The sequence below is a fragment of the Pipra filicauda genome, unplaced genomic scaffold (genome assembly GCF_003945595.2).
Source record: "Pipra filicauda isolate LSUMZ 115617 unplaced genomic scaffold, ASM394559v2 scaffold881_size60538_pilon, whole genome shotgun sequence".
Lineage (NCBI taxonomy): Eukaryota > Metazoa > Chordata > Aves > Passeriformes > Pipridae > Pipra > Pipra filicauda.
The window spans coordinates 1-60,532 of NW_024105066.1; the positions used below are offsets into that span (position 1 = coordinate 1).

The 60,532-nt window shown below is 52.6% G+C and overlaps 1 protein-coding gene across 2 annotated transcripts; it reads right to left on the bottom strand.

Moving 5' to 3' along the window:
• Positions 1 to 23,080: 23,080 nt before the first annotated feature.
• Positions 23,081 to 51,621, bottom strand: ARHGEF10L (Rho guanine nucleotide exchange factor 10 like). Of its 2 annotated transcripts, XM_039390905.1 has the most exons (29): positions 51,245 to 51,621; positions 45,261 to 45,345; positions 44,038 to 44,235; positions 43,901 to 43,928; positions 40,087 to 40,172; positions 39,905 to 39,988; positions 39,503 to 39,672; positions 38,979 to 39,095; positions 38,080 to 38,188; positions 37,672 to 37,764; positions 36,803 to 36,909; positions 36,100 to 36,177; positions 35,846 to 36,025; positions 34,511 to 34,627; positions 34,329 to 34,421; positions 33,937 to 34,110; positions 33,267 to 33,412; positions 32,531 to 32,715; positions 31,969 to 32,084; positions 31,550 to 31,677; positions 31,346 to 31,446; positions 30,421 to 30,542; positions 29,877 to 29,963; positions 29,539 to 29,765; positions 29,299 to 29,453; positions 27,791 to 27,936; positions 26,437 to 26,611; positions 24,726 to 24,848; positions 23,081 to 24,646 (listed from the first exon to the last, which is right to left on the bottom strand). In XM_039390905.1, exons 1-29 carry the CDS (start codon positions 51,593 to 51,595, stop codon positions 24,156 to 24,158), a joined length of 4,272 nt encoding a protein of 1,423 aa, XP_039246839.1. In that variant the 5' UTR covers positions 51,596 to 51,621; the 3' UTR covers positions 23,081 to 24,155. The 2 variants fall into 2 exon arrangements, with proteins under 2 accessions (XP_039246839.1, XP_039246840.1); XM_039390906.1 differs by lacking the exon at positions 37,672 to 37,764 and having other exon boundaries at positions 51,245 to 51,610.
• Positions 51,622 to 60,532: the final 8,911 nt, after the last annotated feature.

Genomic DNA, 60,532 nt, shown 5'->3' on the forward strand with positions numbered 1-60,532 from the left:
TATGTTAAGCTCAAATTTGCACAGAATTGGGAACCCTCCACGCTTGTAATTACTTCCTCTAATGTGCTGTTTGACAGCTCTCCTGATTACCGGAGTTCTTGGGCTCCCGGCATCTCATCAGCACTCCAGCGGCTCAGGAAAGAGAAATGCCCATTTCTCCCCCTTGTGATTGCACAGGAAAACTTGGGAATCCAACCAAAACCTGGCAGACAAACAGGGAGACCCTCCACGTGCTGGGAGTGCTCCTGGTTGTCTCCTAGCCCCGGTAATTCCCACCGAGCTGCCGCTGAACCGGTGACTCCATGGAACGGCACATCCAGAGGGAGGGTTCAGTTCTTCCCCCTCTAACCAGATCAGGGAAAGCAGGAATCCATGCCAGGAATCCCAGCTGGAGTTCACCAGGGCCAGTGAGCGGCAGTGAAGGATCCACTCCAGGTTTGGAACAGGATATTTAAGGTTAAGGACTAAAATCCCATCCCCTGAGAAACCCGAGAGGAGCTTTGGGGGTCACTCCACGGGGCACCAAAAGCCACTTCCAGAGCCTGCCCAGGCCTCAGTTCCTCCATCCAGACAGACACAAGATCAAGACATGGTGTCCACACTTGGGTCCAACCTCTCTAAACCCTTTCATTCCTTATTCCATCTTTCCATCCCAATGGACACAAGACCAAAGCTCTGCATCCACCACTCAGGTTCAACATCCCCAAACCCTTTCATTCCTTATTCCATCTTTCCATTCACAGGGACACAAGACCAAAGTGCTGCATTCACTATTTGGGTTCACCACCCCCAAACTCTTGAATTTCTTCCTCCTTTACCCTCCCCGGGGGGGTCCAGAGAGGTGCAGCACTGTGGAAACACCCTTCTTCCACCTTTTCCCAAACTCAATGATCTTGGAGGTCTTTTCCAACCTCAATAATTCAACAATACGGCCCCAGCAGGACCCTCAACGGCTTCGTCTGCTGCAATTCCCATTTCCCAGCGCCAGGCACGTGCAAACTTCCAGATAAAGACATTTCCCTCTTTCAAAGTCTCCTTGTCTGCACTTTCCCTGCTGATAATGAAAATGTATTTACATGGGTGGAGTTTAATTTAATGAAACGACGCTTCCTTCCCCCCCCTTCAAAGCCTGATCCGTGCATTTATTTCCTGCCATCGCTCGGAAATGAGCGATTCAGCCCCGGGCTTGAGGACATTTGTATAAAACACTTCAACTGGAGGTTGGGAGGGGCAAAAAAAAAGAGATGGAAAATAATGAAGGATTGCAGGGATGTGGCGGGAGCCAGGGATGCTCCCGGTCAAGGAGGAGCTGGGAGAGTCTGGCTGTAAATTCACTCCACCTGAGTCTAAATATACCTATGCTGACCCAGCAGAGCCTTCCAGGGAAATGGGAGAGCAGGGAGGGGAGAGAAGGGCAGAGGGTGGAAACGGGATAAACAGGATGGAAAGGGGTCCAGCAGCGATTCCGACGCCCTTTCCCGGCACCTCCCAACACCAGGGGTTGGTATGACGATGAGAAATGAGGGAAAATATGGGAAAAAAAAGTCATTCTGTAATTCAAATTTGCCTAAGGACCTTCGGTGGGTGGAGCAGATGGAAAATGCTCTGGGCACCGGAGGCTGAAGGTGCCCCAGCACAATAAAATCCCATCTGTCCCTGAGGATCCACACCCACCCTCCTGCGCAGCCGGAATTTGGGGTCTACAGCACCCCCGGGGAGCTCCACCATCCCCATCCCCCCCCGTCCCAGGGCTCAGAAGAAGGAAAGTTGCCCCCAAAGCCGAGCTGGGCCGGGCTGGGCTGGGATCAGGGAAGGACGAGATGGAAACAGGAGGATCATCCTCCAGCAACCCGAGTTTATCCCAACACATCCCCCCTAAGCTGGGATTTGGGGTTTGGATGCACCTGGGGGCAGGTCCCCAGTTTGCCCAGTTCCTCCTGCTGCTCCATTCCCCAATTTCGAGGCTGTTCTAGGGGAAAACGAGCCCGATTTCGCTCCAGTGCTGACCGAGCCCATCACGGGAACGCCTCCATTAGCGAGCTCACAACTCCCTCCAAACGATCCCATTAATTACTCTTCCCTGGCCACTTAGCGAAGCTTTTTTGCTGCAAACCCCACACCATTATGTCCCTTCCCATTTACCTCCGCGCTCATTAGCATAATGAATTAAGCTTTTAGCCACGGCTCTAAATGGCCCGACTGGTCCCTCTCCGTCTATTCCCCGGGATGTTTTGCCTTTAAGAGGTACCTAAATCCGCAGAAAATGCAGCATTTTCCTCTTTTCCAGCCTGAGTCAAGCTTTTAGTTAAAAAACTGAAGGTTACATGGAATCTTTATTCACTTGCTTAGGGAAAAATCCGGCTTTGCTCGCCCAACATTGGTGTTTCTACCCCAAGAAGTGGGGCCAAAAAGGCTGATTTTAATCGTTTCCCCCCAAATCTGGGTGTTTTGCAACCACTGCTGGTGCAGTGCAGCACCGGGCTGAGCGCTGGGAGCAGCCTGGGATGTGATGCAACCTTGGGGAACGGGCACGGAGCAGCACTTCCCACCTCCCAGATGAGTGTCCTAATTACTGGCCCTGCTAATTAAACTCCTGCTTGGGCCACAGGAAGGACGAAGTGGAGCAGAGCCCAAAAACCAGGACATTGGTGTCAGCAGGGGGACCCCAAAAAGCAGGTTGGGACGTCAGCCCTGCCCTCAGGGATGTGTCCCCCATCCCAGAGCTTGGAAAGGCTCCAAACCAGGCTGGGAAATATGGAACAAGTCGAGCAGACGCTGCAAATTCCACCCTGGCGGGACATACAACCCATCCCAGCCAGGAAAACGCGGGATAAGGTCACAACGCCCTCCTTGAAGGCCAAAAACATCCCTACAAAGCACAAACCCACCTTCATAGAAAGCATCCTGTGGAAAAATCATCATTCCCGAGGCTTTGAATGGCTTCAGGAGCATTCCAGGCTCCCCTGGGAGGGGAAGGTGAGGAACTGCAGGATGAGCTCCAGTGTCCTTGTCCCAGACCAGCAGGTCAGCTCCTCCTGGACTGAGCCCTCAACCTGGCAAACCAGGGAAAAATTACTTTTCCTCCTAATTTTGAAGGGAAAACAAACTGAAAAGACCAGAAATAAGAGTCCATGAAGCCTCTCCAGCCCAGGAACCACCACAGCTCCCACCTGCTCCTTACAAGCCACAGGTGATGTCCCACCTGGAGCAAAGAAACTCCTGTCCCCCAACTCTGTGTGGCTGCAAAAATTGTGGGGAAACTGCAAACAAATAAGGGGGAATTCGAGAGCTTAAAGGGAAACTCCAAAAATATTGGGGAAGCTGCAAAAATTCAGGGGAAATGAAAAACATTAAGGGGAAACTGCAAAAAGCAGCTGCTTCTGGCAGGAGTAATTCCCTTTTTTTGTCCCTTCGAGGAGGATTTTTGGCTCCTGCTGAGATTAAACCCAGGAGTTAAACCCAGCCTAGGCTGAGCTTAACTCCTTGTCCCCCTTTCGTGCTCTTCCCCTGCTACAAAACTCCTCTCCTTTATTGCATTTTAAAAACACTTAAGTTTCAAAGATTTGGACACCCATTGCAGCTGTAAAAGGGACAAATCTGAGTATTATGAGAATCTCAGTCTTCTAAAAACTCTCAGTATTACAAAAATCTCAGTGGGATAAACCCCTCAGTGTTATAAAAAGTGTCATAAAAATTCCATATGCTGAAGAAAAGAGGGAAAAGAGAGAATTTTCTTGCCATAAATGGATTTTTCTCCTCGTGTTTCAACCCTCTTCTTCCTTCACCCCTCAGCAGTGGGAGCCATCCCAAATTTAGGCACTTACTCCCTGCTAATCATGGAATCACCACAGAGATCCTTAAGTGCTTTTCTGGCTGGATTTGAGGGGGATTTTTTTTGCATTTCTGTGGCTTTTTGGGAATCCCCAGGGGAGGTTTTTGCCTGGTCGGTGTAATGGGAACATTAAAGGTGGGGCAAATAGGGGGGAATTTAAAGGGAGCCGTTAAGAAGGAAAGTCCTTGAAAGAAAGAAATCCAGGGCAGAAACATTTGAATTCTATCTTGACATATAAATACAGAGTGAAGCCAATGATCCTGGCAGTGGGGGAGGCTCCGAGGGGGGAAGGGAGGGAAAACTGACCTGGTTGGGGGGTGAGGACCCCCCCAGCTGCTCCAAACACCCCCAAAATTCAACCCACTGCATCATCCCAACCCGCCGGGATTTGTGCTGCTCCATCCTGGGGTATCACAGGCTTACAAAGAGAAAAACTCCTTTTTATTGGCAGATTTTCTCTTCCCACCCTTCTCTGCTCAAGTCCTGGTTCTAAATTTACTCAGAAAAGGGAAGGTGGGTGGGGGGAAAAGGCCCAGGAGCTGTTCCCAACCTGGAACTCTCACCGAGGGTATTTTTGGGAACTCATGAGCAGGGTAAAGAACCCCAATATTGCCATTTTTGACCCACAAAAGGGTTAATCCATGTGAGGAAGGGAGAAGGGGGGGAAAAAATCAAGGAAAGCCATTTCATGCCATCCCCTCTGGAGGAGAAATGGGGGAAAATAGCCAGTGGGAGCTCCATGACCTCGAGGCACTTCCCAGGATGAGGGGGATCAGGGGCAGGAACAGGGAAGGGCCCAATCCCAGAGGAGCTGCTGGGATTGGGGGCAGGAACAGGGAAGGGCCCGATCCCAGAGGAGCTGCTGGGATTGGGGGCAGGAACAGGGAAGGGCCCAATCCCGGAGGAGCTGCTGGGGTCGGGGCTCCGCAGGGAACGGGGATTTGGAACCTCTGGAAACACCCCCTCAGGGAAGGGTCATTTTATAAAGATGTGTCAGGCTGGAAACACCAAGGTTGGGTTGTTTAAGGAGGAAAATTGCTGGAATTTGGGGTGTCTGGGGCTTGGAGTGCTGGAATGTGCTCCCACGGGCTGATCCTATTCCCTGAGCAACCCTGGGCACGTCCCTTGGCCTCTGCTCCAGATCCATCTCCAGCTGCTTCCATAAAAATCCTCACTTATTTTACATCCTTTTTCCAGGAGAAGAATCAGAGGCACCAGGTTTTAACCTTTCCTTGGAAAATCCCACCATGTCCAAGCCCACGGAGCAAAATGCTGGGAGAACACAGCGGTGGGAGCGGGATGAGCAGGGAAATAAGGGAAGCCAAGAAACACCAGGAATTTGGGAGCACTGGCCCCCTCCCTGCTCCTGCTGGTGACACATTATCCAACCCTCCCATGGGGGACACTGATTTTTATGGTGGAACACACTTGTCTCCCTGTTATCGGAATAATTTAATTAACTGGGAGAAATGTAATTAATTTTAATTCTCAGCGATAACTCATTGTTTCATATGATCTCAATAATTATATTTTTTAAAATCTTAATGCCCAGTAACTGTCCTATAATGTTCTAATTAAACTCTCATACAGGAAGGGTTTAATTTCAAGCGTCAGGAAATTGTTTCTGGTCCCCAGAGCCAGAGTTGGTGATCCAGGGAGATGGAGGAGGTGGGAAGGGAGGCAGAATCCCAAACCCACCTGCAGCCTTTGAGATACACCTGGATATCCCTTTTCCCTGGGATTTTTGGCTGCCAGCCCCTCCAGGAACGAGGCTCTGTTTAACTTTGCAGGCTGGCAAAGGCTCATTTCCATGTTTGCTGCTGTTCTCATAACTATCTTAAGTACTCCAATGTACAATTTCCATCAAGGAATTACAGGCTGCTGGCAGCCTTTTAGAGCCAGGGAAGGACCCCCCGTGGAACTGTTTGCTTTCTTGGAGTGGGAGCATCTTCAGTGCAGGATTTGTCCTCTAATTACACCATCTGTGCCTTGGGAAGGTGGGACTTCAGCCCTTCCCTGGCTCCGCTTTTTCTCCTCTTTCTCCTCCGTTTTTCTCCTGCCTTGGAGGAAAACTCTGCATTTGCAGGTCTTGGAATCCCCCCAGCCCAGGATTTGGGGGTTCAGACCCCCCAGGTCCCAATGTCCCCCCAGTCCTGGATGTGGATGTTCAGACAGCCCAGGTCCCAGTTCCCCCCCAGCCCAGGATTTGGATGCTCAGATCCTACAGGTCCCAGTGTCCCCTCAAATCCCAGTGTCCCCCCTGCCCAGGATTTGGATGCTTGGACTCCCCAGGACCCAATGTCCCCCCAGCCCAGGAGGTGGATGCTCAGACCTTGCAGTCCCAATCTCTCTCCAGCCCAGCATTTGGATGCCTGGACCCCCGCATCCCAATGTCCTTCTAGGAACTGGATGCTTGGAGCCCCTAATCCCAATATCCTTCCAGGCTGGGATTTGGACTCTTGGACCCTCCAGGTCCTCACGTCTCCCCAGCCCAGGAACTGGATGCTCAGATCCCCCAGTCCCCAAACCCCTCCAGCTCAGAACTTGGATGCTTGAACCCTCCAGGTCCCACATCCCCCCAGATCCCAACATCCCCCCAGCCCACGACATGAATGCTTGGAGCCCCCAGGTCCCAGTTTCCCCCCACTCCAGGGCTTGGATGCCTGGACCCACCAGCTGGTCCACAAGCCTCCCATGTTGGGACAGTTTAGTGGGAAATACATAAAGGACACACCCAAAACGGGGGGGGACCCTCCTGCACCAGCTGCCTCCATTCCTCAGGCACATCCCTGGGAAATGATCCCCTTTGCCACAGCAGGACACACCCCAAGCCTACAGAGATGCTCCTCCAAAAGCAGGACCACGCTGTTCCCAAGCTGTGGGGCCAAAATGGGGACAGGAGCAGCAAATTTGGGGCGAGGAGGTGATTGCTGGTGCCAGCTGGACACACACTCCTTCACAAGGCACCTGGCACACAATGATGATCTGCAAAAGGAGGACTTGGGGGGCTTTGCTGCGCTTGGAAGAGCCATTGCTCCCAAAAGCATCAATTAAACCCTCGCTGGAGGTGGCAAAAAGCATCTCCAAAAACATCTCCAAACCCATCTCCAAAAACATCTCCAAAACACCTCCCTCCTCCCCCCCACAGCAGCCAAACGCCCTGCCCAGGAGAGACCCCAAATCCCTTCATTTTCCCCCATTAAGGGCTCAATTTCTGAACATCCCCCACAGAAAGAGCCTCGGGAAGGGGGAAGACATGAACATTTCTTGCTCCTCCAGCGGTGTTTGAGCCATGAAGCCTCTGCTAAAAATACCTCAGCTCGCTTTGATGAGCGGAGCCGGCGGCTCCGTCATTATCCGCTCGCATCTGCCTGGCAGCCAACGGCTCCTGTGCCAGGCAGGGGTGCTAAAAAAAAATAAATAAGGATAATAAAATAAATAAACTCGCCTCATTTGTTTTCCTTGCCAGCCCTGGAGCACCGGGAGAGCTGCAAAGCACCTGTTTGCTGCTTCCCCTCCTCTCTCGCAGGTGGGGTTGGAAGTTTGGGGAGAGAAAAGGAGCGTGAGGAGGGAGGTGGCTCTGGGTGAAACAGCAGGGATGGGGCTGGGGAAGGGGAAACGCTTCTTGAACCAGGTGGGGGGGTGGGACAGCAGGACCTGGGTGACTGTGTGAGCTGGGAGAGGCTCGTGGGCACCCCCAGTCCCCATCTCTGCACACTCAGGGAGTCAAAAATCAGATTGGATGGACTAGAGCAACCTCTGGTGTCTCCCCACACGATCCACTGTCCCACATTTCAAACTGGGGGTTATGTCACAGAATCCCAAGATCCCTGAGACTGGAAACACCCTCCCAGCCCATGGATCCCCCCTGTGCCCAATGCCCACCTTGTCCCCAGCCCAGAGCGCTGAGTGCCAAGGCCAGACCTTCCTGGGACACCTCCAGGGGTGGGGACTCCAAACCTCCCTGGGCAGCCCCTTCCAGTGCCTGACCACCCTTTCCAGGGGGAAATTCCTCCTGATGTCCCACCTGACCCTCCCCTGGCACAGCCTGAGGCCGTTCCCTCTCCTCCTGTCCCTTGTTCCCTGAGAGCAGAGCCCGACCCCCCCCCCCGGCTCAGAGCCAGAAGGTCCCCCCTGAGCCTCCTTTTCTCCAGGCTGAGCCCCCCCAGCTCCCTCAGCCGCTCCTGCTGCTCCAACCCCTTCCCAGCTCTGTTCCCTTCCCTGCACACGCTCCAGCCCCTCAAGGCCCTTCTTTGTGCTGAAACCCTCCTGCAGCAGGACTCTGCCTTGGATTCATTTGGATTTCCCCAGGGACGAGGACCCCACACCCCAGAGGGTTGCTCTGCCTGCCCTCAGGTCTCCTCCACCTTCCCCACCCCTGACCTGTCCAGCAGCCCCAGTTCCACAATTCCTTGTGGAATTTCTCAGTCCCAGAGCAAAACTGGACGTTGATAGAAGAGGATTCCACCTCAAGGGTGATTTTGGGTGGATCCTCCAGGATGGTCACCTCAAGGAGGTGGCTGAGGACCAGAAATCAGTTCCCCCTAAACTATCCCAGAGGCTCGTCACAGACAGGCAGCAATCAGCACCACAAGTAGTCTCGCCCTAATTAGTGTCATTTACTTAAAACACTTGACCTTGAGGAGGTTTTGCATCGATCTCAGCTCAGGCAGCAGAGGGTTTGACGGCAGCACCATCTCCCACGGGGGTGTAAAATCCCCATTTTGCCCCCAACCCAATGGAACCACCTGGAGCTACGAGAGTTGGGGCTCCACGTTAATTAGGGGGGTTGATTTGCTGAGAGGGAGGACACTGGGAGCAGGTGGCTGCTGGCTGGACACCAGCCTTGGGAAAGGGTCTGGAGCCTTAATTACTCCTTTTCCTTCCCCTCCCTGGACCTGGAGGTGTTTCAGTGTCCCCGTTGCTGGTGGAGGGGATTGATCGATCGCCCTCCTTTGGCATCTGGACATCCTGATTAATGGAGAACTAACCAGTGGCTCCCAACCCTCGGGAATTCATCACTTAAATGCAGGAATTACTCAATAAGCTCTTCCAACCCTCAATAAACCAAGCCATTAAAAATTAATCACTTGACATTCCCGCTGTGCAAACGGAGCTAATAAGACTGGGATGGGGAGTGGAGAGGGGGGAATGGTCCCACAGTGCCTTTGGTTCCCGTTTTTGCCCTAAACCCACCAAAAAGCCCAGAACAGACCCATCTTTTCCTGCCACGTTCACAGACTCGACGGAGCCGGGGACCGGCAGCTCGACGCCACTCCATCGGCTCCATCTCCCCCAGGAGAAGGGAGAGGGGTTTTATTTTCAATCCCTTTCCTCCCATAATCCATCTGACACTAATCAGGGTTCCAGCCCCCCGGGAATCAGTGATTAATGATGTTAAATATAGCAGGAGCTTGCCAGGGTAAAATTAGTCGCCATGCATAAAACATCAGAGCTCCTCACAGACACGCCGCTCGCACCCACGGGCTGATGGTCCCTGGCCCGGCCCTGAAATCATGGATGGACCGGCCCTGAAATCGTGGATGGACCGGCCCTGAAATCATGGATGGACCAGCCCTGAAATCATGGATGGACCGGCCCTGAAATCGTGGATGGACCAGCCCTGAAATCGTGGATGGACCGGCCCTGAAATCGTGGATGGACCGGCCCTGAAATCGTGGATGGACCCCCCAACCTTTTCCAGCCACACGGCCCCGCTGCTGGAGCCGGGAAGAGCCTGGGCTGGAGCTCCAGCGAGGACACAACAGCCGGAATTAGTGCCCCAGGATGGGGCCGAGGGTGGAGCTGCACGGCCTGGAGGCCAAGGGGGTGGTGGGGAGAGGATCCCCCACTCAGGGCAGCACTGCTGGGGGTCTCTGACTGCTCCTGGCCCAGGACGGGGCAGTTGGGGTCAGCATCCTCTGGGTTGGCTCTGCCCAAGGATGGATCCATGGATCCAACATTCCCGGGGTCAGCATCCTCTGGGTTGGCTCTGCCTGGGGATGGATCCGTGGATCCAACATTCCCAAGGCTTGGGATGAGGGTTTGCTGCAGCACATGGCCCCGTATCCCAGTGAGCTGGTTGGGATAAGCATCGTTACAGGTTTCCATCACTACGGGTTTGCCACGGGGTCAAACCCTTATGGGTTGACTTTGCCCAGCAGCATGTCCACAGGTCCAACATTCCCAAGGCTTGGGATGAGGGTTTGCTGCAGCACCTGGCCCTGCATCCTGAGGGGATGGTTGGGATCAGAATTGTTATGGGTTTGTTATGGGACCACTATCATCATGGGTCGGCTTTGCCCAGCAGCACTGGTCATGGATCCAACATTCCAAAGGTTTGGGATGAGGGTTTGCTGCAGTACATGACCCCGTATCCCGATGGGATGGTTTCCATCAGATTTGTGATGGGTTTTCCATGGGACCCAAGGGGGTACTGGGGATCACCATCACTGTGGGTTTGCCATGGGGTCACTGTGGTTCCGGGGTGGATTTTCCCACCCATGTGTGTCCATCGCTCCACCTCCCCCCAGCATGGCCAGAGCTGTTCACTCAGCACGGTTCCCAAAAATCCCCCCAAACCCACAGCTCGGCCTTGCAGCCCCCCCATCTCCCCCCACCCTCTCCCCCCCCGGGCACTCAGGAACTCCAGGAGAGCCTCCAAGGAGCCCAAATCCGGGGGGGAGGGAGGGGGAACATGAAGCCATCAGCACTGGGAATCAGCTCCTCCAAAAGCAGCAGAGAACCCAAATCTGCTGGAATTGATCCCGTTCTGTTGGAAAGGGAGGGACGTGGAGCAGCTGGAAAGGGCTGTCAGAGGTGGGAGCAGAGGGATGAGCCTTGGTGAGGGTTTAGCTGGGACAGGCACCAGCCCTAGAACCAGTTTCAAAGGGGGAAAGAGCGGCAAGAGGACACCGGCCTGGAGGGACAGAATTCCAGAACATCCCATTCCACAGCCCTTCAGCTTCAGAAATGAGCCAAGAACAGCCCCAGAGGCCCCAAGAGCAGATTGTCACCCCCCTGGTGTCCCTGCAGCCCCTGCAGAGCCCGAGCCAGGGCCGAGGGGTGGGATGGGAGTACCCAGGTGTGTCCTGCCCTGTGGAGCCGTGCCAGGATCGTGTCTGAGGAATCCTTCCAGAGAGGGATTTCGGGGCAGGAAAGCCTTTTTCAGCAAGTCTAAGGGGCTGAGGTTGGATTCCAGAACCTGCCAGCAGACACCCCTCCAAACCATTACAAACCAATTAAACGGCTGTGGGGCAGCTGGTGCCTCCCCCCTCCCTTGGGCTGGCAGCAAGACTTCCCAAAAAACAGCCAACCTGGGGGGGGAAAAGGGGGAAATCCCCCCTTAGCCCCAGCAGTGGTTGGGGAGGGGGAAATTCCCCCTGAGTTTTGGAGGTGGTTATTTTGTGCCATTTCAGACATTGCCAATTGTTTGGAGAAGAGGAGATTCCAGCCTGTCAGGCAACTGCCACCAGGCCAGGAGGGACCTTTGGAGTTCCAACCCCCCAAAAACAGGTCAGCAGGTTAAAAAGAAGTTATTACATCAAAGAAATCACTTTTTCCGCCTCCTTTGGCCTCAGAGAAGGGGGAGATGCAGCCCCAGACCTACCCCTGCCTCCATCATCCACCTCTGGGGAGTTAATGCAGCCTGGAGGAGTTTTCCCCTATCCCATTAACATCCTTGTCTCCTCCAGCTCTAATTGGAGAGGGTTGGAAGGAGGCAAAGCCCTGGGCTCCAGTTCCCATTAACCTCTGGCCTGACCACGTGCTAATAGGAAGCAGAAGCCAATTTTAGGGGGGCACCCAGAGCCCATTTCACCCCTGACCATGGGCAGAGCACCACCGTTAGTGGAGGGGGGAGGACTTAGCTATTCTCAAATAGGATTTTCCCTTTCTTTGAGCAGGATTTGACCTTCCCAGGCTTTCAAATCCCTGCTGAGGAGACGCCCGTGCTGCTTCATCCCCACCCAGTGTGGGCACCTCCTCAGCCCCAGCTCTCCGTGCCCTCCTGGGGGCTGCTTTTTGTCTCCCCACGGCCCCTCAGCCCCTTTTCCCCCCCAGATTCCCTCTGCGTGGAATGACTTGCTCCAGCAGCCCTGGATCAGCACGGCCCTGTCAGGGTGGATGGGGAAGGACGTGTCCCCTTGACAGATTGGGGTTGGTCGGGGGGGGTTGGGCTGAACAACCTGAAAATTGTCGTTTTCTGACAAGGACCTTGAAAAGCTGTGACACAAAGAGTGGTTAAGCCTTGTTCCTGCCAGAGGCTCCTCTTCCCTCTCCCAAATCCTATTAGGAAGGTTTACATCCCTGAGCAGGGATGAGACACCCAGCACCCCAAATCCACACCTGAGGGGGTTTTATCCCCTCAGGAGGCTTTGCCATTCCTGTCCCATCCCCCTCCATCAGGAGCTCCCCCACCCTCTCCCTCCACACCCCCCAGAGCTTTGCATCCTTTCCATCAGCACCAGATGGAAAAGTAACTCCACCACCAGCGTTCCCAGGGGACAATGATGTCCAACCCAAGGAGGAACAGCAACAGATTGACTCTTATTAAAGCCCCAAGCTGGCTGGGAGATGCAGCTTTGATGAGCTGGGCCAGGGTCAGTGGCAGCAGCAGGAATTAGACTGGGAAATTCCCCGGTTTTTCCTCCTCCTCTCGTGTTCCCAGAGCTCCCAGAGCCGGGGGAGCTGTGGTACCCCGTTACTGGCTGGGAGAGGCTTGGTTTGGGTGCATTTAACACCTCAAATCCAGCTTTTTGGGGTTGCAAGCCCAGCAAGTGGAGTTGTCTCTCCCCAGCCCAGCTCTCCAGCCTGACTGGTCCCGGTACAACAAGGGCCGTGACCCCCAAGGAACCCTGGGAATGGGCCCCGGAGGGACGGGATGGACCCTCCTGCCCCTCTCCAGACACTCTGCACCCAGGACCCTGCTGGGGTCACACCTCCCCCAGTAAAGACCAGTGAGAGCTGTGCTGAAGGCAATGGGTGACCTCCCCCTCCCCTTTGCCCCCTTCCCATTCCCAAAGCTCCACCTGCAGCAAAGTTCCCCAAAATCAGCAGCTTCTCCTCAGCTCCCCCAGCTTCTCCTCTTGGCACCCTGAGCTGGCAGAGCCCTTTTCCCAGGAATAGCAGCACAGCCCCCGCAGACAATGGTGCCTGATTGAGGCAGCTGCCTCACATCCCACCCTGGGCAGGGAAAGCTCTTCCCGGCAGCTCCAGCTCCCCTGGAACAAGATGGGAAGCACCTCCTGTCCATCTTCCCTGCCCGTGTCCCCAGCAGCAGGTGGGTGTGGCAGGACGGTGTTCCCATGGAGCAGCAGGAGCAGGACAAGCCTCGGGCTCCTCCCTGCATCCCTGCTTGTGGCCTGCAATTCCCAGGAGAGCTTGGGGAGCTGGGGCTGTGCCCAGGCTGAGCTGGCGGGGAGCAGGGCAGGCCTCTCCTCAGCGGGGAGTGGAAAGCCTGGGAAGGACATTCCCCATTCCCTGGGACAGGAACACTCAGCCAAGAGCCAAGGAAGAGCTTTGGAGCTGCTTCTCCCGGCTTGGAGAAACCACTGGATCAGGCACCAAAATGATGGGAATGGGGACACCCCCATCACCTCCATCACCCCCATCACCCCCAGCCCTCCCTGAGGATGCAAAACCCCCATTCCCTGGGACTGGAGAACCAGGGGAACAGCCCTCAGTGCCCGGGATGGGAACTCATTCCCGGCCCTGCACCCGGGGCTGCACTTCCCGAACCTCGAACCGATTGAGGCCCTTCCAGCTCAGGAGGGGCAATTAGTGGGGGTCAAGGGCTCTGAGTTAATGAGGCCTGGGAAGGCTTTGGGAGGAGGAGGAGCCCCCACGAGTGGTTATTGTCACCCCCCAGTGATGGGGAGCCATTAAGGGGAGGGGTCATTTGGGGGGCAGTCATTAAGGGTGTGTTTGAGGGGGCTCATTAAAGGGTGCTGAGAGCACTGGGAGGGGGCTGATGGTGGTGTGGGTGATCCTGGGCATCTGACTGGGCAAACTGGGGTTATTGGGGTTACTGGGAGCACTGGGACTGGCAGGGGGTGCACTGGGGGCACTGGGAGGGACTGATGTTATCAGTCTGGGTGATACTGGTCATCTGCCTGGGGAAACTGGGAGCACTGGGAGCCCTGAGAGAGACAGGAGGGGGCTGATGGTGTTGGTCTGGGTGATCCTGGGCATCTGACTGGGGAAGCTGGGAGCGCTGGGAGTGACATGGGGTGCTCTGGGAGCACTGGGAGGGGGCACTGAGAGTACTGGAAGGGCCTGGAGGGGGCTGATGGTGTCGGTCTGGGTGATCCTGGGCATCTGCCCGGGGAAACTGGGAGCACTGGGACTGGCGGGGGGCACTGGGAGGGAGCTGGTTCTTCCCAGAGCCCTCCTGGCTCAATCTTTGATTTCCAGCTGGGGCCGCCCTGGGCTCGTGCGTGGGAACCAGCCCGTGCCATTCCCGGGATGCCATTCCCGATGCCATTCCCGGGACGTGGAGTTCCCTGTTTGTCAGGAACAGGAACACGGGCGGGCTGAGGCGTCAGAAGCCTTTCAGTGCCATTTAACGGCCCCTCAGCTCGGCGGGCGCGGCTCTCGAAGGACGATTAAACCCGATCCTTGGCCCCAGTTCAGTCAGGAGCGAGGCTTGGCCTAAAATTCACCTGATGACCCACATTCCCAGCGTGGCAGGGCCCCGGGAGCACTGCGGGGTGGGGATAGGAAAACCCAGCTCAGAGAGCAGGGAAAACCTCTTTTTTAGGATAATCGCAGCCCTTGGTGCTGGATCACCCCCTGGGGCTGCAGTTCACCCAATGCAACCCATCGGTCCCAAGGGTTAGGGTTAGGTTTAGGGTTAGGACTGGGGTTAGGGCGGGGGTTAGGTTTGGGGACAAAAGCCATGGGAGCGCTGGGGTGAGGCCAAAGCAGGGTGGAATATCCCTGAGGATCATCTGGAAATGTCACAGAGACTTTGGCATCTTTATTTATTGGGAAGAAATCGGGGTTGTTCCCCCTGGTCTTACAAAGGATGGGGGTTATTAAACACAACCCTGGAACCCCCAGTTAAGTCAAGAGCGAGGGCTGGCCTAAAATTCTCCCAATGACCCAAATTCCCAGCACTGTAGGGTGGGAATTGGAGAGGCAGCTCTGCACTCGTAGCCAAACCCAGCTCAGAGAGCAGAAAAACCTCTTTTTTAGGATAATTGAAGCCCCTGGGGCTGAATTACCCCCTGGGGCTGCAATTCATCCAACACAACCCATCGATCCCAAGGATGAGGCCACAGCAGGGTGGAATATCCCTGAGGAGGAGCCAAGGTGGTCATGGGGGCTTTGGCATCTTTATTTATCAGGGAGAAATGGGGGCTGCTCCCCCCCCTCCGGGGATTCAGAGGAAGAGGAGTCGGAAACCGAAATCCTGCTCGGAGGGCACCGAGCCAGCAGGAAAAACAAACTCATCCAAGATGTGTGAAGAGGGCAATCACAGCTCTTCTGCAGCCCAAATTGTTGGTTTAGCAAATTACTTTGGAACGTGTGTTTTGACATTTCTGGAGTGTTTTCCTTCCCTTCCGCCCGGCTCAAGGTGACAGTTCCCAGCGCTCGGCCAGGAGCAAAGCAGGAGCTTTGGAGCTTGGCTTCTCCTGGCTGGGAGAAGCAGCTGGATCAGGCACCAGAAATGATGGGAACGGGGACAACCCCATCACCCTCCTCACCTCTCTCCCTCCCTTGGGATACCTGTGGGGCTGCGAGGCTGCCATTCCCTGGGATGGGAACACTCAGCCAAGAGCCAAAGGAGAACTTTGCCTCCCCCTGGCTTGGAGAAACAGCTGGATCAGGCGCCAAAACTGATGGGAACAGGGACAACACCATCACCCCCAGCATCTCCAGCCCTCCCTCAGAGGCACGTGGGGCTGCAAACCCCCATCCCTGGGCCAGGAACACTTAGCCAAGAGCCAAAGGAAAGCTCAGAAGTTTGCCTTTGGGAAGCACCTGGGTCAGACACCAAAACTGATGGGAACAGGGACAACACCATCACCCCCAGCATCTCCAGCCCTCCCCAAGGATGCAAAACCCCCATTCCCTGGGACTGGAGAACCAGGGGAACAACCCCTCAGTGCCCAGGATGGGAACTCATTCCCAGCCCTGCTCCGCACCCGGGGCTGCACTTCCCGAACCTCAAACCAATTGAGGCCCTTCCAGCTCGGGAGGGGCAATTAGTGGGGTCAAGGGCTCTAAATTAATTAACGCTGAGTGGTAACTCCTGAGGTACCAGGGGAGGTGGTGCAGAGGCTGCTCCTCCAATGCCTCGGTCACGGCAGGATCACCCGGTAGCAGAGGTTGGGATTGTCCCACTGCTCCAACATCAGTCGCTTCATTAAGCTCTGAATACAGTCATTGCAATTAGCAGCTGGGATTTATTTTCCCTGGAAAATGGGGGGGAAACCCAGGATTCGGTGCCCGGAGCCTCCCATCTCCACCTGTGCCGCTGCCGCGGTGAATCCGTGTGACAGCTTTGCTGAGCCCGAGCCCAGACTCAGTTCCAGGCTTCACAAGCGCTGATTTCGCCCGCCCCGCTCCCCTCTGCTGCCCGGTTTGATGTGTCTCGCTCAGCAGCTCCCCAGAGGCAGAGCCTGGAGGGAAGGCTCTGAGTGAACACGGATTTCTGGAGGGTTTTATCCGCGTTACTCTCCGTGCCGGAGCCGCCGAGCTGAGCTTTGATCCCGAAAGCCGCAGCCTGGTGGGTCATCGGCTCCTGCTTCCTTTGGAAACGGGAGACAAAGGGGCCGCGGGGGATGTTTTGTGTCTGAAGCTCAGCCGCGCCGGCTCCGGGCGATGCCCGAGGCTGGTTCGGTGCTCGTGGGTACGAGGAGATCACAATCCCGGCTCCAGCTGTTCTTGGCCTTGGCTTAACCCCCACAGCCGGGAAAAAAGCTGGAGGGAGCTCCAGAGGTGTCGAGCAAAGCTCCAGGTCACCCCTCTGCAGCCTCGGCAGAGCTGGGACTTGTGAAAAGGGGATCTTCCTCTCAAAGCCAGCCTCTGCTTTTGCTCCTTCCATCCCCAGATCGCTCCTAGTACCCCAAAATTTCTCCTTCCACCCCCAAATTCCTCCTTGCAGTTTCCCAGGGAGCAGTTATTTACCTCCCCGCTGGGGGGGGGGGGGGGGATGGGAACCCCTCACTGCCCATGAGGAGATAATTAAAAATGAGAAATCTCGCCTTAAGCAGACTTTGGAGATGGCCCAGGAAGGGCAAAGACAAGATTTGGGTGTCACAAACACCTTAAAATTCCAATAAATCCCTTCGGAGGGGGCTGGTAGCTCAACAGGGAAGGTGGGTTGAAGTTTTCCAAACTTTCCAAGTGCTTATTATCCCTTTTTTCCCCCCTCCTTCCTCTTCCCTTTTGGGTTAAACTCCCGAATTCCTGCCTGGATTTAGCCCCAGGTGCTTTTCCAGCCCCAGTAAAGAAATGCAGGAGGTGCAGCCAAGGGAAATGGGGCAGTTTGGGCAGGATGTGGCTCTCTGGGAGGAGCAAAGCCCGGCTCAAGGAGGAGGATAAAACCAGTTTTGAGGCAACTGGAGCTCACTGAGAGGGGCTGAGCTCCACTCCAGTTAACCCAGTCACCAAACCCGGACTGGGGATGTTCCCAGGCTTTTGCAAACTCCCGAGCTGCCAAAATCCCTCCTAAATTCAGGGTGGGACCCCCAAACGTCCCACCCCTCCCAGTCCCTCTTCCCAGTCCGAATCCTCCCCCCAGCCTCGCTGCACTGATGCCGTTGCAGCGTCTTTGCCCTTCAGCACCTGCAGAGGTGAGAAAATCAAGGCGTAGAGGCAGAAATTGCTCCCTGTCGCTGCTCAATCCCAAAGAATAAACAGCATTCCAGGGAATTCCAGCATTCCCAGGTGAGCTGCCACCCAATTGCCTCTGCTGGAAAACCGGGAAGCAACGTGGAGATGCCCCGGCAGGGAAAACCTTCCCTTAAGCATCCAACAGCATCAGGATTATTCTCTGCTTTCCCTTGGGTTTAATCCTTCGAAAAAATTTCCTTTGGAGGAATTAAGAGGGCTCCAATATTCCCTGTTATCCGCGGGAAGTTGACTCCATCCCGCCGCTCTCCCCGTCCCACCCCTGCTTTGTTTTGTTCCCTAAGAATTTTCCCGCTGCATCTCGGGCACGGCTGGAATTTCGCAGCAGCACGTGCGCGGGGAAACAAGCCGGAGCTGCAGCTGGATTTTGAACTATCCCGGTTTTTTTCCTGGCTGCGGGGTTCCAGCTGGAGGAAGCGCCCACCCACCTGCGGCGGGCTCTGCACCTCGACACCCGCCCTTCCAAGGGATTCCTGGGAGCATCCAACCGCCCTCCCGGGGCGTCACGTTTTGCTTCCAGCCCGTTTGGAGCACGGAGGGGTTGGAAAAGCGGCTCCGCATCCCAAGGTTTGGAAGCAGCGGCCATTTCCCCGCCGGGGGAGCGGCCGAGGAGCCGCAGCCGCTCCAGGGAAAGGGGGTGAGGAGGATCCGCGCGTCCAGCCCCGATCCCAGGGAAGGGCTGGGAAGGGAAATGGGATTGAAGGGATGAAGGGACGCCTGTGGAGCTCCCAAAGGTGCGGCATCCCGGGAGCCCCGAGGGGCAGGAGCATCCCAGCCCCCGAAAGCCCCTCCGGAGACCCGGAGCGGTTCGTTCCTCACCTCGACCCGCACCGATCCCGCCCAGCTGACCCGGGAAAGGGGGATTGTTCCCAGGATTTGGGGGATTCCCCTTCCAAGCAGCCCCAAACACTTGGTCAGGCTGGGAGGGGAGGCCAGAACCTCACTGAAGAGCCACTTTTGCTGGAGCTGGAGCTGCTCCCCCCTCAGATCCATCACTCCCTCACCAGGGTTTTATTGCCGGCAATAACTCCTGGAAAATCCTCCCCAGATGGGAATTTTATTGGGATCATCACTGCAGTCTGAGTTATGGGGCTGTGATCCCTCAAAGGAGCTGGGCCAGGGTGGAAATCAGGGATCCTGCAACTTTCCTGACCTGTTTTTATGGGATTGAGGACAAGGGAGAGGGGAGAAAATGTCATTGATCCCATCCAGGCCAGCTCCTATTCCAGGAGAAATAAGAAAAAAGGGACTTTTAATTTTTTTTCCTAATTAAGCTCATCTTTCTGAGCTTTTCCACCTGGGAATGACAATTCCCTTGTTTCTTATGGCCATAGAACATCTATCTTTCCATGTATACAGGAGGCGGTGGTGCTGCATAAACCCTTCTAGTGCTGCTTTACACATGGAACCACTCCTCAATCCCACTTTTTTGGGAGGGATTCCCATGCAAACCACCCAAATTCCCATTTTTTCCACAGGGAACACACGTGTGAGGATGTCCTTAGCACTGGGATGGCCACAGATCCTGATTCAAGGAGGGGTTTAGGGCTGGTTCCTGGAGGATTTGCATTAAATTTGGGGAATTCTGGAGGAATAGATCCCAAATGGTGGATTTTCCATGAAAATACATAATTATGGATAATTACATCTCCAGAAATAGATATCAAATATAAGTATAAATTATACAAACGTATAAAATCTCAATTGTCTGCTGCCTCCAGGCTCCCTGCCCTGAGGATGAGGGAGAGGGAGGAATAAAAACCAGCCCCAGGACGAATTTCTTCTCTAATTAAGGTTTAATTGGTGCAAAGAGAGCCTTGAAAATTGTACCCCCAAAAACAAAGGGATGGGGAAAAAGCAGAGCCTCTCCTGTGCTGGAACCTGGGAAAGGGGCATGAAAAAAGTGGAAAATTAATAAAATAAATGGAAATAGAAGGGATTTGAAGAGCAAGGATGGATTTAAATCCCTAAATTATTCCAGTGCCTTGAAGGGGGAAATATCCCCTTTAATTGGGTGGCACCCACTGAGCAGGGAGGGAAACAGCCCAGGGGACTCCAAGGAAAACATCTAAGGCTCAGGGATGGTTTGTAAAGGGTTTCCTTGGAAGTCAAGGTTGTTCCCATCTCATCTGGCAGCCACGGATTGGGTCTGATGGAATCATTTCCACCCTCTGGCTGCTGCTTCCATAGGATTTAATAACCCACTGATTTCAGAAAGAGCCTCAGTGCATCCCATGGGAATAATATTCTCCTTCCTGCCTTATATATATATATAAAATATATATTTGTGTATATATGTGTGTGTCCTATACATACATATTACATATATTACACACACATTTATGTATGTGTGTGGATATTAATGTATATGTCTCTCTCTATATATCTGTATCTGTATACATATACTGCAAGAGCAGTGTAGGGAACAGAACAAAGGTCTCTATGGAACCTTTGTCGACCTCACCAAGGCTTTCGATCCTGTGAGCAGAAAAGGTCTGTGGCAGATTTTGGACCGTTTAGGTTGTCCCCCCAAGTTCCTTAAAATGATCATCTCACTCCACGAGGATCAGCACAGGCAAGTCAGATATGGCAATGCACTTTCTGAGCCCTTTCTAATAAAGAATGGTGTGAAACAAGGCTGCGTTCTCGCTCCAACCCTATTCACAATCTTTTCCAGCAGGATGCTCCAAAGGGCCACGACAGACCTTGATGATCAGGACGGGATCTACATCCGATACTGTACTGATGGAAGCCTCTTCAACCTAAGGGGACTGAAGGCCCACACCAAGACCCTAAACCATCTTGTCCGGGAGCTGCTTTATGCTGATGACGCCGCCCTTGTCGCCCACACAGAAGCAGCCCTGCAGCGTTTAACATCCTGCTTTGCAGATGCTGCTGAGCTCTTTGGGCTGGAAGTCAGCTTAAAGAAGACAGAAGTTCTCCATCAACCTGCACCTCAGGAAGTCCCCCATCATCCCCACATCACCATTGGCCAATCAGAGCTCAAATCAGTCCAGCAGTTTAATTACCCAGGCAGCCTCATCTCCTCGGATGGTGAGATTGACGGGGAGATGGACAACAGGTTAGCAAAGGCATCGAGAGCTTTTGGAAAGCTCCATCAAAGAGTCTGGCAAAATAAACACTTGAAGAAAAGCACCAAGATCGGTGTTTACAAAGCCATAGTGTTGTCTGCTCTCTTATATGGATCTGAATCATGGGTCATCCACCGCCACCACCTGCGACTCCTGGAACACTTCCATCAACGCTGCCTCCGTACGATCCTAAACATCCACTGGTCAGATGATGTGACCAACACATCTGTTCTAGAACAGGCAGCAGTCACAAGTATTGAGGCCATGTTGCTGAGAACACAGCTGGGCTGGGCAGGGCACATCTCCAGGATGAAGGACCAACCACCGCCTCCCGAAGGTCCTGCTTTATGGTGAACTTGCCACCGGCTGCCGCAAGAGAGGAGCCCCAAAGAGGAGATACAAGGACTGCCTGAAACAACATCGCAGCCTTGGCCATATTGACCAACATAACTGGTCTACTCTGGCCTCCAATCGGGAGGCCTGGAGACACCTCATCTATAACGCTGCTGATGCCTTTGAGAACACAGCAGGATCACCCTTGAGGAGAAAAGGCAACGCAGAAAGAACCGTGTCTTGCAGAATACACCATCTAAAGAGTCTTTCTGCTGTGCCTTCTGCAACCGGACATGCCTGTCTTGTATTGGCCTCATTAGCCACCAGTGTGCCTGTAACAAACGTGGGTAGAGCCTTCCTTAATCTTCGTTCGCGAAGCCTGGCCATGACATACATATAGAATAGGGTCTGGTGACAAGGATCAGCCACAGGTTGGACTTGATTGTCTTGGAAGTGTTTTCCAACCTCAGTGATTCCTAAAGGACACTCGTTTGGGATAAGGAAATAAAATCCAAGGTGGTGGAGCAGCCTCCTGGTGCCACCAGTCCGTTCCCAGAGGGAAAACAGCTGTAGCTCCAAGAGCACCATCCTCATTTTGGGGTGTTTTAGTTGGAATTGTAGCCCGGGGAGGACTGCTGGAGTCCCTAAAAATTGGGTTTCTGATGTTCCTTTATCTCATTAAACTCCCGGATTGGGGTCCCAGAGAGCCCTGCAATAAACACAAACATGTATTTAATGCTGTCATTCCAAAGCATGGGAAGTCCCTGCCAGGCCCTGGAAATCCAGCTGCTTTTCCCACAGGTCCTTGCAGTGACAAAGTTGCAAAGGAAAAGAGGGAGAACAGGTGGGAAAATCCAGGAGCTCCTTCCCACCCTCCCCTTGGCACCGCCGGGCTCGTGCTCCTTCCTCTGGGGCATCTCCAGGGCCAGGCTGGAGAATTCCCACCCTCGGAGCTGCTCCACAGGGAGAAAACTTCAGCAGGGAGGGCAAAGGAATCCCAGGCCAGCTCAGCCCAGCTCCGGTGGATGAGCCGGCGCTCCAGAGCCACGGTGCCGGACAATCCCAGTGCTCCGGAGCGGGAGCCTGGACAATCCCAGCTCTCCAGAGCAGGAGCTGTTGGACAGTCCCAGCTCTCCAGAGCAGGAGCTGTTGGACAATCCTGGCTCTCCGGAGCGGGAGCCGCCGGCCCATTTCAGGGCTGAGCGCTTGGGAATTTCGATCTGATAATTGTGATGCTACAAATGAAAATCAAATTGGAGGCACTTAAAGGGTCGGGTCATAAATTGATTTAAGTCCTCGGACAAGTTTCCACGTCGCTGGCCTTGGATTTCTGCGAGAATGGAGCCGTGCCAGAGGAACAGGGGATGGGGCACATCCTTCTGGGGATATTCCCTCCATCCCACACCATTCCTGAGGGGGAAAAGGGTGTTTTGGAGCTTCCTGTTGATTTCTGAGGATGTGCAGCTCCAAGGGGGTGGATCAGAATCCCAGGGTTTGGGCCGGGAGGGACCTCAAAGCTCATCCCATCCCACCCCCTGCCATGGCCAGAGACACCTTCCACCAGCCCAGGTTGCTCCAAGCCCTGTCCAACCTGGCCTTGGACACTTCCAGGGATGGGGCAGCCACAGCTTCTCTGGGCAACCTGTGCCAGGGCCAAACCACCCTCACAGGGAAGGATTCCCTCCCAATATCTAAGAACTGGATTCCCTCAAATCTGGCTTTCTCCGCAGTCACAATAATCCTAGAATCCCAGACTGGTTTGGGTTGGAAGGACCTTAAAGCCCATCCAGTCCCACCCCTGCCATGGGCAGGGACACCTCCCACTACCCCAGGTTGCTCCAAACCCCGTCCAACCTGGCCTTGGACACTTCCAGGGAAGTGGAGCCCCTTGGGATGTTCCCACCAAACCAAGGGAAGGAATGTTTGCACCCGAAGCCGGAGTTACAGAACTGCACAAAACACGCCAATTCCTACGGGATTTATTTCCACACTCCCCCCATTTCCTTTCCTTGGAAGCCAAGCGTCCTCAGCTCCCAAAACCGGGGGGTTTCGTACCAAAGAGCCTCAAGTCACAGTCCAGAAGAAGTGGTTATTCCAGGCAAAACCCGCTGGGAGCTGCCACCCCCATTCCTGGCGCTCCCAGTGTCCCAATATATACAGATTCCTTCTTTGTACAGGTCATAATATACAACATATTTATATATATATAAATGTATAGAGGGGGTACTCACACACGGACACACGGACACCTCGGGCCGGGAGCAGCCCCCCCACAGCCCGCAGGGAGGGCGCCGCTCCCGCCGCCCGGAATTCCCACTTTCCATGCAAACAGCTGGTTTTCAGGGAAGAAACTCCCCATTTTTTTCAGTTTTTTCCTCTTTATAAAAATAACAGGTGATGCACCCGGGGCAGGGCCACCCCCGGCAGCTGTTGGGTGGCTTGAGGTAGGTGCCGGGTTGGTGGGGAATCCCGGGAATGCTGCAGCAGCAACCGGAGCTGCCAGAGGAGCAGCACGGGGGGGGGAGAATCCCGGGATCTGCCAGATGAGCAAGGTGGGGAGAGAATCCTGGGAAGGCTGCAGCATCCACGGGATCCGCCAGATGAGCAGGGTTGGGGGGAATCCCGGGAATGCCACAGCATTGGTGGGATCTGCCAGGGGAGCAGGGTGGGGAGAGAATCCCGGGAATGCTGCAGCATCAACGGGATCTGCCAGATGAGCAGGATGGAGGGAATCCCAGGATCTGCCAGATGAGCTTCGTGGGGGGGAATCCCAGGATCTGCCAGATGAGCACAGTTGGGGGGCAACTCCAAGAATGCAGCAGCATCAGTGGGATCTGCCAGATGAGCAGGATGGCAGGAAATCCCAGGATCTGCCAAGTGAGCAGGATGGGGGGGAATCCCGGGATCTGCCAGATGAGCGGGGTGTGGGAGGGTCCCGGGAATGCTGCAACATCAGTGGGCGAGTGAGGAATCCCGGGAATGCCATAGCATCAGTGGGATCTGCCAGGTGAGCAGGGAGGGCTGGGATCCCGGGAATGCTACAGCGCCAGCGGGAGCTGCCAGATGAGCAGGGAGCTGTCGCCGTTGCCCGCCCTGTCCCTGTGCGGGCCGTCCCCGCGGAAGTTGCGGTACCCGCGGCCCCCGGACACGATGGCCACGGAGGAGATCTCCTTGCGGGGGGTGTCGCGGGCGCAGGGCCGGCTCCTCACCCACACGTCGGGGTCGTCGGCCAGCTCGTAGATGGACCCGTCCTCCTCGGCGTGTGCCGGCGTTCCCGGCGGGGATTCCCGCACGGAGAGCAGCTGCCCGGGCAGGTGGGCCGTGGAGCGCAGCCGGTACTGCAGCAGGATCCCTTTCTTCCTCAGCTCCCGCGGGGGAGGCCCCTCCAGCTCCGGGCCTTTCTCCTCCTCGGCCCCCTCCTCCTCCTCCTCCCGGTCGCCCCGGAGGACGTCGGGGGCCAACGTGCTCAGAGCCACTGCCAGGAACTCCACGGGGCCGCCATGGCCGTTGAGGGACACCATGCCCTTCCCTGCGGGAGAACGCGGGGATGTGGCTCCAGCCGAGCCTGGGAACGGGGGATTCCCGGGCGGGGAAGGGCCGGGGCTCACCGGTGATCTTGGGGATCCCCTCCAGGCGGGGCACGGGCAGCAGCACGATGATGCCCTGGTCGGTGCCCACCCAGAGCGAGCCCTGGCAGATGAGCAGGCTGGTGACACGCACGTGCTTGTGACCTGGGCAGGGGAGAGAGAGGAGCGGGGAGAACTCCACATCAAACTCCCAAAGAATTCAGCACCGCAGGAGATTTTACGCAGAACATCCTCTGGAAGCCCCCAAACCCAGGATGATGCCCTGGCTGGAGCCCCCCTAGAGCAAGCCCTGGCAGAGGTGACACAGATGTGGGTTTTGATCTGTGGAAGCAGAAAGAAAAAAGAGGCTGAGGGATAATTTCACATCAAACTCCCAAAGAAACCATCACCAGTGGATTTTTTTGCCTCTGGAAGCCCCCAGAACCAAAGCAGCACCTTGGCATGAAGGTCTCCATGGCGGGGAAAGGGCTAAAAATCTACACAAATAAAAAGGAGAGCAGGGGAAAAAAAAGAGAAAAGTGAGACTTCTAATGGGAAGTGAATATTTTATGGGCAGGACTTAGCGCCGCACGACGTCCGACTCGGAGCAGCAATAAATCCACAGAGATGCAACTCTGGGTTCCTCCAGGAGGATTTTATTAATGACCTGCCAACTTAAAAAGGATGAAGGAGCACAAGTTCAAAAATGCATTAATCCCCACCACTCGCTCGCCCGGGAAGAAAGGGAAGTGATGAATATTGGAACATGCCCTAAAAAAGCGGGAAAAAAATGGAGCCAAAGGGATTTACAAGAGGATCCTCGGGACCAACGACAAGATCATGGAGCTCCCAGGGGAACAGGGGACAGCCCAGGGAGGGGCAGGAACACAGGGATGGGAATGGGATGGGGGGAAATGGGGGAAAGGGGTGCACAGGGCAATGGGGGGGTGCATGGATGCGGGAATGGGGCAAGGATGGGAGGGAAGGGATAGGGGAACGAGGATGGGGGGACAGGGATGGGAGGGACAGGGATGGGAGGGACAGGGATGGAAGGGACAGGGATGGGGGGAACAGGGATGGGGGGAACAGGGATGGGGGGAACAGGGATGGGGGGAACAGGGATGGGGGGAACAGGGATGGGGGACAAGGATAGGGTCATGGATGGGGGGACAAGGATAGGGTGCAGGGATGCATAGGGACAAGGATGGGGGCAAGGAGAGGCATTCACAGAGCAAAGATGGGGTGCAAGCATGGGACACAGGGATGGGGAACAGGGATAGGACACGTGTGCAGGGATGGAGACATGGACGGGACACATGTGCAGGGATGGGACACATGTGCAGGGATGGAGCACATGTGCAGGGATGGAGCACATGGACAAGGTGCACATATGGAGATGCAAAGCTGGGATTCATGGATACACACACAGGGGCACAGACCAGCTCAACCTCTGCAGCCCGTGAGCAGAGCCCAGAGCTCCAGAGCCTCACCCAGCACCCTGTTTCTCCCCAGTCCCTCTGGAGAGCAGGGAACCAACCCCAAAGAGCACAAAATTAATTTGTTCATTTCACAGAAAGAAAACACAGATTTGAAAATTCTAAAAAGTCGTAAGTATTGAGACTGATTTGGGGAAAGTCAGACTTTGGCATTTTAAATATAACAATAAATTCTAACAAGTTGTTGTTTTAACAAGGAGTTGCCAGGGCAATGCCCCCAGGGCACTGCCAGAGCAGCCGGGGGGCTCAGGGCTCACCTGGGAGCACGAAGGTGGTCCTGGTGGCGACGTTGATCTCCTGCAGGTGCTCCAGGGTCTCGGTGTGGAAGAGGCGGATGGAGGAGCCCGAGGCAAAGGCCATCCAGACCCCACTGCCCGCCTTCACCATGTGGGTCACGCTGGCCTCGGCCTCGGGGTGGGCCTCGAAGGTTTGCTGGGGGGAAGCCCAGAAGGAAATCAAAAGGGGGCTCCCCAAAAGTGCAGCTTGGGCTCTCTCCAGGAGCTTCTTTGGGGCTCCAAAGCTGCACAGGGAGGGGCCAGAGTGACCCTGAGTTCCCTTCCCTCCTCAGCAGCTCCAGCTCTGGGAGAGCACCTGGGAACCAGCCCATCTGCAAACCCCTCTGGGATTTTTGGGATGGTAACACAGCTTTTCCCACTCCTCCAGGGTTTTTGTCCTTCTCTGAAAGATTCATTTCCCAGACCAAATGCATCTGCAAAATCCATTTCAATACAGGGTGAGACCCTCCTGCTTCCTCTGACCCCAAAAACCAGCCAGGAGAGGCTCAGCCTCCCTGCCCCAGGATCCTTGGGAATCATGGATTGGGCCATCTGCTTCCCAAACTCCCCACTGGAGCATTTCCCTGTCAGACATGAGATGCAAACTGCAGGAAAGGCACCTTTTTGGCATCAAAACTCATCCCTGCTGCAGCCTGGCCTTTAAAATTTACTTTACAGTGAAAAAAGAGGAGCTGGGGTTGATCCCCTTCCCACAGAAGGGGCACAAAGCACCTCCCAAAAAACCTGTCCCAAGACAGGAGTGAATAGAGATTTTCAGGTGATCTCCCCATATTTCCCCACCCTCCCTGGGATCCATTCCATGCTGGTTTATTCCCAGACCAAGACCCTATTCCACGGCACTATTTACACCACCCCATAGCAACCCTCACCCCTATTTTTTTCCCCTTCTGCAAAAAAAAAATCCCCTCCTGTCATAAATAAAGAGGGAGCCTGGAAAGGAATCCAGTCCCCAATGCATAATTCATGTCCATCAGCACCCTCGGGCTGGATTTATGACAGCTGATACATGCAAACCGAGTTGGGGCACTAAATGTGGAAATGAAGGTGGGAGAAAAGGGGGTTTTTAAAGCAAAAAGCGACTCTGCAGCATACCCTGGTTGTGCAGCTGCAGGAGGGGGCTCAGCACCTCCCTCCTGTGATCCAACACGGGAGGGAAGGGAGCCAGAAATGAGGGAAAGCAGCAGGAAAAGGCTGGTTTGGGCAGTACAGGGCAGGGATGGGCCCGGGCAGGGGGATCAGCTGGGGCTCCAACCCCGCCCCAGAGCTCTGACCGTTCCCAAGGGATGCAGATCCCGGATCCTGGGGATGCTCCTACCTGGGCCCGGAGGGTGGTGGCATCAAGGACAGTGACCTGGTTGGCACAGCTGGCCCACAGGGTCTCCTCCAGGGTCAGCAGGGCACGGACGGGGCCGGTGCCCACGGGCAGGCGGGTGGGCTGCGCTGCCGGGTCCCAGAGCCCCCCTGGAGCACAGGGATGGGATCAGGGGGAGCACCAGGAAAATCAGCTTTGTGTGGAGCTGAACCCCCCCAAAATGTGGGCTGGGGTCACTGGGGACCCCTCACACCTCCAAGGATCCCAATTCCACAATCCAAAGGCCAAAGGGGGGTTATTCCCTCCGTTCCAACCCCTCCAAATTCCCTCTGCTCCCGTGCAGCTTTGGAGCAGGGAACAACTGCCCACCTGCAGCACTCAGGCACGTTCCTTGTTGGAAAAGCCAAAAATCCCCCTTTTTCCCATTTATCTGCTCTTCAAGTGACACTCCAGGGCCATTCTGGAGCGTCCCTGTGAACAGCATCCAACGTGGATTTGGATGAATCCACCACCAACAGCTGCAATACATAATCACTCTCTTTTTTTTTCATTTCCAATGCTTTTTTTTAACTCAGACCCTAAGATCTGATGGATAAAAGAACCCTTTGGATCCTCCAACCTCTTCTCCCATCAGCAGGGGTTTGCAACTGATTCCTCTTTCAGCAAATCCTCATTTCAGCTCTTTCAGGGAAGCTTTTGCCTTCCAAAAAAACAGGGATAAGATTAAAAACTTCACCCTGCAGCCCTGCCAGCAGCTTGCTGCCATCACTGTGCATTTACACAATCAAAATTCAATTAAAAGTGACTTTAATTGGCTCCCAGGGTTGCTGTAATTTGGGAAAGGGGACGTGCAGCACCCAAAAATGCAATTTAAGGGGGTTTAGTGGCTCTGGGTTGACTTGGGTGCTGCTCCCTGCAGGTTCTTGGAGAAAACAAGGCGGTTTGTCCAAAAATAGGCCAAGTTCCACATTATTTGAGGCTCTTTCCTACCCTCTAGTGATGAAAAAAAGGTATTTACCCAGGAAAGCAGTCACTGGGGTGGGATGGAAGCTCAGCCTGAGCCAGAACCAGGGCAAACCAACCCAAACTCAAGCTGCTAAAGGAAAGAGTCTCTGCGTGGGTGGGGGTTGGAGGGGACCAGCTCCATTTATAGCACCAAAAAGGTGATTTTTGCAAGGCAAAAGCTCCAAATCCTCACACATCCCATCATCAGGCCCTTCCTGCAGCCCCCAAGCAAACCCTTTGCTGCCCTCTGAACTCCTCAGCAGGATCATTTCCCACCTGTTCTCCCCCCAGAACGAATCCCTCTTGCCTTCAGTGAAAAGCCCTTTCCTTGCCCAGGGCTGTGAGGGGAAGGGCGAAATTTTGGCGAGGAAAAAAATGACAAATGGAGAATTATCACTATTTCAGTGGCCAGCATATTTTGCTGGTGTGAGAACCTCCCAATTCCACAAAGAACTTTCTCATTCCATGGGGTTTTTTAGGAGGTTTCCCCCAAACAAGCTCCTCACCGTTGCTCCGGGGGTAGGCAGCCACGGAGCCGTCCTGCAGTCCCGCGAACAGGAACTCGGGGCTGTGCCTCAGGCACAGGATGGGCTGCATTCCTGGGCTCCTGCAGCTCAGCAGGCACGGCGTCCCCGTGTCCACGCTCCCATAGACCAGGATGCTGGGGAGGGAAGGGGTGGCAGCTGCAGAGGCCGCGCTGTCCCTCGGGGCCGGGCGCTGGGCTGGCAGCGGGAGGGGGGGCTCACCTGCCGTCCTGCAGCCCCAGGCACACGGTGGGATGAGGGGCTGGGGGGGGCTGCTCGCCGGCTCGGGGTTCCTGGCAGCCCGGGGCATCCCCCTCCTCGGGCTCCGGGATGTATTCCATGCACAGCACCGGGGAGGCCACCGGGAAGGACTTGACGGTGCGCGGCACGGCGCGGTTCAGGGAGAAGATCTCCACCTGCCCCCCCGCGCCCTCCTGGCCACCCCCCACCTGGGGGGACACACAGCGGGGTCAACGCCCGCCACGACCCCACGGGGGGGCTGCTGGGGACACGATGCCCCAAAGCCAGGGGGTTTGGCCCCGTTTTGGGGGGTGGCTCACCCAGAGGTAGCCCTGCGGCAGCGACGTGCTGACGGCAGAGAAGCCCAGCAGGGAGGACTGCACGGGGTTGTGAACTGCGGCTCCGAGCTGGGGACACAGCAGGGCAGCGCCCCAAAATTAGCCCAGCACGGGCAGGACAGTGGCAGACACCCCAAAATCGGGGGTCCAGCCACAGCCCCGCTGGTATTTCCAGCATTCCAGAGGGGGCTGCACCAATTTCTGCCCTCGCAACCGACTCAGGACACCCCATCCACTGCGGGATTTCTGCCTTTCCCCCCCAAAAAGATGGAGGGAAAGGGGAGATGGAGAACCCAAATTACCCCAACACAGGCAGGATAGCAGCGGACACCCCGAAATTCGGGATCCAGCCACAGCCCTGCTGCTATTCCCAGCTTTCCAGGGTGGGCTGCACCATTCTGTGCCCTTGCCACCGACTTGGGACGCCCCATCTGGCCCCCCCACTGTGGGATCCCGGCCTTTCCTCCCCAGAATGAGGGATGGGAAGGGAAGGGGGGATGGAGAAGAGGTTGCTCATGGCTCTCACCTGCAGATCAAGGGCTTTGGAGGAGAAGGCTGGCATGTGGCAGGAGAGGATGGGGCACCAGAACGGGGCTTTGCTCTTCTTGTCTTCGTCGGGACAGAGCCAGCCCGGCTGGTTCTCCTCCCCTGCGGAAAGACAAGGAGCTCGAGGGTCACCAAGACCCCAAGAAGACCCCAGAATTTATAACTGGAGGTGCAGGGCTCTCACCTCCAACCCCAAACCACCATTACCCATGGATTTGGGATACACCTCACCCCGTGCTCCCAATTATTGCAGCGCACAGCCAAGGAACCACCTCCGGCAGCAGCAAAAAAGTCCCAAAAATCAGATATAGAAGAGCAAAAAACACCCCCGATGTGTTTCTTCACATCAGGCTTTAATGTGTTTTCATTTCTAACTCATGGATACAGGATTATCCCCCAGGATAAAAAAAAGGGAAAACAAAACAGAAACTGTTAAAAAACAAGAGACTCATAAATTATTCCAGCCCAGGGGGATCTAAGCACTCAAACAGAATTTTAAATTCTTTTTATTTTCTTCCGTTAAACTTATTTTTGCTGCTGCAGTGGCTGAGGGAGTTATAGAGGAATAGGGATTGGGAAGGGGCAGGAGGCTCCTCCCTTCCTCATTCATCCCGTTCCAAGGAAAATGGGTCAGCCCCGACACCGCTGCCATGAGAGCCGACAGAAATCCATCCTTTTGTGACTCCAGCCCAGAGATCCCACCCGAGAGCACCAAATCCCAAAGCATTTGGGGCCGGAACTCGCCATTCCCACCATTTCCAGCATGCAAATCTCCAAGATGTTCTCCATCACCTTACTCCCAAAGTTTCCCCCCACCCCGCCCTGTTTGGGTTGGGATGCTCCCAGCGATGCCAACCCCTCTCCGCTCCCAAGCCTGGCTTTTCCAAGGAATGCTGGTGACTCACTGAGGCCTATCTTGGCCAGGTGCAGGCGGTTCACCCAGGAGATCTTGCTCAGGGGGCTGGGGGTGATGAACACGACCATGACGCTGATGGGGCGGCCGGACCTGTGTGGGCACAGACCCCCAGGTGGGTCTTCGGCCCCTTGGGGTGCAAGGAGCCCCCAGGACCCCACACTCGTGGGAGGAGCCCCCAGGACCCCACACTCACTTGTCCGGCTTCCCGGGCAGCAGCAGCCGCAGGCGGCACTTGTTGGCAGAGTGGATCTCCTCCTCCTTCACCCTCACCATCCTCTGCAGTGCCAGGCACCAGTCCTGGGCCACCGTCATGTTCAGGTTCTGGGGGACAGTCACACATGGGGGAAGGGCCCCCAAAACCAGCCTGAACCACCCCCAAACTTCATCCGTGGGGCTCCAGAGGAGGCATCCCCAAGGTGTCCCCAGCGACCCCCAAAGAAGTGCCCAGAGATCCCAAAGAGATGCCCAGAGATCCCCCAGGAGGTGCCCAGAGATCCCAAAGAGGTGCCCAGAGATCCCAAAGAGGTGCCAAGGAGCCCCATGGTGCTGGGAGGTGCCCCAGGCTGGCTGTCCCCAGACCACACCCTGGCAGTGCTGGGACCACACAGGTACCTGGTAGGTGCCGTGCAAGGTGCTGATGAGGAGGGTGATCTGCTCCACCACTGCCAGGTCCTTCTGCAGGTCCTGCAGCTCCTGGAAGAGCCGTGGTGGCCCCAGGTAGACTTTGTCTGGGGAGCAAAAGGGGAGAATTGAGGTCCACAGAAGATCCCAGAATCAGTAAGGTTGGAAAAAACCTCCCAGACTGAGTCCAACCTTTGACCCAACACCACCATGTCAACCAGACCGTGGCACTGAGTGGTCCTTCCTTAAAGCCCTCCAGGGATGATGTTTCCACCACCCCCAGGGCAGACCATGGTGTGACTTCTCATGTGGAAAAATGGAGAACTGAGGTCCATGGAGGATCCCAGAGACAATTAGGTCAGAAAAGATCTCCAAGATCAAGTCCAACCTTTGACCCAACACCACCACAGCACTAAGGGCCACATCCAGTCCTTCTTTAAAGACCTCCAGGGACGGGGACTCCATCACCTCCCCGGGCAGCCCTGGTGTGAGGGAATGCTCCATCCCAGCCCCCCCAGCCCTCCCGGCCTGGGATCCCGGGATGTGCCCTCACTGTGCGAGGCCTGCCCGGCGGGCGCGTGTCTGCGGGCGCCGGCGTTGTGGATGACCACGTTGTCCTTGTCGTAGGCGCCGCCCTCCTGCCCCACCTCCACCACCTGCACCTGTGGGAGGGCTGTGCTCCACTTCAGCACGTATTTGGGCCCCAGGGGCACCAGGCTGCTGATTTCCAGTTGGCCTCTGCCGAGGGGAGAGGGAAAAATGGGTGTCAATGAACAGCAGGTGCCTCAGCTCGCCCCGAAACACGAGTCGTGCAAGCCAAGCCCCGTCTGTGAGCCCACCCCGTGCACCAGTCCATGCCTGAACCCCCAGCCTGGGGCACACAAGCACAGCAGACCATGGTTGGGACCTACCCTGCGTCCACCGGCCTGGAAAAGGGGAAAAAGGATTAATAAAGAAGTTTTAGGAGGAATTTAAGGAAGGTTTTCCCCTTGGCAGCATCAATCTCTACCAAGCCCTGAGGTTCCAGCATGTTCCCGGACCCTGCACTGACTCCAGCACCAAGGAATGCCAAGGCTTGGCATGAACAGTGCCAAGAATGGGGCAGAGAAACCCCAAACCAGGTGGGTTCCTCCCCAAAACAAGGCGAGGTGGCCTTTAAAGGTTCTGTCCCTCCTTGTGGTAGTTCCCCAAAAATCCCACCAAGCCAAACATTGAGGTGGGGACGGGGCGGGTTGGGTATATCAGCACTTCACTAAGTGATTTTGGGGTCTGGGGGGACCAGCACGTACTTGAAGTTGATGTTGGCACAGACCAACATGTCGTTGAGCAGGAAAACCTTCCTCTCCTTGGACTTGATGAGCTGCCCGCGGTCCCCGTACACCGTCTCCGTCAGCGTCTCACAGAGCAGGAGCTGCCTCTGCCCCGAGCTCAGCAGCTGCAAAGGGGATGGAGCGGGCAGGGGGCTCAGCCTGGGGGCTCCTGGAAGCCTCCTGACCCAAAATTTGGGTCAGTTTTCCATTATTTCAAGGATTTTCCTCCAGCTGGGCGCACGGACAGTCCCGAGTTCCGTGGAGCAGGACGGGTACCGCGCTCCGAGGCTGCACCCTCTCCACCCCACGTGTCCAAGCACCCTTCTCTCTTCATGCCCCGGATCCAAATCCTGATCCCAGTGCCGAGCCAGCGGCTGCCCCGCCGTGGTTTTTGCCATCCCCAGCCCAGGATGTGTCGCAAGAACTTGGGGTTCTTTTTTTAGACACAAACAGTTGCAAAATCAGGGGGATGAGACCCAGCAGCTCGTCCCGGAATTTCCCTGCGCCAACGCCAAGACTTGGTTTTGATTAAAGTCCTTTCAGGGACAGCAGGGATCTGGTTTCCTGAAACCCCTGACACCAAGAGGAAGGTGGAAGCTTCAAACCCCAACCACCAGCTCCAAAACACACCCATGGCTGAAGGACCCACCTTGTTGAGGCTGCTCCTGTCGCTGATGCTCTTGCTGAGCTGTTGGATCTCGGCCACTTGGTCGGCCAAGCGCTTCTGCTCGTTGAGCTTCTCCGCCAACGTCTCCAGCTCAGTGAGGGCCAGCTGGAGGGACAGACGGTCTGCGTGGCCCTTGGGGGTGTTCTTCAGCATGTCCTGGAGAAGAGAAAGGAGGGGAGGACGAAAACCACCCCGGAAAAATCAGCCCTGTTCGAAAGCACCTCCAAAATCAAAGCTTGGAAGACGGTCCTTGGGATGGTCCCCAAAGGTGCAACCAAGCTGCCAACCCTGAAACATGCCCCACACCAAAAAAGGGTGCAAAGACACGTCCCAGGGGTGCAAGCAAGGTGGGTGCAGGTACCTCCCTCCCATACCTGCAGGAGAAGGATGAACTGAGGGAACCTCTGGATGGGCTTCACCATCAGCCCATAGAGCGTGACCCGGTCAGCACTGGCCATCTGCCTCTTCTGTGGGGGGACAAAGGCCAGGAAAAAAGGAGTTTTCACCCCAAATGGTGCCCAGCAGCACCATGGGCCCACCTTTGGGTGGTGCTGACCTTGAGGAAGTCGAGGAAGGCGGGTTTGGTGAGACAGGCCTTCTTGATGAGGGACATGGCTGAGGTGAAGTTGTTGACGTAGTCGCTGTAGACGTCCAGCACCATGGACTTGGAGAACTGGGAGAGCACAGGAGACCCGGGATGGGGTGGGAGTCCCCCAGAAGTGGGGGGTTGGCATGTTTTTGGGGTGATGCTGAGGGTGCTGGTGGGACCCCAGGGCTGGAGCTGCGTCACTTAAATCCTCCCCCCACTCCCTGGTGTGGCTGGGAGGGCCGGGGGGGTTTGGTGGTGGCTGGGGCAGGTTCCACCCTGAGCAGGCCTGGAATCCGGGCAGGGAATGCAAACCCCACCAGCTCCCAGCCAGGGGGGCTGTGCTGAGCTCCTGCTGCTGCCAGGAGGGGTTTTGGGGTTGAGCTGTGTTAAAACCAGCCTGGTTCCCCAAACCCCAAACACATCCTGCTCTTGGCAGCAGGACTGGACAGATAAGCTGCTCTGTGCCCTGGAGATGTGTGACCAGCAGACTGTTCTACTATAAAAACCCAGGCCACTTTCACACAGGAGGTTTTCCAGTATAACCCTTCTTGGGGTGGTTGTGCGGAGATCCCTCCCTCGGGTGGGGACAATCCTCGAGGCTGAGAGAAAGAAATCTCCCCACAAACATTGGTCTAGGTGAGTTACATCAAACCTCTACTTGATAATTACTTCTTTTCGCTTTAATATAATTGCTCCAATAATTGCTTTACTATCATGCTCTATCCTATCCTACATTAGTAGATTTAGCTTTTGTATTGTGCAGTAAATAATTCTGATCGAGATATTTTGTCTGATCGTTTGCAATAATAAATAATTCATTTTACGTAAATATCCTCAGTTTGCCAGAGTGAAAACCTGCAGGACAGAAGTGGTTCAATTCCCCCCTCTCTAACTGCTCACATTTAAACTGGTGACACAATCTGAGGCTAAGATGGGATCCAGCTTCATCCCCTCGGAGAAGGAGCTGAGGAAGCCGGGGGGGCCTTTCTGCACCTTGGGACTCCAGGGCAGGGCTTCTTAAATCACCTGGTCCAAGCCTTCCACTCCCACCCACAACAGTGGGGGGATTTCTCCTGGATTTCACAGAATCACTGAGTTTGGAAAGACCTCTGAGACCATCGAGTCCAACCTGTGACCCAAGCCCGCCTTGTCCCCCAGACCATGGCACCGAGTGCCACGTCCAGGCTCATCCTGAACCCCTGCAGGGACGGGGACTCCACGGTCCCAGCCCCTCCCTGGGCAGCCCCTCCCGAGGCCCCACCAATCCTTCTGGGAAGAGCCTCCTCCTCCACCGCCTCCTACCGAGGCCACGAAGAGGTCCCCGATCTTCTCGGCCGAGTCCCACTCGGCCACGCGGGAGGCGAGGGCGATCTGGAACATGGAGTGGCACTGCAGGATCTCCTTCAGCCGGAAAAACACCACCTGGCACTTCCTGGCACTCAGCACCTTCGGCTCCATCTCCAGCAGCGGGTTCCTGTAATCCTGTGGGAGCGCCGGAGCGTCAGCGCCCCGGGATCCATGGAGACACCCCCGAGGAGCCCGAGCGGGGATCCCACCTGCAGGATCCGCTTCAGGGAGTCCACGTAGCTCCGCTCGCTCTGCACGATGGAGCCCAGGATGTGCCGCCGCACCACCTGTGGGACAGGGAATCGGTCAGGATGCCCCAAACCCCAAATGGGGGGATGGGAGGAGCTCAGCCATGGTCCCAAATGGTGGGACAGGAGGAGCTCAACCATGGTCCCAAACCCCAAATGGTGGGACAGGAGGAGCTCAACCATGGTCCCAAACCCCAAATACTGGGATGGGGGGCTCGGTTGTGGTCCCAAACCTCAAATACTGGGATGGTCCCAAACCCAAATATTGGGATGGGGGGGTCAGCCATGGTCCCAAACCCCAAACACTGGGATGGTCTCAAACCCCAAACACTGGGATGGTCCCAAACCCAAATACTGGGATGGTGGGGTCAGCCGTGGTCCCAAACCCCCAATCCCAAACCCCAAACACTGGGATGGCCCCAAACCCCAAATGCTGGGATGGTCCCAAACCCAAATACCAGGATGGTCCCAAACCCCAAACACTGGGATGAGGGGCTCAGCCATGATCCCCCCACCCCAAAGCCCGGGATGGGGGAGGTGCAGGCCTGAGCAGAAGTGCTGACACAGCATCACTTGGTGCTGCCTCACCCTGTCCCTGGTTCCTCAGTCACGGGACCAGGGAGGGCCAATTCCCCCCAAATCCCCCAAACCCATCCCACCCCACCTGCTGCGGGCTCAGCCCCTCGGGCATGGGGCCCAGCTCCGGCGGCGGGTGCTTCATGTCCGAGACCGTGACCTCCAGGAACCCCGTGTCCTCCTCCTCCGAGTCCCCTGCAGGGAAAAAACACCCCACAAAATGCCAAAAAAACCCTGATTTTAAAGTTTTGGGGGTCTGGAGCTCCATCGGCTCCGTGGCAGGGGGTATGTTTGGGTTTGGAGCCGAATCCCAGCGTCCTCCCTGAGCTCACCCACAGTCACCAGACACCAGGATGAGCCAGGCTGGGAGCAGGGAGAGGACAAGGAGAGTCCCCATTCCCAAAAACCCCCCCTGGCTGGGGGAAAAGCCCCCTTGTCCTCTCTCCAGGGGCAGGCGGAGCAAGGAAAATGGGGAATAAGAAGCCATAGGCAGCAGGCAGAGAAAACCAGGGAAGGGGAAGGCACGGGGATCCCTCACCCGAGGCTGAAGCAGCAGAGGAGGAGGAGGGCGAGCGAGCCAAGGAGGCATCCCGAGGGAAGCACGGCCGCCGCTTCCACATGGCCCCTCCGCCCCGGGCCCATCCCGGCAGATATAAATAGCCGGGAAGGGGGAGGACCGGCCGGGCTGAAGGGGAGGGCGTTGGCAGCCGGGTGATTATTTTCCTTCCCTAATTTTGGCCGGGACAAATCGCCGCCCTCGGCTCGTCAGCTCCACCTTCTCCCCATCCCCACGTGCCAGGGATGCTCCCGGGGGACGGGAATCCCTCCAGCTCCTCCCAGAAGCATCGAAGCCCCACCCCAGCGAGGCAAAGGCACGTTGGGGACACGCAGCCGGGCGGGACACACACGCGGGATCCCCCGGGAAGCTCCGGCGGGAGCCGCCCCTCGGGATCGTACCTCCCCCGTGCTGCTCCAGGGACACCCGCGAGCTCCGGCGGGAAGGCGGCGGCTTTCCCGCCTCCTCCGCCCGCCTCCTCCGCTCCCCATCCCCTACGTGACAGCAGGAAAGTCAGGAAAACCCCCCCAAACTCGGCGTTCCCGGGAAGATCCTGCTCTGTGCCCAAGGACACCCACGGGCGCTCCCGAAGGGATACGGAGCCAGGAGGAGCCGAAGGGACTGAGCTTGCACAGGGATGCAAAGAGTGGAAAACAGTCAAAGAAAAGATTAAAATGCAAAAAAATAAATGGGAAATAAAGGAAATGCTGAAAGGGATGGGGGTTCCTAGTGATTATTTTTAAAAATACCCTCAAAAAAGGCTTTTTTGGCACTGGAAAGGGAAGGGGGGGGTTGCTTTTCCCGCTCACCTGGGGTTTCTTTCCGGTGCAGGAACGTCACCTTCCTCATCACCGCGATCTTGGTCTTCTCCAAACCGTCCTTGGTGCCGCTTTTGGCCGCTTTCATCAGCTGGGTCATCTGGGGAGGGGGAGGAGAGGGATCGGGAGGCTCAGGCAGCACCGGGATCCCATCTCGGATCCGGACGGAGCCGTGTCCTTCCCTTGGGCATCATCCCCCACTCCGGATCCGGATGCACTGTCCCCTCGGGCATCATCCCCATTTTCCCATGCAGCAGGAAGAAGAGGCACATATCCAAGGCCCATGGATGCTCCGTCCTGTGCCCCATCCATAGGGATGTGGCCACGTGCAAGCAGGCGCCGGCAAAGCGGGATCATGCAGCCAAGCGAAGCAGAGGGAGGGAAGGGAGGCAGGAGCACATCCATCCCCTCCTTGTGCAGGGATTTCATGTGGGGGACAGCAAAGGGAGGGAAGTGTCGGCCTTTCACACCTCAAATCACAGCGTTTCAGCCCAAACTTCCAGCCAGGAAATACCTGGATGGTCTGGGGCTGGGAAAGGCTTTGCACTAAGGTTCTCCCAAAAATCTCCTTCCCCACCCGATTTCCACCACAGATCAGGGGAAAAAAAAACCTTGTCAGATCCATCTATCCCGTGGGAAACCCGGCGCCGTCCGAACGCCCCTTAAAAACAAGGAAACACCCCAAAATCCAACGGTTGGGGAAGCTGGAGGACGGGGAGCTGCAAGACAGATGGACATGAGAGGCAGCTTTGAGGTGCTTCACTGAATTTGTTCCTCTTTTTGGGGGGATGAAATGGGATGAATTCAGCCTGGATAAATTCCATGAGGTTTTTTGACTCCCCCTGGGAAATTTGGGGGAGAAGGGAGGAGGGATGGAGGAGGGACAGTACCTTCCAATCGTACTTCTGCTTCAGCTCCTGCATGTCCTTCCCCCCAACTCTTAAAGCCAGGATGTCCCTCTTAGTCCTGGCGTATCTCTCCTTTAGTCTATTCAGGTCTGGAGAAAGCTGAGCTCAAGCAAACCAGGCGGGAGGAGGAGGAGGAGGAGGCAGAGAAGAGATCCAGGTGAGCAGCAAAAACCAAACAAAGAGCAGAAATCCCCCAAGAGCAGCACGGCCCAGGCAGCACCATCCCAAAAGCCTGGCTAGGCTGGAGTGGGGCAGGGAGCGAGCGCAGGGCAAAGCAGCAGCCAGGCTCCAGCAGGGCCCAAATGCAGAAGGAAAAGGGGAAAAACTGAAAAAGGGAAGGAAGGAGAACAGAAAGAAATGAACCCCCCGGAGTTGGGGGCCGAGCCACAGCATCCTTCACGTCACCAGCCACGGGAGCAGCTGGGCTTGGTGCTCCACTGCCTTTGGACAAGCAAACCCAGGGAAAAACAAGAATAATGGTCCTAAAGGTGTGATCCAAGGGTTACCTTGGGCTGGAAGGACGCTCGGTGCTTGGTGGGCTCAGCTTTGGTTTCCTCCCCCGAGTCCTCGCTGTAACTCTCGAACTCGCTGGAGCTCCAGCCCAAATCCTCGCTGATCCGGGAGCCCTCTCCCCGCTGCACCTCCTCGTAGATCAGGCTCCGCTCCCTCCCTGCTCCTGCCAAGGAAAATCCGGCTCCTTTTCCTTACAGGAAGGCAAATTCCCTTCCTCAGGGACCCACAGGAGACACACCAAACCCTCGCATCTCCCTCCCAATCCCACTGGTTTTCCCACAGTCATCCCGCTCCACATCCTCTTTGAGGATGGCTTTCTCCTTCCCTGAGTTTATCCAGAGCTGGAAAACGGGCTCCTAGTCCTTGGGAAAGGGAGGGGGAAGGTCTATCCCTACCATCCTGCTCGGCATCCAGGCTTTCGCAGGGAACGTCGTCGTAGATCACGTCGTCCTCCACCTCCGGGAAGGAAAACCGCTCACCTTTGGGGGACAAACCCCCCCGGGACCTGCTCAGCACCCAGGCTGGAGAAACCCTTCCCAAGCCTCGGCAGGGGGTTTGTCCCAGCGTTTGGACCTACCTCGGCAGATGCTCTCCCGCTTCCAGGTCTGGGTGCGGATGGGGGGGTCTCCCCCGGCCTCCCCATTGCTCATCCTCACCGGGGCCCTGTGGGGAAGGGGGTCAGGGAGCATCCCAGGCTGCAAATCCCTTGGGATTGGGTACAAATCCATCCCTTGGGATTGGGTGTAAATCCCTTGGGATTGGGTGCAGCCAAGCCCCTCCCCACCCCTGTTCCCATTCCAGGGGTTCACAGGCCCAAAATAAAGCTTGTCCCCCCTCCCCCCATCTCCTTCTTCATGGATTTGGGGGTCCCAGGTCTCAGGGTCACACCAGAGGGTCCCGATGACCACTCAGAGAAAATGCAAAACACCCAAAACTGGCTTTTTTAGCCTCAGTCCATGTGCTGCTGCAGGGCAGGGGATGTGCCAGCACTGGGGAGCACAGGGAGAGGGTCCCCCCCATTCCTGGTAGGGTCCTGTCCCTTTCCCCACACCCTGTTCCTGCTCTGCCGGGGGGACAAGCCCTCCCTGCAGCCAAATTTCCAGCTTTTCCCCCCAAATCCACAGCCGAGGAGGAAACCAGCCCCTTCAAACACCATCCCAAGGGGTTTCTCCCCCATCTCCTCCAGTTGGGGGCTGGAGGAAGCCCCCACCACCCAAAAGCCTCACAGGTCCCCAGGGCTGGGGGGCTGGACCCCAAAATCCCGGGGATCCCTCCCCTTGCAATGGGGAGAAGTTGGGGAAACTGAGGCTCAGCACCAGGCCGGGCCAGCAAACAGGGGGGACAGACCCTAAAGATCCTTCAGGGAACTCAAACCCACCCCCCAAGGGCTGCAGGTGCACGTCAAAACCCCGGGGCTCCCCTGCCTGCAGCCCCTCTGGCAGGGAAGGGGAGAGGTCAGGGCAGTTGAGGCTCAGCCCCAGGCCCAGTGCTGTGGTCTCACACTTCCTGGTGAATTTTCCACCCCAACAGCCTCTGCTGGGACAAAACATCCCTTGCTGGGACAAGACAAACATCAGGCTTCCCTGTTTTTCTAGCTCGGGCCTGAATGACTGTCCTGGGGAAAAACAGCTCATGGTTCTCTCTGCAAAGGTGGGGCTCCCCGGGCGAGGATCTGAACTGGGCACAGAACGGCTCATGTGGCCAAAACAGGGCACCAGGCCGGGGGGGAAAGGGGGATATCTCTGGAAAAGAACAGGAGTGAGGGGAGTTAAACCTGCCTGACCCTGCCAGCTGGGCACGGGTCAGGAGAGCTTGGGGACAGTTCTGGGAGAGGGAGAGCCCTGGGACAGCTCGGGGACAGGGGACAGCTCAGGGACAGGGGACAGCTCAGGGACAGGGAGAGCTCTAGGACATGGGAATTCTGGGACAGGGGAGCTCTGGGACAGGGAGAGCTCTGGAACATAGGAGAGCTCTGGGACATAGGAGAGCTCTGGGACAGGGCACAGCTCGGGGACACAGCCTGCCTGTGCCCCACCTCTGCCCACCCCCCCCTTCCCCGCTGGCTCTTTGCCCCCTGCCTGCTCCTGCTGCTCCTGCTGCCCACGGGCCCCCCTTCCCCAGCCCAGGGGCCCAGAGCCGAGCCAGGATTGCATCCACAGCTGGAGCGGAGGGGAATTCCCTTTGGAAAGAGTGGGAGACCTGTTTGCCCCCAGAGCAGGGGGCAGCTCCCTCTGCGCCCTGTGGGAGCCCTGTTTGCCAGGAGGGAGCTCCCTTTGTGCCATGTTTGGAGCCCTGTTTGCCAGGAGGGAGCTCCCTCGGTGCCCCGTGGGAGATGCCCTGGAATTTGTAAGATTTGTGTTAAATCCGGGTTTTTAGTGTGCCCATCAAGTTCCCTCCTGCCTCAGAACAGCAGCTGGCAGCCACCAAACCCCGTTCTCACACTTCATATCAAACTTTCTAAACTCTGCAGGTTTTGTTTAACGTTCTTCTCAAGGGAAGGGACTCGAGCAAGCACATCTTGTTTGGGACAGGTGCCCCTGGACCAGAAAAATCAGATATCCCTGCAGCCAAAGCAAGCTGGCAGGCCCATGAACCTCGGCAGAGCTCCACAGACAAGGCTGTGAGGAGGAGGGAGATGAGGAAGAAGGGGGGTCTTGAGACCTCCGATTCAACTCCCGGGAGGCCGTGCCAGGAGGGAGGATCCGGGGGTGGACAGTTCTCAGATTGGGTGGATTAGAACTAGAAAATGGGAAAATCCGGGTAAAACCTCGGGACACTCGTGTGCACCTCGAGGCCTTCACTAAAGAGCTGCTCTCTGGCTGATCTACACCGATGCTGTTTGGAGAATTTCCTGCCATTTTCGGCATCCCGGGGAGCCCTGTTTGCCAGGGAAATCCCTTTGTGCCGCCGCAGCCCCCGGGAACAGCCCCCTGCTGTCCGCGGCTGTAACTGCGCCGAGGCAGAAACTCAGAAATTCAGAAAACACGGAATTGTGGAGGGGAAAGCTTCAGTTACAGTGTTGTAGCTCGGTCTGTTTTGTTATGTGTGTGTATATATATATATACATATATATATACACACATCTCTATATACATATATATACATCATCATCATCATCATGGCTAGGCTTCGCGAACGAAGATTTGGGAAGGCTCTATCCACATTTGCTGCAGGCACGCTGGTGGCTTATGAGGCCAATACGTGACAGACAAATCCGATTGCAAAAGGCACAGCAGAAAGACTCCTTAGATGGTGTATTCTGCAATACACGGTTCTTTCTGCGTTGCCTTTTTTCCTCGAGGGTGATCCTGCGTGTGTTCTCAAAGGAGACAGCTGCGTTATAGATGGTGTGTCTCCAGGCCTCCCGATTTGAGGCCAGAGTAGACCAGTCTCACTCCATGAGGATCAGCATGGCCAAGTCAGATATGGCAATGCACTTTCTGAGCCCTTTTTAATTAAGAATGGTGTGAAACAAGGCTGCGTTCTCGCTCCTACCCTATTCACAGTCTTCTTTAGCATGATGCTCCAAAGGGCCACAGCAGACCTCGATGATCAGGACGGGATCTACATTCGACACTGTACTGATGGAAGTCTATTCAATCTAAGGCGACTGAAGGCCCACACTAAGACCCTAAACCATCTTGTCCGGGAGCTGCTTTATGCTGATGACGCCGCCCTTGTTGCCCACACAGAAGCAGCTCTGCAGTGTTTAACATCCTGCTTTGCAAACGCTGCTGAGCTCTTTGGGCTGGAGGTCAGCTTAAAGAAGACAGAGGTCCTCCATCAGCCTGCACCTCACATATATATACACACACACATATATATACACACATATATGTGTATGTACATTAGTAAAACGCTATTACTTTCTTTTCCACACCTTTTCACCTGAAGCCTCCTAATTTTGAAGTTATAATAACTCAGAAGGAGGAGTTTGGTTTTTTCTATCCTGCCCTCCCTCAGCAAACGTTTTGTTTTGTTACATGGAGACACTGGGACATCAAACAGCGGGGACAGACCCCAGAAATCCTTCTGGGTACTCAAAACCACATCAACCCCCCCCCAAGCTCCCCCCAAAACCCCACCAAAGCCCTCACAGATCCCCAGGGCTGGGGGCTGCACCCCAAATTCCCAGGGATACCTGCCCTTGCAATGGGGAGAAGTCAGGGAAACTGAGGCACAGCACCAAGCTGAGACATCAGACAGAGGGGACAGACCCCAAAGATCCTTCAGGGGACTCAAAACTGCACCAAAACCCTCCCAAATCCCCCCAATCCCCCACCAAATCCCCCTGATCCCCCACCAAATCCCCCCAGTCCCCCACCAAATCCCCCCAGTCCCCCACCAAATCCCCCCAGTCCCCTGCCAAACCCCACCAAAACCCCACTTACCCTTCTGGGGTCTCCGGCACCAGTCCCTCTGTGGAGAGGAAAAGCAAAGAGAGGCTGTGTTGGCACCCACAGGGGACATCAGGGACAACGTGGGGACATCAGGGACACGGTGGGAATGTCAGGAATTGCGCTCTCACCCCCCTCGGAGCTGGTCCCACGCCGCCGGCGCGGGGGGGCCCGGAGAACAACGGCCCCGCCGGGATGGGCCGCGGGATCCTCCTCCTCCTCCTCCTCCTCCTCTTCCTCCTCCTCACTGTCCTCGAAGGCAAAGGCTTCACCCACGTCCTCCCCCCCTGCGGGCACCGCGCCCGCCGGCTCCGGGGGCACCGCGGCTCCTGCAGCGGGGACACGGCACCGGGATGGAGGGAAAGGGGGGAAAGGGGAGATGGAGGGAAAGAGGGGGATGGAGGGAAAAGGAGAAGGGGGAGATAGAGGAGAAGGACAAGGAGGGATGGAATGGGGGGAGGGATGGGTGGAGAAGGGGGGGAAAGGATGGAGGGGGAGACAATGTCACTCCGGGTCCCCCAGAAAGGAGGGGATGGAGAAGGGGGGGAAGGAGGAGCAGGGGGGATGGAGGAGAGGGGAGATGGAGGAGAGGGGAGATGGATGCAGAAGGAGGGGATGGATGCAGAAGGGGGGCACACGGTGTCACTCAGGGTCACGCTCAGGAAGGAGAAGATGGAGAGGGAGGTGATGGAAAAGAGGGGAGATGGAGGAGAAGGGGGACATGGATGGATGGATGGATGGAGGGATGGATGGATGGATGGAGAAGGCGGGGAAAGGATGGAGGAGACAATGTCACTCTGGGTCCCCCAGCAAGGAGGGGATGGAGAAGGGGAGCAGATGGAGGAGAGGGGGGATGGATGGAGAAGTGAGGGAAGGATGGAGAATGGGGGGATCCAGTGTCACTCAGGGTCCCCCAGGAACAGGGAGATGAAGAGGGAGGTGATGGAAAAGGTGGGATTCACTCAGGATACGCCAGCAAGGGGTGGAGGGAGGAGGGAAGATGGGGATGGAGAAGGGGGGGTGGAGAAGGGAGTCATCACCCCCCCAGAACTGCAAGATCCAACAGCCCTGAGTGTTTTCACCATTCCAAGAGGCTCCAGTTGGGATATGCAGGACAAACCCCCCTTTCTGCCCAAGCATAGGGGTCCTCCTCCCAAAAAAAACAGGAATGGAAAAGGGATGGAGGAGGGATGGAAGAAAGAGCATCACCCCACAGAACTGCAAGATCCAACAGCCCTGAGCGTTCTCAGAATTCCAAGAGGCTCCAGCTGGGATATGCAGGACACCCCCCCCTTTCTTCCCCAGGATAGGGGTCCCCTTCCCAAAGGTCCCAGCTCCAGAGGGGTGACAGTACCTACTGCAGGCTGGGGGGGCAGCTCAGACGAGGCCATGGCGAGGGGGCTCCGGATGCTCCGCCCAGGCCCTTCCCCAACTTTCTCCTGCGGGAGAGAAGGAAAAATGGGTTGAAAAGGAAGCTCAGCCCCCCAGATCCATCCCTGGGAGCCTCCAGGTGTGAGGGATCCAGCTCCAGCTGCTGCAAAACCTCACAAGGAAGCAGGAGCTGCTCCCAGGGCTTGGTTGGCGTGGAACATTTATCCCATGGATAGCAAATCCTGCAGGATTGAAGGTCTCGGGGGCGGGAAGCGCCAAGGAGCCTCCCTGGGATCGATGGCTCATCCGCTCCCGAAACCAGAGACGCCCTGGAAGGTCACCAGGAGGAGGAGGAAGGTCAGAGCAGGGACCCCCATTCCCAAGGGATGATGGAGTGGAACAAAACATCACCTGAGAGGTTGGAAAGGGGAAAATGGGGCCAAATCCGGGGAATTTGGTCCTGCTGGAAGCAGGATGTCCAACGGATGCTGCCTCCCTGCTCCAAAGAGTCATGACCCCCCCAAGAGATGGTTTCTCCCCCATTTTCCCTGGGAAATGCTGGATAAGGGGAGGCCCAAAGCCAGGGGCGATCCCAAAACAAAGGAGCTGTTGATTTAATCTATTTATTTAAGATGATTTAAGATCTGTTTATTTAGGATTTGTTTATTCCCCCCAGACCAAAATCCCTTGGAGCTGCAGCACAGGGTGGGAGGAACTGCCCCAGGTGGGACAAACAGCTCCAGGGCCACAGAGAGACAGGAAAACGTATCAAATAATCCTAAAATTTCATGATAATGATGATAATGATAATAGTGATAATAATATAAATGCAGAGCTGGAATTGCTCCAGGTTTGGGTTTTCATGGAGCTCCAGGGCCACAGAGAGATATAAAAATATATAAAATAATACCAAATTATCTTTATAATAGTGGTAATTATAGTAATGATGATAATAATTATAGAAATGGTAATAAATATGAATGCAGAGCTGCAATTGCTCCAGGTTTGGGTTTTCACGGAGCTCCAGGGCCACTGAGAGAGATCAAAATATAGAAATAATGACAATTATTGGAAGAATTATAATAGAAACACATATCTGTGTGTCTGGAGCTGACCAGGAGGGTGCTGAGGTCTGGGATCACCTCCCAGATTCCCATTTCCTGCTGGAAAATGCACTCTAAACCCCTGGCAGGTGCCCGAGCTGAGGGTGTGACCCCCCAGATTCCCAGTGCTCAGCAATCCCAACCCCATCCTGATCCAAACCCCACCAAAAGACGGAGCCAAATCCCAACTGACCCTTTTCCAGCCATAAAAAATAGGAATAAATCCCTTTTTCCCCTCCCTGACCCACCACAAGAACTTTTTCAGCCACTTTTCCAACAAGCCCCTTGTCTCTGTAAACACGTTAACTGGAATTTATTTGGGAGAGGGACCCAGGGATGGTTTGTTTTCCTCCTGGAATTGTTTTCCTGGTGCTCAGAACAGCTCCCACATCACCCAACTGCTTCCCACCAGCCTGGGAGCAGGATATTGCCAGCTTTCCCCCTTTTCCAAGCTCCAGGTTTTATCCCTCTGGACATGGCACCACCCGAGCCATGGATCCAGAGGGAAGCAGGAGCTGCCACGGAGCTGAGGAGCACAGGGAAAAAAACATCCCTTATTTCTGCAGGAAAAATAAGCAAAGCAAGTTTGGAATCCTTAATCCTTGGGAAAAATAACCCCGGGAAAGAGCTGCTGCCGGATTCATCCCGACCCCAGTTTCCTTACTGGTTTGATCTGTCCTTCCAGCAATCCGTCGGCTTCCCCGTGGGATGAGGGCAGTGGGGGCGGATCTGCTGCGGCTCCATCCCAAATTTATCCGGCCGGGCGGGAAAAGGTCACTTCCCATTTTGCCAGTTGACATAAGCTCCCATCCCAAAGCCCGATTTATCCCAAGGCTGGTTGGTTCTTTTTCCAGCTCCCAGGACTCCAAAACAACCCTTGGATTGGGTTTGAAAGGTCATTTTGCATCATTTTCCATGAAAAAGGAACATCCCGGGAGCAAAATGCATCCCAGGGGATGAGGGGAAAGCAAGTGGGGATGAGCTGCCCTGCCAGGGAGATCCCTCAGAATAAACCGGGAGCGGAAAAATGGGAAGCAGGACAATCCAAGGAGGGCCTGGGGATGTGAGAGGATCCCAGAAGGACGCCGGGATGCAACATCATCCTTGGAAGTCTAGATTTCAAGGGGCTGCTGGGGCCTCTCCGTGGGAAGGAGCATCCTGGGGGCGGCAGCTCCGGCTCCTTCCCACCCGGAGCGGGGAGGGAAAATAAATCAAGACAGGCCTAAATAAACAGAGCTGGGCCTAAATAAGTCGAGCTGGGCCTAAATAAATCGAGCCGGGCCTGAATAAATTGAGCCGGGCCTGAATAAATTGAGCCGGGCCTAAATAAATCGAGCCGGGCCTAAATAAATCAAGCCGGGCCTAAATAAATCAAGCCGGGCCTAAATAAATCGAGCCGGGCCTAAATAAATCGAGCCGGGCCTAAATAAATTGAGCTGGGCCTAAATAAATCGAGCCGGGCCTAAATAAAGGCAGAAGAGCAGGACCATGTGCTGGGCCCCATCCTGATCCCGGGACTCAGGGGGATATTTTTAGCCGGGGCCATGGAGCGACAGGGCCCAGCTGGTGGGAACAGGGCCCAGCTTCGGGAAGGATCCCAGATCCAGGATCTCCCTTCCCAGGGCTCTCCCATCCCCCCCCGGAGGGCTTTGGGAAGCCAGGGAGGAACACTGGACGATATTCCACCAGGATTTGCCCTGGGAATCTGCCCCTCTGCCCATCCCACCGCGCTCATCCCGCGGGATAAATAACCTGGAGTTATTTATAAGGGATGGGGGTGGGGAGGAATCCAAATTAGCTCTTCTCTCCCAAGGTTCTCCCCCTTTTCCACATTAATTCCTGCAGGTCACATCCCACATTAATTCCCACATCCCAGGGGGATTTTCCACCATGACCTTGATAAAAATTGATATAAAAATTGACTAAAATTTGATAAAAATTGAATTAATTCAGGTTTTTTCCACTCCCTGGGATGGGAGGAGTCCCCAGAGGAGGAAAACAGGGGTGTTTTCACCCCTAACTCCCAATCTTTTAAAATAATAAGTAAAATATTATTAAAAAAAAAAGTTAAAAATGGAAAAGAGGAAATTAAATTTAGAAAGTTAAAAAATAAAGAACAAAATGAGAAAAATTAAATGGAGAAATAAATGGGAAAGTAAAAATTAAATTGGAAAATAAAGATTAAACCGGAAAACAAAGTCTAAATGGGAAAACAAAGTCTAAATGGGAAAACAAAGTCTAAATGGGAAAACAAAGTCTAAATGGGAAAACAAAGTCTAAATGGGAAAACAAAGTCTAAATGGGAAAACAAAGTCTAAATGGGAAAACAAAGTCTAAATGGGAAAACAAAGTCTAAATGGGAAAACAAAGTCTAAATGGGAAAACAAAGTCTAAATGGGAAAACAAAGTCTAAATGGGAAAACAAAGTCTAAATGGGAAAACAAAGTCTAAATGGGAAAACAAAGTCTAAATGGGAAAACAAAGTCTAAATGGGAAAACAAAGTCTAAATGGGAAAACAAAGTCTAAATGGGAAAACAAAGTCTAAATGGGAAAACAAAGTTTAAATGGGAAACAGAATTTACATTTAAAAATAAGATATAGGTTGGGGGAAAAATTTACATTGAAAAATAAAATTTGCATTGAAAACTAATTTTAAAATCAAAATCACTCAAACATTAAAATAACCTCAAGTAATTTAAACAATAAAAAAAAATCATTTATGACGAAATAACTCAAAGACAAAAACAACTCTGAAATGAAAAATCATTTTCAAATTAAAAACCAGTTAAAAATGAACAAAAGTAACTTTAAAAAGCAGCAAATATTTACAGCAAAGGAAGCTTTTTCATCCCCAATGAGATTTCGGGGCCAAAGGTTTTATTTCCCAGTTTTCCAAGGAATAAACTGGGCAGGTTTGAGGGTGTCAGTGAGAGCTCCAGTGGGGAAAAATTACCCAGGGTCCTCAAAAATCCCCTGGATCAGGAGTTGGGATGTGGTTGGGATTGAGGAAGGTGGGAACAAGGGGCAGCCCCAGGAGCAGTGGGAATGAAACAACAGCAAAACCATGGGGGGGGGGGGGGCTAAAAAAAAAGGCACAAAATATGGAATTTCTTCCTCAAAATCCAAAAAAAAAAAAAAAAAAAAAAAAAAGAAAAAGGTTTTTCCCAGAAAAAGCTGCCAAAGGAAGAGTTTGTCCCCGAAAAAATTCCATCAAAATTCAAAATCCAGGGCAGTTTTGGGAGTAGATTTTCAATAAACTCCTGGAAAGGTGTCAACTTATAGAAAAAGCTTTTTTCCCTGTTTTCCCTTGAAGTGGCTTTTCCAGGCAAATATCCCACAAATATTCCAGCTCACAATCCCATGACCTGGAAAAGTGCCATTGTTTTCCTTTGCTTTGCATTTTCAAAGCCACCGATGAGCTGGAAAAAATCCATCCCTGGTCCAGCTCATGCCATGAGAAACAGGGATAAAAGGAAAACTAGGGAAAAGTCAGGAACAATCACATTTATAGCCCTTAAATAGGAAAAATTAAAGTCCTTTCTACAAAGATTTCTCGCAGAGAGACCTCAAAAATCCAGGAAAAAAGCCATTTATTGCCGAAAGACTCCCTAATTCCATGTTTATCCCAATCCCCACTTTACAAAGTTCATCCCCTGCAAAACTACCCCGGGAAGGAATTTGAAAGGAGAAGAATTTGAATCAGAAATACCAATAAAAAAGCCAAAAAAAAAGATATAATGGATGTTTTTTCCCCCATTATTGTTTCCAGCTCAAAATTCCCAATAATTTGGAGTTTGCTTTATTGCAAAGCTCCACATTAAAACCTCTCCCACCCTTTGGAAGTGTTTTTTCCTCCTGCCAGTGCTCTGGGGTCACTTTATTTCACCCCCAAATCACTTTACATTGCCCCAAACCCAGCTTATTTTGCCCCCAAATCACCTTATTTTGCATAAAATCACTTTATTTTGTACAAAATCACCTTATTTTGCCCCAAACCCACCTTATTTTGCATAAAATCGCCTTATTTTGCAAAAAAAAAATCACCTTATTTTGCCCAAACCCCACATTATTTTGCCAAAAAATCACCTTTTTCTGCCGAAAACCCACCTGACTTTGCCCAAAAATCAGCATCAGGTGATGGCACCAATGGATTTGAGCTCATCCTTCCCCAATATCCCTAATTTTTCTCCTTGTTTTCCAAACACCTATTCAAGCACTTGATAAAATATTGGGATTTTTACCCTAAAAAGACATTTCCTGTATATTTTTCCGGGTATTTAGGGGAAAAACCTGCTCTTTGCAACTGTTTTGTTCCCCTAAGACACAATTAATTAATTAAAAAATAAATCAAAGCAGTGCAAAAGGTGGGAAAAAATATTCCAGCCCCTTCCCAACTTGCACCTCAACGCAACCAATATCCCAAAAAATCGCCATAATAGGGATAAATGCCATTATTTCCTGCCAAAATTATCCCAGAGGACGCTCCCACTTCTCTAAAACTCAGTTTTCCCACAGGTGCTGCAATTCCCAGCTGGGAAAACACGGGAGGGATTCACGAGCTGGGAAAAAAACGGGACGAGAAAAGGGCAGGAACGGGGGTGGGATGAGGTGGGTGGGTATTCCTGGGGATTTCCCTCCCCCATTCCTTGTTTTCCCTTATCTGTACAGAATGAACCCAAACTCCCGGGAATTTTCGGAGGATAATAAGGGCGGGGATGGCCGGAGGCTGCGGGAAGCGAAGGGTGTCCTCCCGCCGCGGGATTCTGGGATAACCTAGGGATTTCTACACGGATATCCAGAGATTCCTGGCTGGATCCACGGAGCTGGGGGGGCGAGCAGAAGGGAAAACGGGAATTTGCTGACCTGGGAAGGCCGCGGCTCCTCCGCCTTTGTATCCACATCCGAGCAGGGAGGGAATTCCCGGGAGAACCCCCCTGGCCGGCGAGGGTCGCTCCCGAGGCGCCCCTGGGTGGGATGCCCGGGGCGGGGGCTCCCCCCGGGCCCCGCCGGACCCCCGCGATTCCCAAATCCCGGCGTCGGAGCCCGGCTGGAGCTCGGCCCGGCGCTCCAGCGGCTGGAGCGAGGGATGCCGGGATTTTGGGCAGCATCTCCCCCTCCTTCTCCTCCTCCTCCTCCTCCTGCTGCTGCTCTTCTTCCCGGGCAGCGCTTCCCAAATCCCGCTAAACCGGGATTGATCGCCTCCGCCTGGAGCATCCCGTTAACCCCCTCGCTTCCAGTGAGGGAAAAACAAGGAGCGGGAGAGGCCAAAACGCCCAGGGATAGCCCAAAATGCCCAAAGTTTCCGGGCAAAGCCGATTTTTCCCGGGATATTTGACCTCCAAACCACCCGCTGCCGGCCGAAAACGCAGCTCCACATTCCCATTCCAAGTTATTTCCCCACCACCTTAACATCCCAAAAACTCTACCCAAAATGCAATATACACTCCCCCCCAAAAAAAGGGAATTTCAGGCAGCAGGAAGAGCCCACCCACGGATTTAATTAAATCCAACATCCTTGATACAAAATACTCCCATTTTACCTATTTCACATCCGTGTTTTCCAGGCTGGGAAGGAATTTTCTGCCGGCACAGGGCCCGGCCCTGCTGGAAAACGCCCCTTGCAAACAAACTCCGGAGCTGTCGGGATTTTTCCAGCTCCAAACCAGCCCAACAAGCCTGGCAAAAAGCAATAAATATATAAATATATCCCGGTGCCCTCCAGGTGACTCCAGGGAAAAAGCAACGCTCCTTTCCCTGGGATAATGGGCTGAGCCAAGAAAACCTCCTTAAGCAAGAACAGGACTCAAGGATGGTGGTGGGGAGGATTTTATCCCTCTTATCCCAACATTTGTAAGGGGGAGACACTTCCCAACCTATTTTTGGGAAGCAGCAAAAGCATCTTTTAGACAATCAATAATTAAAGTGAATTTTCTGGGAATTAAAGTGATTTTTCTGCTTTTTATTCCTGGGAATTAAGCAGAATTTTTCTGGGACTTAACGTTAAAGAGTGATTTTTTTTTTTCTGCTTTTTGTTTTATTTTGATTCATGGGAATTAAGCAGAATGTTGTTCCTTTTTTTTTTGTTTTATTTTTTTTTTTTTTTGTTCTTTTCTTTTTTTTTTTTTTTTTTTTTTTTGTTTTTTTTTTTTTTTTTTTTTTTTTTTTTTTTTTTTTTGTTTTTTTTTTTTTTTTTTTTTTTTTTGTTTTTTTTTTTTTTTTCTGAGAAATTTAAAGTGGTTTTTTTCTGGTGTTGTTTTTTTTTTTTTTTTTTTTTTTTCTTTCCTGGGAATTAAAGTGATTTTTCCAATTTTTTTTTTTTTCTGGGAATTGAAGTGAATTTTTCTAGTTTTTTTCCTGGGAATTAAAGTGATTTTTCTGATTTTTTTTTTCTGGAAACTGAATTGAATTCTTCTGGATTTTTTTTTTCCCTTGGAACTGGAGTGAATTTTCTGGTTTTTTTTTTTTCCTGGGAATTAAAGTGATTTTTCTTCCTGAATTTTTTGTTTTTTTTTTTTTTTTTTTTTGTTGTTTTTCCTGGAAACTGAATTTGAATTCTCTTCTTGGATTGTTTTTTTTTTTTTCCCCTTGAACTAGGAGGTTGAATTTTCCTGGTTTTTTTTTTTTTTTTTTTTTTTTATTTTTTATTTTTTTTTTTTTTTTTTTTTTTTTTTTTCCCTTGTGAATTTTCTGTTTTTTTTTTTTCCTGGGAATTAAAGTGATTTTTCTGATTTATTTTTCTTTTTAAATTTCATTTCCAAGCTTTCCACTTCCCACCCCAAAAACTTGGGAAAAAGCACCTCAAGGCCTCCCAGAGGAACTGGGGGGGTTTTGCATCCCAGAACCAGCTCAGCAAAGGCCCCGGGAAGGAGGGAAGGGAGCAAAGAGCACCCCCAGAAGTCTGGGATTCATCCCACTCCACGGCTGCCCCAGCACCTCCTGGAAAGATCCCGGGGCACCCCGAACAAGGAACTCGGGCTGGGAAGGGCTCCCCTCCCAGGGAATCAGCCTTGCCTGGGAATGAAGCCCTTCCCAGCCCAGTTTTCTTGGGATAAAGGGAATTTCACCCCCTAAATCCACCTCTCCGTGCACCCGGGACCCCCCCAGGACGTGGATACACGGACACATCCCGGGATTCCAAACCTCCCATCCCCAAAAACTCACCCTGGGCTGGGGAAAAACAGGAGCGAGGAGCGATTTTTCCGGCTGGCAGCCGGAATGTTGGCACAGGTGGCACTGACTCAGCCAGGGCTGGGCACTCAGCAGGGCTGGGCCGGCCCCAAATCCCCATTAATGCGCTCAGATGGCTCATTAACCAGGAGAAAAATCAATTAATTAATAGATAATGAGGTTTCATCATTAATTATCCCCCCGGGATCGGGTCCTGTCCTCACAACCAGCCAAGAGCCCCCCCAAAAATCCACCTCGGAACTTTTTTCCCCACACAAATCCAGGGATTTAGGGTAGTTTGTATTGATATAAAAATGAATTAATTAGTAAATAATCAGGTTTAATGGTTTATATTCATGTAGAAATAAATTAGTTAATGGATAATGAGGTTTCATCATTAATTATCCCCCTGGGATCGGGTCCTGTCCTCACAACCAGCCAAAAGCCCCCCAGAAATCCACTTTGGAGCTTCTTTTTCCACACAAATCCAAGGGTTTAGGGGGGGTTAATGATACAAAAATTAAGTCATTAATAGATAATTAGGTTTAGCCATTAATTATCCAAGGCTTTAGGGTGGTTTTCCAGCTCTTTGCTGGGAAGAAATTCCAAGGGATCCCCGGACAAGTCTGCCAAGGGGGTTTATTCCCCCGGGAGATCTTTGGGATGCTGGGGGGGGGCACAGGGATCTCATCCAGCCCCTGGATCCCTCTGGGAAAGCCCCCAGGGAATGTTTGGGACACAAACACCTCGGATCCAGCCCTTGCAGGAGCCCCCGAGCCCCGGGAATGCTCCCCTGGGAATGCTCCTGGAGCCTCCTCCCGCAGCGCTGCACCGGCATTGACCGCAAAACCATGCAAGTAATGCAAATCTATGCAAATCTATACAAATCTATGCAAATGTATGCAAATGTATGCAAAGGAGCCCCTCCCTGGGCCGGGCCCTCACCCGGAGCTGCTGCCGCGGGAACCCAAAAAACCTGTTTTTGGGGGCGTGGGGCGAGAATTTGGGAGGAACTTGAACTATTTGGCGTTGAACAATGCAGGGAAGGGAAGGGGTGTGTTTGTATCGGTTTATTTTTAGATAACTAAACACATTTTATTCCTATTGTGCATGTTTATACTTCAATGTCTTTCAATTTATTTGAATAGATTTTAATTTTAACACATCATATACATTTTCAGATTTTTATATCTATTTTTCTATTTCATATATATTATATATTTTCATATCATTATATTTCAGTTTATTTCCATTTATTTTCAATATATTTTAATTTTAACACATCTGTGTAAATTTTATACATTTATTTTTATATAGTGATATTTATTTTTATATTTATACTATATATTTATATATTTACATCTCAGTTTATTTAAATGTATTTTCAATATATTTTAATTTTAACACATCTGTGTTTATATACACATATATTTATATATATTTATTTTCATACGTTTAAATGTATTTTTATGTATTTTATATATGCTACATATGTTTATATATTCATATATTCATAACTATATACTTATAAGTGCTTATATATTATATTTAATTTATATATATCTATATAGCCATGTTTAAATTTATTTCAATTCAATATATTTTCATTTTAACACATCTATATTTACATACATATATTTTTATAGATCTATTGTTTATATACGTGTTTTATAGATTTGTTATATGTTTACATATATTTTCTATAAATTGTATATGTGTTCATATAGTAATATTTTCATTTATTTTATTTTTAATATATTTTAACATGTGTATAGTTATATATATTAATTATATATAAATATAATTATATTTTAGATATAAATATGTATTATATATATTAATATATTTTAACACACGTAGAGTTATATATATTGAAATTTTAATATATCTCTATTTTATATTATTAAATATACTATACTTTAGCATATATAGCACATATAAAGAAAATAAATAATTCTATTGATTAATACAGATTAATACAAATAAACAGATCAATACAAATAAATAAAAATAATTGATGCTTCTATTTAAATTTATTCATTTAAATACACCAATTCTGCATTAATATGTCTACTCCATATCCATATATATTGACAGGGATCCATGGAATTAGGGAATGATCCAGCCCAGGAATGCCCCCTGCTGGCACCTTCCCGGGAAAACTTTGGGACAACTTCTCCAGGAGATCTCCCAACTTTTCCAGAGGGTTTTCTGGGGTTATTTTTTAATTCTCTATATCTGTATTTTTATAAAGACCCGCGGAATTGTGGGTGGGGCTGGAGCCCATCCAGGGCTGGGCGTCTTCCCAGGAAAGCTCTGGCCCAGCTCCTCCAGAGGTCTCCCAGCTTCTCCAAAGGGGGTTTTTGGGGAATACTTTGCATGGACCCCCCAAACTCTGCCCTCCGTGACTTCCCGAGCCCCGGGATGGAGCTGCCGGATCCCTGGGAGCGCATGGAAGGACTCGGGGGAGCAGCTGGGCTGGGTTGGCTCCCTGCTTTTCCACCCAAAATTCCCTCAGAGGTGCCCAAACCCACCCCTGGAGCTTGGACTGCACATGGATCCAGCTTCCAGCTCCTCCCTTGCTCCTTCCACATCTCCCAGACGGGCAATTCCCGGAAAAACCCACGTGTCTGCATCATCCCACTGAGCCAGAGCCTAAATCCCCCTCTTCCCTGCACGAAATCCTTGGGAAAGTTCAAGGTGTGTGGACAAATCACCTCCTGGAGCATCAGCAATTCCATAAAAAACTCGGGAGGTGCCACCTGGCTGCAGAAGGAGCATGGAAAGGGACTTGAATGGATTGCATCCATCCCTTTCCATGTTCTCCACATGGATCTCTGCTCCCTGCTTGGATTGCATCCATCCCTTTCTACATGATCCAGGTGGATCCCTGCTCTCTGCTGTAGTGAGGATGCAAATTCCCCTGGCAGCCATTCCCACGCCGTTCCCAAAGCCACCCTATCCCAGGATACTTGGATTTTTCCAGAGGCTCTTGCTGCAAACCCCCTTTTCCAATTGCTACGGCCACATCCCAAATATCCCCATCCCCAGGGATACCCCAAATATCCCACCCAGGGATACCCCAAATATCCCACCCAGAGATACCTCAAACATCTCCATCCCCAGGAATACCCCAAATATCCCACCTAGGGATACCCCAAATATCCCTATCTAGGGATAACCCAAACATCCCTGGGGTATCCCCAGGGATACCCCAAACATCTTCATTCCATGGGATACCCCAAATATCCCACACAGGGATACCCCAAACATTCCATCCCAGGATACCCCAAATATCCCTATCCAGGGATACCCTAAATACCCCACCCAGGGATACCCCAAATATCCCACCCAGGGATATCCCAAATACCCCAAACATCTTCATTCCATGGGATACCCCAAATATCCCACCCAGGGGTCCCCCCCCGTGGATCTGGGACTGGGGAGAGCTGAGCCAGGCCCAGGTTATCCGAGGTGAGACTCTCCCCATTCCAGACTCCCCTGGGAAATAACAGGTCAAACCAGTTTTTCCCAAGCCCAGGACAAACCAGTCTGAGCCCAGGCCTGACCCAACCTGCCTGGAGTGTTCCCACCCACCCCACAAACCCAGCCGGCCTTTTGGGGGAAAAAAGGCCATTTTTAGGGATCAGCAGCCGGGTCCCAGCCCCGGCAGGGCTTTCATTCCATCCCACCCCTCCGGAGATCATGGAAAATCCCTGAACGACCCCGACTCTCCGCCTGCCCCTGCAAGTGATGCTGTGCCGAGATGCTCCGGGGATAATTCCGTGAGTAACGCAGGAATTTGGGATGATTTTATCCCACCCAGGAGGTTGTTTCCCTGAATTCCAAGGGTTTGCCCCTGTTCTGGGGGGATTTTGGGGTGGGTTTGCCCCAGAATCCCATGGGCCCAGGTCCCAAAATTGCATCAGCACTTGGGATTGTGTCAGAAATCCATGGGATATTGCCATGGAATCAGAGAGGAAAACAACACCCAAAATTGAGGATTAATCAAATATTTTCAATAAATTACATTTTTTAAATCAATCAAATATTGCAAATTGGTCAAATATTCCCAATTCATCACAGATTCCAAAGGCACCACATGTTCCCCTCCTGCAAAATCCCTCGATGTAATAAAGGGAATTTTCTCCTGGTAAAAAAAAAAAAGGGGGAGGGAGGGAGGAAAAAATTGCAATAAAGGCAGTATTTGGATTTATTTTGGGGGGGGGGGGAAAGAACCCAAACGAACCCTTTGCAATATGAACATTTATTTCTTGGGGAAAAACACACTTTGCAATAAGTGCCTTTCTTTTTGGGGTCAAAACCTGGCAATTTGGTCACTTAATCTGGGAAAAACCTTTGGAATACAGGCAACAAATGGATTCATTTCTTGGGAAAAAATATACTCTGCAATAGGTACATTTATTTTTTTTCTTAGAGGGGAAAAGCCCCTTTGCAATAAATGTATTTTTTGAGGGGGGAAAACCACTTTGGAATATGTACATTGATTTTTTTTGGGGGGGGGGGAACTTTGCAATAAAGGCATTTATTTTTTTAGGTAAAAAAAATTCAATTAAGGTAATATCTGCATTTATTTTGGGGGGAAAAGAAAACAACCTTTGCAATAGGTGAATTTATATTTTTTTTGGGGGGGGGGATTGTAATAAGTGCCACATTTGTATTCATTCTTTGGGAAAAAAACTCTTTTAAAATATGTGTATTTAATTCCATGTATTTATTGATATAAAGGAATTAATGTGGGGTTATTTTGGGGGGGAGAAACCATTTTGCAACATGTCCATTTATTTCTTGGGGGAAAAAAAAACCCCTTTGTAATGTGAGTATTTATTTTTGGGGGGGAAAATCCACTTTGCAATGAAGGCAATAAATTAATTTATTTGGGAGGATATGGTAATAAAGGTAATAAATGCATTTATTTCTTGGGGGAGAAGATTTTGCAATAAAGAAAATCTGTGCCTAATAATAATAATAATACTCGATTTATTTATTTATTTATGTATTTATTTATGTATTTATTTATTTATTTGGGAGAGGCAAAAAATCCCCTTGAGCTCTGTATATTTTTTGGGGGAAAAAAAACCCTTTGCAATATGTGCATTTAATTTTTTTTGGGGGGGGGAAATCCACTTTGCAACAAAGGCAATAAGTTAATTTATTGGGGAGGGAACAACAATATGTGCATTTATTTTGGGGGGGAAATCCCTTTTTTAGTACCTGCATTTAATTTTGGGGGGGGGGGGGAGAAGTCCCTACTTTAATATGTGCATTTAATTTTTTGGGCAGAGGGAATCCCTTTTTTAATATGTGTATTTGATTTTTTGGGGGAAAAAATCCCTTTTTTAATGCATGCATTTAATTTTTTTGGGGGGAAATGCCTTTTTTAATATGTGCAATTAATTTTGGGGGGAGGGAATCCCTTTTTTAATATGTGCATTTGATTTTTGGGGGGGGAAATCCCTTTTTTAAGATGTGAATTTAATCTGGTGGGGGGCAAAAAAATCCCTTGTAACATGTGAATTTATTTTCTGAGGGAAAACCCCATTTTGTAATATGTGCATTTAATTTTGGAGGGGGAAATCCACTTTACAGCAAAGGCAATAAGTGCATTTTTTTGGGGGGGTGGAACCCACTTTGTAATATGTGAATTTAATTTTGGAGGGCAAAAAAAATCCTTGGCAATATGCGAATTAATTTTTTGAAGGGTGAAAAAAACCCCTTTGTAACATGTACATCTATTTTTTGGGACAGAAAAACCCCTTTGTAACACGTGAATTTATTTTTTGGGGGAAAAACATATTTTGCAATATGTGAGTTTAATTTTGGGGGGAGGAAATCCACTTTACAACCAAGGCAATAAATTAATTTATTTAGAGGGGGGTTACCAATACAGGCATTTATTTGGGGGGGGGGGGGAAATCCCTTTTTTAATATGTTTTTTATTTTGTTTGTCATCTGTGTATTTAATTTTGGGGGGAAAAACCCCTTCATGATATTTACATTTAATTGGGAGGGGATATTTATAATATTATATTATAATATATGATATATATTTATATATATATTTAATTTTGGGGGGGGAAATCCCTTTTTTAATATATGCATTTAATTTTGGGGGGGAAAAACCCCTTTGCAATATATATGTTTAATTTGGGGGGGTGGAGAATCCCTTTTTTAATATGTGCATTTAATTTTGGGGGGGGGAAAAACCCTTTGTAATATGTACATTTACATTTTTAAGGGAAAAAAAATCCTTGGCAATCCGGGCATTTATTTTGGGGGAAAATCCATTTTGCAATAGAGGTAGTAAGATAATTTATTTGAGGGGGAAAATCAATATCTGCATTTATTTTTTGGGGGGAATCCCTTTTTCAATAGGTGCGTTTAATTTGGGGGGAAAAGCCCTTTGTAACATGTGCATTTACATTTTTAGGGGAAAAAATCCTTGGCACTACGGGCATTGATTTCCTGGGGAAAACCTCCTTTCCAATAACCACGATACACTTATTTTTCCTCCACCAAAAAAAATCCAACCCCTCTTTCCAACAAGGCCAGCGAGTGCATTTCCCTTTTCCAAAATTCCCCAAATTCCACAGTTCATTCATCTCCCATCCCCAAAAATTCCCCCTCAGCACCAAGGGATGCAGGAGGGGAATCCCTTCCAGGAATTCTTGGCTCTCCCGGAGTCTTCCAGCCCTAAAGATGGAGCTGGACTTCGCAGCCTCTTCCTCTCCAACACAGGATGGATAATTTTTTTTTTCCTCTTTTTTTTTTCCCCTTTTCCTGCCCATCCATGTGTTTCTGTTTTGTATTGTCCCATTTGTTCGGGAGGCTCATATTTACATTTTAAGTGGATCTGGTGGGTGGGATTTCAGGGAGGAAAAGGGGAAGAGGGGAAAAAAAAAAAAGCGAGAGAAGAAAAAAAAAAACGAGACAAAAAAATTACCTTTTTTTTTTTTTTTTTTC

Excerpts from the sequence above, each read along its gene's own strand:
- ARHGEF10L (XM_039390905.1), bottom strand. The coding sequence starts at position 51,595 with ATGCTCCAGGCGGAGGCGATCAATCCCGGTTTAGCGGGATTTGGGAAG. Across the intron at positions 32,085-32,530 it reads CGCCGGGCAGGCCTCGCACA|ACAAAGTCTACCTGGGGCCA; the intron begins GTGAGGGCACAT and ends TTTGCTCCCCAG. Across the intron at positions 24,647-24,725 it reads GGGGATCCCCAAGATCACCG|GGAAGGGCATGGTGTCCCTC; the intron begins GTGAGCCCCGGC and ends GTTCTCCCGCAG.